A 72,089-nucleotide genomic window follows, 5' to 3' on the forward strand; every position below is an offset into this window, starting at 1 on the left:
ACCAATTCTTGTGTTCTTCTTACCTTCCCTAATTCCTATTATATTTTGTTCTTGACATCGTTTTTCACAACAAATTGGTGCGGTGAGCGTGGAGAAGATGCCTTCAACAAAGTATGAGATTGAAAAGTTCACCGGAGTGAATGATTTCGGTCTGTGGCGCTTGAAGATGAAAGCCCTACTGGTTCAACAGGGTTGTTTGGAAGCGTTGAAGGGAGTGGCGACTATGGACATTGGGTTAACGGAAAGAGAGAAGACATTGCCAATTTGTAAGTTTTTCCACTGTATGCAGTTGATAAAGCTGCATGAAGAAAGCTAGTTTGTTCCCTTGACGTTGTAGAGTTAGGTCCAAGGTGGAGATTTGTGAGATAGTGGATCGAACTCTAGTATGGTCGAATGGTAGCTTCTTGGTTCGGCATAATTAAGCATGAAGTCGAAGGTTGTTCACATGCTTGTGTCGAAGATGCTAGGGTTGTTAGCATGTTAAATTAGGTTTTAGTGTTTAAACTCTAATTTGTTAAGTTAGCTTGTTTATTAAGTTGGCTTGTGTAATGAGCCTTGTGGAAAAAGCCCATTAGTTAGTATGTTAGGTTTTATTATAAATAGCATACTAGTCTTTCATCATTGCTAAGCTGCAAATCCTAATTTAGGGTGAGAGAGGTTATTTGTTATTCTTGTAAACTTGTAATCTTGTTTTAAGAGAAAGTAAAAGAATAGCAGTTATAACCAATTCTTGTGTTCTTCTTACCTTCCCTAATTCCTATTATATTTTGTTCTTGACATCGTTTTTCACAACAAGACAAAATTAAAGCAAGATTTGGATATCAGAAGAAAGTCTTGTTACCCTCATTAGTGGATCAGTGGAACAAGTTAAGGTTCCAAGATTATAAAACTGTCATTGCGTATAATTCTGCTATGCACCAAATTATATCACAGCTAGAATATTTTGGCAAAATTATAACTGAAAAAGAAAAGTTAGAAAAAACTTTTTCGACTTTCCATGCATCTTAGGTATTATTGCAACAACAATATAGAATGAGGGAATACACTGAGTATTCTGATTTAGTTGCAGCCCTTCTAGTGGCAGAACAAAATAACGAGCTCTTAATAAAAAACCACCAGGCACGACCCACAGGAACAATGCCATATCCTGAAACTAATGCCACGACCTTTAAATGTGGGAGCGGTGGATTTAATCGCCTTAAGAGACGTGGTGGTCATGTTCGTTTTGATGGTAATAATGGTCATGCTCATTTTGATAGTCACAATCAAGGAGGATATCATGGTCGAAACCTTTTCCACGGTCGAAATCATTTTTGTGGTAGAGGATGTGGACGAGGTCATGTGAATAGTTATAGATCCCCCAGATATGACCAAAATAATTGGAATTGCAAAGGAAAGGGTAAGTATATCCAAGAAGGTCCTTCAAGGAATTATGAGGATATATGTTACAGATGCGGAAAGAAAGACCATTGGTCTAAGGTGTGTAGAACACCAGAACATTTGTGCAAAAGACAAATGGCATATGTTGAAGAAAAGGGAAAAGAAGTGAATTTTAATGAAATGGAACCCAGGAATGATAATACCTATTTTGAAACTGCTGACTTTGGTGGAGATGAAACAGATTAAGTAACTTTTTAAAATATGTATTTGAATAATGTTTGGTGTGCTTGTTTATATATTTGAAATATGTATCTACTTAACAATTTGTATGTTGTTAAGGTGTATCTTAAGTTTGTATGAAATAATAATGTTAAATATGTTGTTAATTTACTATATTTAATCTTATTTTTATTTTTAAGAAGGTTAGACATGGAACATGTCAAAGACATTTGCATTCTGGACAGTGGAACTACACACACAATCCTCAAAAGTAAGAAATATTTTACTGAAATAAATCTCACTAAAGGTATAATAAATACAATCTCAGGTCCTGGAGATTTAATTGAAGGAACAGGTAATGCTATGTTCGTATTACCAAATGGGACAAAATTTGTCATTAATAATGCTTTATACTCTCAAAAGTCAAAGAGAAATTTGTTGTGTTTTAATGACATATATCGTCAAGGATATGATACTGAAACTGCAACTGAAGGTAATATGAAATACATTAATATTACTTCTAATGTTTCAAAAAAGAAGAAAATTTTAGAAAAATTACCAAAATTGCCTTCTGGATTACATTACATATATACATGAAATTGAATGCAATTTAGTAGTAAAAGAAGATCCCAAAATTGTGATTTTATGGCATGACCATTTAGGTCACCCTGGTTCAACAATGATGTGTAAAATAGTTGAAAGTACACATGGTCATCCATTGAAAAGTTTAAAACTTACACAAGATGATAGACCGTGTGAAGCTTGCTCTCTTGGCAAACTAATAACAAAGCATTCACCGGGCAAGATTCAGACAGAATCAACTGCATTTCTTGAAAGAATTCAAGGAGACATACGCGGACCTATCCATCCACCGTCAGGACCATTCAGGTATTTTATGGTATTAATTGATGCATCTAGTAGATGGTCATATGTATGCTTACTGTCAAGTCGTGATATGGCATTTGCAAAATTTCTTGCACAAATAATTAAACTTAGAGCTCAATTTCCTGATTAGACTTGACAATGCTGGTGAATTTACATCTGAATCATTAAATAATTATTGCATGTCAATTGGTATTACTGTTGAACATCATGTTCCTCATGTACATACCCAAAATGGTTTAGCTGAGTCATTAATCAAACGTCTTCAATATATTGCTAGACCATTAATAATGAGAACTAAACTACCAGTTACTGTTTGGGGTCATGCAATTTTACATGCTGCAGCACTTATCCGTCTAAGGCCAAGGGTTGATCATAAACATACCCCTTATCAACTTGCAATTAGTAAGGAACCAAATATTTCTCATTTAAAGATATTTGGCTGTGCAGTATATGTCCTAATATCTCCATCACAAAGAACAAAGATGGGACCTCAAAGAAGGTTAGGTATATATGTGGGGTATGAATCACCATCTATTATTAGATATCTTGAACCTTTAACAGGTCATGTTTTTCAGGCAAGATTTGCTGATTGTCATTTTGACGAATCAATATTTCCAACTTTAGGGGGAGAGGATAACAAACTAGAAAATGACATAATATGGTATGTACCTCATTTATTACATTTGGACTCACACAATAGATCATGGGAAGAAAATGTAAAGAAAATAGTCCACTTACAAGATTTAGCAAATTAATTGCCAGATTCATTTATTGATTTAAAAAGAGTAACAAAGTCACATGTACTAGCTATAAATGTTTCTGCTAGAATTGAGGTTTCAAATCAAAATAATGTAGCAAGTACATCTAAGGCACACTTGAAACGTGGTCGGCCTATGGGATCCAAAGACAAAAATCCCCGAAAAAGAAAGGGAATAGAAAAGGTGAATTTGATTGAAAGTGATCTTGAAAAGACACTAGATAATGATAAATTCATAATTGAAAAGCATGCTCTCGAAGAAGCACAAGATGATGAAAATGTGATCATTGATAATGAAACTAAAAATAAGAATGATCTTGAGCTTTCAATTAATTATGATGATACAGGAATTTTGTGGAACCGAAAAGGTATGGATATAGATGAAGTATTTTCATTCTCCGTTGCATGTGAAATTATAAATGGAAATGATGATCCAGAGCCAAGAAGTATGAGTGAGTGTCAAAATAGACATGACTGGAAAAATTGGAAGGATGCAATAGATACTGAGTTAAATTCTCTTAAAAATCGAAAAAGTATTTGGCCCTATTATGGCTATACCAAAAGATGTGAAATCGGTCGAGTATAAATGGGTTTTTGTAAGAAAACGAAATGAGAAAAATGAGATTGTCAAATACAAAGCTCGTCTCATTGCACAAGGTTTTTACCAACTACCGGGAATTGATTATGAGGTAACATATTCTCCTGTTATGGATGCTATTACTTTTTGTTATTTAATTGGTTTATCTGTATTTAAAATCTTGATATGTATCTTATGGATGTTGTTACTGCTTATTTATATGGATCACTTGATACTGATATATACATGAAAATCCCAGAAGGATTTAAAATGCCTGAGACATCAAAACCTAGAGAAATGTATGCAATTAAGTTGCAGAGGTCATTGTATGGGTTAAAACAATCAGGGCGCATGTGGTACAATAGACTAAGTGAATATTTACTTAAAGAAGGTTATGAGAATAATCCTATTTGTCCTTGTGTTTTTATAAGAAAAACAATATCCGGATTTGTAATAAATGTTGTTTATGTTGATGATTTAAATATCATTGGGACTAATAAAGAAATTAGAGAAGCGAGAAATTATTTAAAAAAAGAATTTTAAATGAAAGATCTGGGAAAAACTAGATTCTGCCTTGGTTTACAGATTGAGTATACTAAAAATGGCATATTGGTACATCAATCAAATTATACAGAAAGGGTATTAAAAAGGTTCAATATGGACAAGGCAAATCCTTTGAGTAGTCCAATGATGGGTAGAACACTTAATATTGAAAAAGATCCCTTTAGGCCTTAGAAAAGTAATGAAGAAGATCTTGGCTCAGAAGTGTCATACCTTAATGCAATTGGAGCACTCATGTACCTTGCTAACTATACAAGACCCGATATAGCTTTTGCAGTGAATTTACTAGCAAGACTCAGTTCATGCCCTACAAAAAGACATTGGAAAGGAATAAAACATATATTTCAATATCTTCGAGGTACATCTGATCTTGGTTTATTTTATTCTAACAATACAAAACCAGTTTTGCTTGGTTATGCAGATGCAGGATATTTGTCAGATCCACATAATGCTAAATCACAAACTGGATATATATTAACATATGGTAACATTGCAATATCATGGAGATCGCAAAAGCAAACACTTGTAGCAACTTCTTCAAATCATGCAGAAGTAATTGCCCTTCATGAAGCAAGCAAATAGTGTAGATGATTACGATCGGTAACTCGACATATCCAGGGAGTGTCTGGTTTACCAATTGATAATAATCCAACAATTTTGTATGAAGACAATGCGGCATGTGTTACCCAGATGAAAGAAGGTTACATAAAAAGTGACAGAACCAAGCATATCCCTCCGAAGTTTTTCTCATTCACACAAGAACTTGAAAGAAACAAAGAGGTTGATATTCAGTATATTCATTCAAGTGATAACGTGGCAAATCTCTTTGCAAAGGCACTTCCTACATCAATTTTCAAGAAACATGTACAAAATATCGGAATGCGTCACCTTCGAGATCTTTAAAGAAAAGCTATATGTGTTCTGTTGAGGTGGAGCATAATGTTGTACTCTTTTTCCCTTATTAAGGTTTTTATCCCAATGAGTTTTTCCTAATAAGCTTTTTAACAAGGCAATTTATGTTTCCATAGGATTCATCTCAACAAGACTTCAACGGAGCACTGCGACAAATATTTCAAAAAGGGGGAGTGCTATAATAATAAGTAATTATTATTACTACTATTTTGAAATACTAATGAATAGTGTATACACAATTTTTCAAACCTTTAACAGTAACATGTATAGTAGTAGCCAATATCATAACACTATATATATCACTCCGTGGTATATGAAATGTAAGAACATCAATCATTTCTAAGAAAAACAATATACTATCAGTCTCTTCTATCTCTCTGTATTCAGTATTCTTAACAAATAAAACCAATATAAAACTTATTTTAAATAAGACTTTATATGACCTGCTGGAAAGAAGTAAGTCAAACATTTTATATTTTCATCAATTTGACTCGCATTTTTTATTTTAAATATCGAGGACCAAGCAGGCATTTTGATTTCATTTTACAAAAAAATGTATGTTATAAGAATATATAGCTAAAAGTCAAAAATTCATGCAAAACCAATTTTATAAGGACTACAACATGACATTTTTTTATAGAAACTAAAAGTCAAAACTTGAGATATTTATAGGGATCAAAAACATATTTAACCCAAGATTTTAAATGGAAAATATAGGTTTATACCATAAACTAAAAAAAGGACACCATAAAAGAAGTTATTTCAAATATATATATATATATATATATATATATATATATATATATATATATATATATATAATTAAAATAGAAAACCTTTGAAACTCTATTTCTAAAATAACATAACTTCAGATGTCGGGAATTTGGGCTTATAGCATCAACGAAGAAAGCTACAAAAAAATTGGAAAAGATTTGAAACTCAGTTTATCAAATAACATAAATTCATATTCCAAAAATCAGTTTCATACTCTTTGTTGCTACTCAAATGTATATAACAACCAAAAATCATGAATAACACTAACATACACCAACATCAAAAACATTAACAACAACAACATAAAAGGAAATGAACTATGAAAACTTAGATGAAGAATCAAAGTAAGTTAAAAAAAAGAAGCAGAAGAAGATGATGATGATGATGATGATGATGATGATGGCAAAATGGAAGCACACGATGAAGAAAACCACATACAACAATAAAAAAATTGAAAAATAAACAGGAAAAGTATGGTAGCTTTTGCTCTACTGATATCCTAAATTTTGTTAGATATACACTCAATATGGTTGATACTTATATTAGATGGTTTGAATTGTTTACAGAGGTAACCAAAGTGACTTTACGATTTCCTCTGTGCAAGAATGCATGGATTTCACGTTGGAAAATGGAAAGGGAGAAAATGAATCATTTACCTTGACAAAAGCGTGTAAATTGTCCTTCCAATGTATAATTAAAATTAAAATTTAATTGTGTTACACATAATATTAATTAGACAACAACTAATAATGATTATGCTATATTAGCCCATGAAAAAATCTTTCTAATTAGATTTCAAAAGAGGTATGGAAGGAAGTTTGATATGTATCAAACTTCTATTTATTATAGTAGATTTATATTATAGATCTTTGTCATTCAATTTGACATATTCTCACCAATATTTGGAAGGAGCATTACTATTGCGAGATTGCTCAATATAATTTTTTAAAATATTATGAAAATTTAAAAATGTTGCTTCGTCACGTCTGAAGTTATCTTCTGAATGTATCATAACATTTTTTGCAACAAATTTCGCAATTTTGATAATATTTAACATTTCTTTAATATATACTTGCAATATATTTTGCAAGTACTTGTACCAGAAGTTCAAAATAGAACAAGTGCGTCTGAAAGGTAACTTCCGAACATTAGAATTTCCTGCATATTTTACTCTAGAATTTCCTACAATAATGCACATAAATATTTTAAGATTTATAATTTCATATGGACACACATGCAGTTTTTCCACTGGTAATATTATAGTCATTTTTGAGTGGAATTACATGAGCTACATGGGACGGGTGCATTTGGAAGTTATCTTTTGGATAAGGGTATTTTCAGACATTAATAGGGTTTGAGAGAATTATATAGTTATAATCTTATCTCAATCATGCATTCCATGCAATATTTATGTGAAATTTCTCAAAAAGCTTTTAAGAAGATAAATTATTAAATATTAAATGCTGATGTCATTTGAAAACATTGGAAAACTTTTCTTAGGTAAGGAGCCAGTCCTTTTTCTTAACTCTTTGGATAAGCTCTATCAAGGCGTCCTCCCAGGTGTGAGAGCTTATCCAATTAATATTCTTGGTTTTGCATATCACCATGCTCTTCGATGTAGAAGAAAGCTTGAGGACATTTTCTCGATGGAGTTAAATAAGAGAAAATTAAAAAATGGAAATAAGGTAGATGCACTTGATTTGATGGATGGGTTAATGCAAATTGAAGACGATGAAGGTAACAAATTGAGTGACAAAGAAGTTGTAGACAACATTGTTTCTTTTGTATTAGGTGGATATATCTCTATTTCTCTTGTGTCCATGTGGGCTATTTACTTTCTTGCCAAGCATCCAAATGTGCTAAAATTGCTATGGGATAGTTTTTTTTATATAAAAGACTTGTTAATTTTTATGCATGCTTAGTTTAAATTAAGATGAATCTCTTAATTTTTTGTCACTATATTTATTAATTTTTTTTTTTGCTTTTGTTTGCAATTGTAGGAAAAAATATGGCTTTCACAAAGGAAAATTAAGGAGATTTTATTACAGCTAAAGATTTTTCAAATTTAAAATATACAAACAAGGTTTTTCACTAGTTATGCAAATATATATTTATATAGTTAAAAATATTTGTTAATGGTTTTATCTATTAATTAATAATTATATACAGAAAATGTTGTAAATTAAGTTGATTATAAAGGTATGAGGTTGTAGACTAGTTCTTGTGAAAGTTATTTATCTCTTTGTATTTTATTGTCACTTGTCCAAAACGTATACATTACACTATTTTTTAATGTAAAATAATATTTTTACTTGAACAAAATTTCTCATTGGAAGAGTTAAATGAATAAAATTACTACAGTCCTTTGATTACTATTATAAATAAATTTGATTTTTTTTAATATTTGATAATTATATTATCTAGTTCATATATCAATATATTAATTGTCAAATGTACCAAAAATATAAATTTGTTTTATTAGTGACTAGAGGTTGTACGAATTAATGTCTAGTTTTAAATATAAAATTATAGTTTATGTGCTCTCAAATAATTGTCACATTTGTGAAAAAAAATATTATTCATTTTTTATTTTTAAAGTAGTATTGATTGGTTTCTTTTTTATTGTATAATAATCTAATTAAACTTACCATTAATATTTATTGATACAAAACATAATTTTTATTTTGTAGGTTATCAGATACCAAAGAGATGGAAAGTAATTTCGATGCTTTGTTATATTCACACAGATCCAGAGAATTTTAGGGATCCCATGTATTTCAACCCTGGTGGATGGAATATACATTTGCTGACTATTTTTTAATTTTGGTTTTTCATATTAGTTAATTTTTTTATTGATTAATTTATATTCTAATTATCAATTTTATTTATAAATTATTAGGAGTTGGCAAAACCTGGAACATATCAAGTTTTTTTGTGCTGGACAAAGACTATGCCCTGGAAACATGCTAGCAAGAATTCAACTAGCACTTCTGCTTCATCATTTATCCATTGGATACAAGTAATGTTTCATCATAGTGTTTGATATATAATATGTTTTTCTTTTAAAGTTTTATATCAAGGTAAAATAAATTAGATGTCACCTTATATTTTAATTATTTAATGATATCTTTTACATATTGAATGCAGGTGGGAGCTCATTAATCATAATGCAAATATAATGTATCTTTCAAATCCTGCTCCTATTGATAGGGTCGAAGTCAAACTCATCCAATTGTGAAGAAAAATTATGGAAAAATCATGTAAAGTTGTAGATAAAGAAATGAGTTTTGAGCAAAATACAGATTTCAAAATGATCACAAGACAAGATGCTTCTTTATGAATTCCATTACTTTCAAAAGATTTCGATTAGTCATGATTATAGTATATGGACAAATTACATTCAATATTCTCTAGCTTATTATTAGCTTATGCAAACAAGTGCAAAATGAGAAATATTTTACCATTTAATACAATAAAAAGTGATCATGGTAGTAAATTTAAAAATAAATCTTTTAAAATTTTTTGTGAAGAAAATGAAATATCTCATATTGTTTCTCATCTAAAAGTTCTACAACAAAATTAAGTAGTAGAAAGTAAAATCAAGTTTCTTTAAGATATAACAAGAATCATGATATATGAGAGAAATATTGAAAAACACTTTTGGATTGAAGAAGAAGCAGTAAACACTACATGTAACATTGAAAATAGAACCAATATAAGACTTATTTTAAATAAGACTTTATATGACCTGTTGGAAAGAAGAAAGTCAAACACTTTATATTTACATCAATTTGATTGCACATTTTTTTATTTTAAATATCGAGGATCACATAGGCAGTTTTGATTCCAATGTATAAAAAAGTGTATGTTATAAGAATATATAGCTAAAAGTCAAAACTTCATGCAAAACCAATTTTATAAGGACTAAAACATGACTTTTTTATAGGGACTAAAAGTCAAAACTTGAGATATTTATAGGGACGTCCAAAAACATATTTAACCCAAAATTTTAAATGGAAAATATGGTTTTATACCATAAACTAAAAAAGGACGCCATAAAAGAAGTTATTTCAAAAATATATATGTTATAGTTAAAGTTGAAAACATTTGAAACTCGGTTTCCAAAATAACATAACTTCAGATGTCGGGAATATCAGTTTATAGCATCAAAGAAGAAAGCTACAATAAAATTGGAAAAGATTTGAAACTCAATTTATCCAATAACATAAATTCATATTCGGGAAATCAGTTTAATACTTTTCTGTTGTTACTCAGATGTAAATAACAACCGAAAATCATGAATAACACTAACATACACCAACACCAAAAATTACAACAACAACAAGAGAAAAGGAAATGAACCATGAAAACTTAGATGAAGAATCAAAGTAAGTTAAAATAACGAAGCAGAAGAAGATGATGATGGCAAAATGGAAGCAGACGATGAAGAAAACCACATACAACAATATAAAATTGAAAAATAAACAAGAAAAGTATGGTAGCTTTTGCTCTACTGATATCCTGAATTTTGTTGTTGGATATACACTCAATATGGTTGATACTTATATTAGATGGTTTGAATTGTTTGCATTAGTAACCAAAGTGACTTTACGATTTTCTCTGTGCAAGAATGCATGCATTTCACGTTGGAAAATGGAAAGCGAGCAAATGAATCATTTACCTTGACAAAAGCGTGTAAATTGGCCTTCCAATGCATAATTAAAATTAAAATTTAATTGTGTTACACATAATATTAATTAGACAACAACTAATATTGATTAAACTTGCGAGTCTTGATTGATCATTTTATTTTAGATGAAGTTCTGTCGAGTCTTGATTGATTTTAGTAATCACTTGACTTTTGTACTTGCTAAATGTACAATACATGACAACTCCTGGTAATTAAGGGTTGTAAGAGGCTTTTAGGGTTGGTTATGAAATTTAGAGCTAGCTCATGCTGAGGGGTAAGAAGCTATATATTGTAGCATTCAACATGTATGAAATAGTTATGTATGTCATGTAATGGTTTACTCTTCATACATTAGATACATACACTAGTAGTCTATAAATAGGTTATGCTCTCTCACTTTGTAAGAGAGGTGGTTGGTGATTCACTTGTAAACAAATAACGTTGTTTGTGAAAGTGACTGAAAATTATCTTTTAACCATGTTTGTTATCTCTTCTCTCTCCTCTCTTATTGAATCCAAAGGTTTATTAATTTCTCAAGAAACTCTCTCGTTCTTGCAATATTGCTTTATTCTTGGAACTCATTTCTCAACAAACTGGTGCAGTGAGTGTGGATCAATATGCCTTCAACAAAGTATGAGATTGAGAAATTCACATGATAAAATGATTTCGGATTATGGCGCTTGAAGATGCGTGCCTTTCTTATTCAACAAAGTCTACTAGAAGCGTTGAAGGGATTTGAAAACATGGATGTTGCCCTAACAGAGAGGGAGAAGACGATGATGATTAAGAAAGCCCACAATATCATCATACTGAGCCTTGGTAATAAAGTTCTCAGGCAAGTCTCGAAAGAGAAAATCGTAGCAGCTGTTTGGATCAAACTTGAAGGTTTGTACATGACAAAGTCTTTGGTAAATCGCCTCTATGTGAAATACGCTTTGTATTAATTCAAGATTAGTGAAGACAAAGTCTTGACTGAGCAGTTGGATATTAATAAAATTATTCTTGATCTGGAAAACATTGATGTTAAAATCAACAATGAAGATCAAGCATTGTTGTTGGTGTGTGCTTTACCAAGATTTCATTCGCATTTCAAAGAAACTCTCATGTATGGAAGAGAGTCCCCGACCTTTGAGTAAGTTCAACCGGACTTGTATTCTAAAGACTTGAATGAGAGGAAGGAGCAGAAGTTATCTTTAGTTGGAGAAGGCTTGTCAATAAAGGAAAAATTCTCAAAGAATGATGGAAAGTTTGAGAAGAAGAAGGTAAAGTTCGAAAAAGTCTTATGGTGGGTGATGCTTATTAAGTTTTACCACTAGAAGAAGGAAGGTCATACAAGAAAGGTTCTTCCTAATAGGCCAAGGAGTTATGGTGATAGCAATGATAATGGCAATGCAACCATTGTTCAAGATGATTATGAGTCATCTGATGTCCTGGTGGTTTTGAGCAGAAACTCTAGCAAGGAGTGAATTATGGATTCAGGTTGCACTTGGCACAAGACTACAAACAAATATGTGTTTGAAGAATTATGTGATCAAGAAGGTGGATCAATACTGTTAGGAAACAATAAAGTCTGCAGGATTACAGGGATTGGATCTGTGAGGTACAAGCTCCATGATGAAACCATAAGGTTGCTGACAGGTGAAGGGGTCGAATTTGAAAAGAAAGGATATAATTTTCAAAAGAGAGCTTGGTATCTTGAGAATCATGAAGGGGTTGAAGGAAGTCTTGAGAGGCATCAAGAAACAAGGCTTCTATTCCCTTGAAGTTGAAGCCAAAAGTGGCTCCGCTGATATTGCATCATTGAAGCACCTGAAAAAGACTCAGTTATGGCACATGAGACTTGGACATGTCAGTGAAAAAGACCTAGTCAGATTAAGCAAGCAAAATCAATTAGGTGTTGATAAGCTCGAAAAGCTGGAGTTTTGTGAACCGTGTGTATTTGGTAAAGCATACAGAGTGATGTTCAACAAAGACCAACAAAGAACAAATGGATCTCTTGATTGTATCCATGATGATCTTTGGGAACCTGCAAGAAACCCATCACACTCAGGTGCAGGGTATTTTCTATCCATAGTTGATGATTACTCAAGAAAGCTTTAGATATCAACTATCTAACAATTAATAGAACATGCATTCAAACTATCAATGATACCTTTCACTTTAATTTTTTTTCACTTGTAAAAGGTTAAAATAGTAAAAACCTAATCTCCTAGTTAATTCACCTTACTTCAACTTTCACTTTTTCATCCACTTCTCACTCTTTCACTCACCATCTCATTCTTCTTTCTCTTTTCATTTATTATTTTATTTTTTTCTACCTAATTATTTTAAATATATTAAAATATTTAATTATAGTATATGATCATCATATTAAATATTTATTGGTGTATAAAAGTATACAATGTTGACATTTAATTTTATTTTTATGATAAATTTAATTAATTTTATTTATTTATTTATTATTAAAAATATTAATTAAAATATTTTTAAATTTTAATAAAATTAAAAATTTATTTTATAAAATTGGATAATACTTAATAGCCATACACACAATTAACTTTCCATCTAATAGATCACTGTTAAAAAAATATCTATTCTATTTTAATTAAAAAAATTCATTATTTAAGATATAAAATTCTTATTTTAAATGTCAAAATTTCCCTTTTTTTCACATATCACTATCAACAAAATACTTATTTTATTTTAATTAACAATTATCTTTATTTGAGACACAAAATTCTTATTTTAAAATGTCAAGTTTTGTTCTTTTTCTTACGGGTCATTATCAGCAAAATATATATGTATTTTAATTAATAATTATCTTTATTTGAGGCACAAAATTCTTATTTACATATGTCAATATTTCTCTTTTTCTCACAAGGCACTATAAACAAAATACTTATTTTATTTTAATTAACAATTGTCTTTATTTGAGACATAAAATTCTTATTTTTAAATGTCAAATTTTCTCTTTTTCTGACAGGCCATTATCTGTATAATACCTATTTTATTATAATTAACAATTACATTTGTTTTAGACACAAATTTCTTATTTTCAAATGTCAAATTTTTTTTTTCCCTTTCTCCATTTCACGTGCTTTTTTTTCTTCTTGTATGATTATTTTACACAATTGAGTTTATATTATTGTAAACTCGGTTTTTTTTGGCGAACTGACTCCTTGCTCTTTTTTGTCTTTGATATTATTTTTTTTTTATTTTTTGCAAGAGTCGCCACCGACTTTTATTTTGTCCAATATTTAGGAAAGGCATAAAAGACCAGAAAAAAGACCTTTTGACAGATTTTGGGTTCGGGGGGTTGGTTATACAAAGGGAAGGTTTTAAGCACCCTTTGTATCCATGGTTATCCATGGGCTCTTAATTGCTTAGCTCACTTTTTAAATGTTTTATTGATTTGAAAATAGAAGAAGTTAAGATGACGGAAACATAAACAATGCGTCCAAATGGACAAAGAAAAAATAGCGGAAGCATAAATAATATGTCCAAATGGACAAAGAGAAAATAGCGGAAACATAAATAATATGTCCAAATGGACAAAGAGAAAATAGCGGAAACATAAATAATATGTCCAAATGGACAAAGAGAAATAGCGGAAACATAAATAATATGTCCAAGTGGACAAAGAAAAATAGCGGAAACATAAATAATATGTCCAAGTGGACAAAGAAAAATAGCAGAAATATAAATAATACGTCCAAATGGACAAAGAAAAAATAGCAGAAATATAAATAATATGTCCAAATGGACAAAGAAAAAATAGCAGAAATATAAATAATATGTCCAAATGGACAAAGACAAAAATAACAAAAATATAAATAATATGTCCAAGTGGACAAAGAAAAAATAACAGAAATATAAATAATATGTCCAAATGGACAAAGAAAAAATAACAGAAATATAAATAATATGTCCAAATGGACAAAGAAAAAATAACAGAAACATAAATAATATGTCCAAATGGACAAAGAAAAAATAACAGAAATATAAATAATATGTCCAAGTGGACAAAGAAAAAATAACAGAAACATAAATAATATGTCCAAATGGACAAAGAAAAAATAACAGAAATATAAATAATAAATAATAAAATAAAGCATAAAGCAAGAAATATAAAGAACAATATAATAAAATGCGGAAATTAAAGTTAATTGTTAGTATGTTAGCACGTGAATCATCTTGAAACTAGTTAAGTATATTCACGATGTTAGTGAAGATCGATGGTGAGTGAATGATGATCTCGGATTTAAAGTTAATGAAAATTTATCAGAAGCTTGATAGAATCATAGCGACTACACGATAAATTTCCAAAAGTCTTAAATCAACTGCATACAATCTCTGCCATATTTGATCTTTTATTCTGATTCGGGACAAAGGAAAAAGATAAGAAATAATATCACATAATATACAAAAATAAATATAAAACAAATTAAACTTAACTCATTCTTTTTGTGATTTTTTTGGAATTGATTTTAAGTTAATTAACAAGCTAATTAAACAAATAATTATACAAATAATTAAACTTAACAAGAAAAATAAATCTAGTTATGTATAAAATTAGTATATGATATATAAACCTAATTTAACAAAATAAAATATTTTTTTTCGAATTTTTTGATAGGTTAGAAATAATTAAAAAAAGCAAATATATACATAATTACTAATTAATTAAGCAAAATAAATTAACTATGAATAAAAATAAAATATTTTTATGTCAAATATTAGATTATAAAAATATAAACCTAAATCTAAAAGGAAAATATTTTTGAAGTTTTTTGATTGGTTGAAAATAATTAAAAAGCAATATTTACATAATTACTAATTAATTAAGCAAAATAAATTAATTATGAAAAGAAATAAAATATTTTTATGTTAAAAATTAAATAAACATTTTATCAACTTAAAACTAAAATTAAAACATTTTTTTTTTGAGAAATTGAAAATATGCATAAATATGGAGTTTTTAATTCATGAACTCCTAACACTACTACATATTAAAAATTACATTGTACTTACTCTATGATGTCCCAAGAGTGGAATAGAGTGATTGAAATTGATTGAAAGTGGCTATTTGAATGAGCCTTTATTTTTACAAGTTTCTTGAAACTTTTGGAAAATATAAAACTTATGCTATGGCTTTGGTGTTTGTTGTTGTGCTCTCCTCTTGTTCCTCCCCTTTTTTTTTTCTTCTTGAATGAAGAAAATGAAGTTCTATTTATAGGCAAATGATTTGATATGGAAGCCTTGCAAGTTGGAATTGTCATGATTAATTTTGTGGAAAAAGAATGGAATATTCTTTCAATGAGTGCATTTCTTTAACCATGGTTAAAACACTCAAGTGTTATTCTCTTCAATCTTGCAATAATATCTTTAAGCATCTTGAATTGGTCTTGATTGGCAACCATAAGCATCTTTGATAATATCTTTGAATTATCTCACTTTAATTAATCTTTAAATGAATAAAATTTAATTAAAATGAAATAAAAGTGTCATGAATCATGGATAGGTCGTGGATGCCTTTTAGACATATGGGAATCAAGATTGAATCACAAAAGAATTGGCCTTTTTGAAAAAGAATCAAGTTTTGGTCATTACTTGTTTTATGCATTTTCCCAAAAAAGGTCAACTTCATCAAGGCATATCTCCCTCAAGTTTGATCCTATGAAAGTGTTCTTTTACTTTTTGGAAAGCCCAAGATGTCCTCTACAAGCCACTTTGGAAGCGTTTTTGCATTTGGAGAAGTTATCTTGATGATAGGGGCTTTGACAAAAAACTGCTTTTTGTTGACTTTGAAAATGACCTGTAATGTTTTGGCTTATATCTCTTAGGCGGACGCATTTCTTGACCTTGGTCCCAACATCAAAGTTGTAGAGAATTGAATTTCCTTGAAAATGAGCTTTGGTTGGAATTTTTCTGATAAATTATGAGAGAGTTATGGTCGGTCAAAGTTCAGTTGACTTTTAGGTAAAAAACTCTAATTTTGAAACTTGGAGTTTTGTCGATTTCTGAACTTTTCTTAATGAATTATGATCAACCATTGATCACATGATGAATCTTTTGACAAAATATGCATGTTGACAAAAAATTGCATTTTTGACTGTCTGTTGACTTTTTGGTCAAACTGGTCGTCTGTTGACTGTTTGAGCTGTTGACTGTGCGTCCGAGCAAATCGAAGTTTGAAAATTTGTCTGGTGGTACTTTGAGACATATGTAGATCCATGAAATCCATTTGAGGTCTCAAAAACTTGTTCTCCTGAAAAAAACAAAAACCCTAGTTAGGGACTGTTTGTGTAGGAGACAGTTAGGCGTACCTGATTTTTATGCAGTGTTGAGTCTCTGTTGATCACGTGATTATCAGGAGACTTCTAGAACAAAAATCTTGAAATTTTGAAATGCAAAAGATTGATTTGAATGATAGTGCAAACACGGAGAATTTTGCTGTCAGCGGGTTTGACTGTTAACTGGTTGTCCGGGCATTAACGTAACAGTTAAAGTGAAAATTCAACAGTTAAAGTTAATTTTTTCTTTTTGTTTTTTTGTTGTGTTAATGGTGAAAATTTTATTTACCTGAGCTGTTAGAAAAACACAAACATAATAAATAAATAAAATATACTGTACGCGAACGAAATTACCGATAATAACCTTGAAAAAATATTTAATACACAGAAAAATAAATATTTAACACACATAATATTATCTTGATAATTAAACTACCGTACGACAGATAGTACAACATTTAATACTAACAGTACAAATATTACATAATATAATGAACAGTACGACAAATAAAATAAACGGTACATTATTTGAAAGCGAAAGATACGACAAACTTTAAAAATGGCGATTAAAAACCCATGCTATGAACAACAGAAAATAGATGATCGGAAGTGTAACCATCGCAGGTCCGCATTTTTCAGGACTATGCAGACAGAAGAAGGACATGATCACCGTAAAAATAGTGATGACTATAAGAAAAAGTGTATCCATCCACTTTGCCATTTTTGCCGGGGAAGAAGAGAAAATAATTATGAGATAGAAGTTTGAGAAATTTGGGAGATGAGTGAAATTTGATGTGAGAATTTATGGAAAAAATGAGGAGTATTTATAGAGTGAAAAGAGAGAGATAGAGACGTTGGGAATGAAGTGTTACCGTTTTGAATAGTAGTAGAATTTGAAAAAAAGTATGGTAGGTTTTTGAAAAGAAAAGGGGTATAGAATAAAACTAGAATTTGATTTGAAAGAAAGAGATTTGAAAAGAAAGGAAGATATTTGAAAAGAAAGAAAGAGATTTTGAAAAAATAATATAGTATAAAAATAAAAATTAGTGGGAAATAAAACCAATAATAATTTAATTGTTTCCAGTACAATCTGAAACCCGGACTCCGCGCCTGCAAATTTTAATTCTGTACCAACTGCGTCAGCATTAATTATCTAAAAATAAATCTCAAATGAACAGTGTATGAAGTGATAAACAGTATTTGGCGTTTATGTAAGAATAAATTTAACAGCGAACCAAAATACTGTATAAAAAATTCTAAAAATTGAGTATTCATAAAATCAGGATATTTATGAAATAAAAATCCAAGATTGTATAAAACTCCAAATTTTTAGACAGAAGTTTGTTGACTTCTCTTTTTTTTTTTAAAAACGCAGGCAAATTTTGGGGTATAACAATAATGATCATAACACTTAGAAAATGATGGGATCTCAGAGGTCAAAAATTGGGGTGCAACAATTATCATTACTCATTTTATAATTAAAAAACTCATTTCAATTTTATATGTATATCTAAATAAAATTTATATTGTATTAATTAAATTTACTTGTGCGGACGAATGAGTATATTGCTAGTTCATTCAGAAAACTATGGATGAAACTTTTGGGAACTTCAAAAGTTGGAAAACTCAAGTGGAAACTCAGAATAAAAGGAAGGTCAAGAGGTTAAGGACATATAATGGCCTTGAGTTTTGCAATGACGTATTTAACTTTATTGTGCTATGTTTGAGATTGCACAGCACAAAACTACTGTAGATACACCCTAGCAAAATGGCTTGGTAGAAAGATTCAATTGAACTTTCTTGGAAAGGGTGAGGTGCATGTTTGCTAGTGTTGGGTTGAAAAGGTATTATGGGTTGTGGTTGTTGTAACAACAACCTACCTAATGAATAAAGGACCCTTAGCTGCCTTGGGAATGAAGACGCCTGAAGAAGTTTGGTCAGGTCATCCATTAAATCTCGACAAACTTAGAGTATTTGGTTGATCAAAGAAGCTATGTGGAGTCAAAATAAGAAGGAATGGCTGAAAGCCATGGATGATGAGATAAAATATCTTCATGATAACCACATCTAGAGGTTGATCAAAAAACTTACAGGGGCCAGGTTATTCATTTGTAAATGGATTTTCAAAGTAAAGGAAGGAATTGAAGGAGTTATTTCGAAAAGGTTCAAGGTGAGACCGGTTGCAAGGGGCTTCACTCAGAAGGAATGAGTTGACTTCGATGACGTATTCTCTACTATTGTGAAGCATAGATCCATTAGAATGCTTCTTGCAATGGTAGCTAGGTTCGACCTTGAATTGGAGCAGATGGATCTGAAACATTAGGTTTTGATGTGGACGGGTGCGTTTTGAGAAAGAACACGACCAAGACTTGAAGTCACTTTACCATAATCTCGTGTTTGTTCATTCGGACAATCTCAATTGAAGTCTACATTATTGTCTCATGATTGGAGATTTAGCATATTTTGGTGAATGTTTTCAAAAGTTGGTTGGCTTAAAACTTTGTCTACGACAGTTAAGCTACTTACAAGAAGATACGACCAAGTGTTGGATGTAATTTCGATGCTCAAGAAGATGTGAGATGTCCTAGTGAAACTTAAGGGAACTTTTTAGGTGAACAAGTTAATTTCGACGGGAAACTTGATGAGTTCGACTAAGATCTGGCGAATAGGTTGTTATACTGGCGAGGTTGTATTCACTAGGACTTAGAAAGTTTTTGAAGTGATTCGGACTTGGAGTTTGACAAAAATAAATTCCAAATAATGCTGATAACTGTATCTTAGCCTTATTTGTTCTTTGGAAAGACATCTGGAGACTTATGAAAGGCGAAGCGCATGCAGACGAGATCGTGTCATTCTCTGGAAGAGATCGTTCGTTACCGTTACTATCGAAGTAGTATAAATAGAGATCCTAGGAATTAGATTTCGTGTGTTCAATATTGTACCAAACTCAAAATCACTCAAATTATCTAAGTGTTATTGAGAAAAAAGTTTTCTGAGAACGTGTACGTATGAAACACCATCCTTTATTTCAAAGTCAATTTACTTCCATTAATGTTATTTTTCCTCCCTTTAATTCCAATCGAAGTTACTTTTTCCTGCATTTACTTTTCATACACTATCTTTGCATCATTTTAAATTTATCTTTAGTGTCGAAACACTTACCAATAAAGAAACCTAAAAGAAAAGCTATACACATATGTCCTAGAATCAATCTATTTGATCATGTAAGTAACCAAAGTATCAGTTTTGGAAGACTAGTAGTTGTTTACCGAAATCCAAGGTAAACTCCAAGTAATTACAATTCAAAATTGTCTGAATATCGAAGACACGTGGAAATCAACCATCAACCCGAAAACCACGTAGAAGGATACGTGTCGGACATGCAGATCATCAATATTAAAAAACAATTATGCTTTTACTAGTATATATAGATAATTCTTGTACAGGGATTAGGGGTTACAAATCACATACAAAACTCTTTGGACTCGTGACTCATTTTGGTCTCTTAAATTAAAATAGTATCATATTGGTCTCTTAACTCTTCAAAATATATTATGTTAACTTTTTTCATCTAATTTCTGACGAAAAAACTCAAAAATTAGCTGCTAAATTCGTAGATAGTTAGACAAAAAATGACTAACATCGTATGTTTTGAAGATCTAAAAAGACAAGTATGATACTTTTTAAATTAGATTAAAATGAATTTCAAAGCTAAAATATGATCGAGGAAAAAAAGTATAAAACATTTGTTTATCTAACTAAAAAAATCTTAAGACTTTGTTTTGATTGTTTTGATTTGTAGAATGCGATGGAATGAAGTGATACAATATAGAATGAAATAAAATTTTATCATCTGAATTAGTTGAAATCAGATGAAACAGTGCAAAATAGAATGATATCTATTTCATTTCATTGTATCATTTACCAACCATTTTCTAACGTTCGATTTAGTCAAATGAAAGAAACATTTTTGTTTTGTATTAAAATATCTAAACAATAAAATGAAACCTCTAACCTTAACCTATTCCGTTCCACCCTACTAGTTTTCAATCCGCAAGGTTTGTTTTAAAATATCAAAAGGCATCGTTGTATTATGTACTGAAAACATACAATAATGATATGTATTTGTTTCACTTATTTTTGTGTGACATGGCTTAAGGTTGGTTCAACGTTTGTTGGCTAGTAAACAGAAGTTGAAGGAATAAACCATGAAGAATCTTACCTACAAAGAAAGGAGTACTATTATAAATATAACCATCACACAAATATCTTAACTAGTGAAAAAAAGTTGAGAATAATGGATGCAATATATTTAGGGTTGTTTGGTGTAGTTATTGGGTTTGTGCTATGGTGGTGGAATGAATATTGGTATGTTATTTCTCTCAAATTCAAGTGCTTAAAATCTTCAACAAAGTTGCCACCAGGTCATATGGGTTTGCCTTTCATTGGAGAAATGATTACTTTTCTTTGGTACTTCAAAATTGTTCGACGTCCAGATGATTTCATTAATGCTAAAATACGCAAGTAAGTTTTCAATTGCAATGAATTACTAATTTAGTCCATCTAATCATAAATAATTGTCATATTTTTTATATGGAAAAACGTCTATAAAATTGTTTAGTATGCTAAAAATAAGAATCATTTCAAGATCACTTTATTGTTGTTAAAAATATGAGATTTGACTGAAATAATTAATCAATATCATTATTAATATAATAAATAAACATATATTGAAAAGTAAAAATTTTCCAAGTAGTTGTGAAGGTAAAATTTGTTAGAAAAATATGAAGTTGATTTAATTTTTTATTAAATTTTAAAACAGATTTTTTATTAAAATTTAGAAATTCAAAAAGAAAAATTAATTTTTTTATTAATGCAAAGATGTCGGTATCTATGTCCGCAACCGCTACTTCAACTATCATTATCACCTATTGATCATCATTTTGATCAAGTTAATCATCACTTTAACCACTACCAACCACCACAATAACTACTTCTAATCACTAACGTATTCACCTAAGAGGTGTTTGTTTCAAGGTTACAAAAATTATTCTTTAGAATAGTATATCTAGAATTGTTATTCCTTGGAATTTTATTCCAATTTATGTGTTTGGTAAGAATTTAGTTTACAAGGAATAATAATAAAATTTGTTAAATTTAAAACTATAAAAAAAATAAAAAAATAATAGTAAATGTGAGTGATAGTGGGAAGTTAGAGTAGGTTGAATTTATTCTCATGGGAATGTTATATTCCCACCCATTAAGTCTTGGAATAAGAATGGAAAAATCATGTGTAAATAAGAATCCTGGGAACAAAAGTTTTCTTGGAATAATTATTTAAAACTTGAATCAAACATGAGAATTTTGCATTCCATAGTCTTATTCCCAGGAATAATTCTTGTAACCTTGAAACAAACACACGCCTATAATCTTCAATCTAATCACCTTAGAAACCACCATTATGATCACTTTGTTCATTAGTCAATATCACTATGGGTAACACCGACCACCAATATGAACATCGTCGATCGTTACTACAATCATCTTTGATTACAGACATATGCTCATGTGCTTAAGAATAATAACAACCAAGGCCAAATAAGAGTAAGGACACTAGATCAAATCGCCAGCGGACAGGAACACTACCTTTTGCTCACTTAAAGGATAATTAGGAGTTGCTCAGGTTCAACAGAGCCTGTGTGGGAGTAGTGGAGAATCTATGCATAAACTATAATACTCAAGACATCTTCAACATGGAGGGTTACTTTGCGATCAAAGTGACACCATTGGGAGCAAATATATGCTTGCTTGAAGAAAGGGAGGAGGGATAACTCTCAGCGCTTACGGAAAGTGAAGGCGACTAGTTAAGGCAATGGTTTTAGGAGGTCGAAAAATGGAAGTATGTCCACAATTTTGGAAAAATCTAAAAACATGGTCTTTATGCAGAAAAATAATGGATGCGACAAGCAAAGAGCAGACAGGGCTTTCAATCCTTTAAGTTTGGTCCGATAAATAATGATTCATTAACATTGGTAGCCCGAAGTAAAAGGAGTCATGAATTCTCAGAACTTGGAAATGAATAGAGATCAAGATGTATTCCGACCATCCTACTTATCATCTCTCTGACCTCCAAAACATATGAGATAAAAAAGACCGTAATTCCATCATTATCTAATAAATCACATTCTTCAATGGATAAACTTTTTTTGGGGGGGGGGGGGGGGGGGGGGGTTTGCATTGTGTTAGGATTCAACTTCAGATACGGATGTGGTAGAAGAATGTTGAAGTATCATACAAAATTTAGGAAAAAGGCTTTAAAGTATAGAGTAAAAGGAATGGTAGAAGATAACATGCATATGGAGGAGATTAAATGCATGGAGGTTAGGGATCAAAAAGGAAGAAAATAGAGGGAAGAAAACAATAATGGTTCATCATGAATATCATGTCATACCACATTTGCAGGTGTGGAAATCCTATCAAAAAGAATGGATTTAAATGCTATTAAGAAGGAGAATGATATAAAATAGCAAAGTACTTTAGTTAATAGAGGAGAAATGTTAGAATTTAGGGAATTCATAGAAATCTTGGATCTAGTGGATGTTCCCTTATCTGGTAGCAAGTTTACATGGTTTAAGCTGGATGGAAGTGTTATGAGTCGATTGGATGAATTTCTTCTATCAGAGGGGTTGATTGAGAAATGGAAAATTGAATGTCAATGTGTAGGAATCAGGGGCTTAGCTGATAATTGTCGAATTTTGATTAGAGGTATGTTTCAAATTGGAGCCCAGAGTCTTTAATATTTGATACCACTATAGCTAGGTACTTTTAATAGTCCAAAAATATCCAAGTGAACTACAGTTAACCTCTTATTGACTCTCATAGGAAAACTAGAACTTAAAGTTAATCTAGTTTGCTTCCCTGCCAAGCATATAGTACATTAAATTCCATAGATATGCATCTTAGGAACTCATATCACAATTCCTTTGGAATTTAGTTGACTCGAGATTTTGTAGTTTAAGTGACCATACGTTTTATCACGTAACTCATCTTCTTATTCATGTGTTGTCATAGCAAAACAGTTTAAATGTGTTGTCTGAATACATGTCTTGAAAGTTATGTTTCTTGACAAACAATACTTAAGGGTCTCTCTCTTATTGGAGTTAAATAGCTTCTAACAATCATTATTGATGATTATTGAGTAGCCTTTTTCACCAATTGTCCCACACTCATTAGGATACATTGCATGTCAAAGACGAACAACACATTTCTGATTATTGTTGTTTTCTCGTATTTTCTTAGTATGACCACATGTCCCATGCCTTATGCTAATATGGATTTATTTTAAGCTTATTTTATACTAGTATCTTGCATCAAAATCATTAGTCACTGCTTTTTCCATTCATGTGATTGCTACAACCAATATCAAGATGCCAAATTTGAGAAATTGAGACCTCAATATCAATTTAATTCATTAGCATAAATGGATATGAGTTTATGCCAGAGTATTCTAAAGATATCTTGACTTCTTCTTAGCCAATATTGGAATTTTTCCTTTGTCTAGCGAATTTTCATCAACATAATGTGTCCGCTTCTCACAATTGTAACATTGCACCTACTTTTTATCAAAGTTATTTATCTTGCATTGGTTCTTGAAAAACCCTCATCCATTTTTGTTTGATCATTCAAGATTGTCTTCAACCTTTTTTTATTCCGTTGATTCGTGCCTTTGTTATTCTTCCATTTTTCTTGGTAGATTTATGTTTCTTGAATTTTGTCAAGAGTGCTTACTCATCTTGCCTCTCACTTTCCGTTTCTGCTACCTTCATTTCATGAGCTTCAGGTCTACTCTACAAGTCCTCAACCTTCATGTTATACAAATAATTTTTATCTTCTATGGTCACCACTATGTGATCAGTTGAAGGAGGCAAGGTTCTCAATATTTCTTTAATGATCTTCAATTATCTAAGAGATTCACCACACTACTTCATTTGGTGTATACGAGTTTTTAATCTTGAGATGTAATTGATGTGGTGTAAATCACAAGTATACGAATCACGTCAGAGTAATACAAAAGATTATCGTTCCCACAAAGACCAAATGTAAATCTATCGATTTCTATTGTTAAGGTGTTTATATAAGGCGAATCGAATCAATATTTGAGTGCATAAAAAGAAAGTAGGTATGAAGGTATGAAAATACAAGTAAGAGAAACAGGCTCGAATGTAATTCAAAACAGTCGGACAATACTCCTTTAGTCTCTAAATAGAATTACTTATGGGCAATATTTTCTACTCTTTGAAAAAGTATCAACTAAACGGGAACTTGTCGCTTTCGTGTACTAAAAACCAGACTTACTCTCTAATTAATGTCTTTCATTGTCACTTATAAAAGGTGCTTATCGCGTTAAAGTAGTAAGTCTAATTTTAAGAAATTGAATTATTGACTTAGTAGAAATTTGTTTTAACTTGAAATATTTAACTTAAAAGAGGTTCATGGCTTTCTCTCAGTGAACTGGATTTCAAACCCACAAACGCGTCCGAAAGTAATTTCAAAATCATTTTCTAAAAGTGTTAAAGATTCCTAAGTAACTAGCCAAAATTCTTTCCCTCTTTTTGAAAAGTCAAAAACTAACCAAGTTTAACTTTGAAGGTTGGCCAGTTTTCGATCTTATCCAAAAAAAATTAGTACAAAAAACTTATGTTAAAAGTTAAAACTGACCCTAAAGTATTTCTACAGGTACATTGTGTGGAGTATCATCGTGACGATGATCCTTACATTCTAACCTTTAAAAATTTAGCCAGACATGTAGACGGAAATAAGCATGTTAAAGTTTAACATATTAAATTAGCAATAAAAGCGATTAAGAAAATAAATTAAAACTTAGAACAAGACAGATAATAAGTAAAATGTAAAAATAAACTTAAATATAAAAACCTGCTCCGAACCAAGACTTGAGTCTTGTACAACTGAAAGTAAATTCGACTGGAATGAAAATGGCGGCCAGATTAAAAGTGCTCCAACCTAATCAACAACTAAATGTGCAACAATCCCTCAATGTGACGAATTGTTGCTTTTATAGATGGTAAGTATAGGCTTAGTGTTGTGAACTAAGTTGGATGAAGCAAATGAACACGAGCACTCGTATTTATAATTGAACCTCAAGGCAGGATTTTACATGAGTGTCCTCCAACTCCTTTTGGGCGGGATTGCATTTTGTGAAGATGGCAGCCGCCGAGGGGGGTCCGCGCCTGCCACCTTTGAAAAAAGGGAAGGTTGTGGGAACGTAGCAGTTGTGCCCCTGGTGAAGGAAGACACGTCATGGCGTCTCCTAAAGCGGCCGCCAAGTTGAACGCCATGAGTACAATTTCATTGAAAAACTCGATTTCTTGGCCTTTTAGCTTCGTTTGTTCAAGGAGAGGTCCAAATGATCATGGCACCTGAAAGTAAGATAAAAACAAGCATAACATAAGAAAATAATACTAAAAACTATAAGAAACATGTGCAATTCGAGTCAAATACATAATGTGTTTCATTGTTATCAGTAATCACCTATTTTCTCATCATTCTTCATTAGTAACATATCAAGTTGATTTATCAATGATTTCAACTTCACCTTTTGACTTTGACAACAAGACCATAGTATTATTCCAACTTGTCCCTTACGGCCTTGGAGCTAGTTTCACTAGATATCTTTTCAAAAAATTTTGAATCCACACATTGATGGATAAGGAATAATGCATTGTAGTATCTCTTCTTGTTTTCTTTGAAATTTTTCCTTTGTGTTTCTCTTGCATCTTCAAGAAATGCAAACTAGTTTCTACTATATCACACGCATCTTTTGCACCACTATGATTGAACTTACTTCCAATCACTTGAATCGCTAGAATCGTTTTTTATCTTGATACTAATTTTTTAGGGATAACTTGTTATGAGAGAGAAGATTGAGAAAAAAGAGAGAGTATTAAATGAAAAGATAGAGATTATATTCATGAGGGAAGAAGTGATTATTATTAATTCACATATATCTTTATATAGTTATAATAAGTTGTTACTTGCACACCAAGCAACAATTTACACAACAAACTTTAAAAAAATAGAGAGGTTTAAAGGTTTTTATGTCATAATTAGAATAGATATCCAAATTGATTATTGAAACTGTAAAATTCTTTAAATCATTACTCAGAATCCTTATCAAACATGCATCACTGACATTATCAATCTAGTGTCAAATTTATCCATAACGTTTCCAACATAATGTTATTATAGTTATAGAATTTCATATTGCTTATATTCATTATCATTGTGACACATGATTTTTGATAAATAATGAAACAGATATGGGGATGGAGCAGGCATGTTTAGAACACACCTATTCGGAGCACCATCCATCATAGTATATACTCCACCTATAAATAAGTTTGTGTTATTCTCAGAAGACAAGTTCAGACCAGAATGGCCCACTTTTGAACTTACGGGCCAAACTTCATTGTCGTCTGTCCAAGGAAAAGCTCATACACGCCTCCGCAATGTTGTTACGAATACTATTAATCGGCCTGAGGCCCTAAATAGTATCGCTGTTCTTGTTCAGCCTCACATACTCGCTGCTCTACGATCTTGGGCAAGAATGGGTAAAATCAAAGCAAAATTTGAAACCCAAAAGGTATTTATATCTTAACATTTAAATAAAATAAATGTCTTGAATTATATCAAATTACAGTAAAATATAATAAAATTAGTTGTATAATATTTTTCAACATATTTTAGTAGGACATACTTGTTATGTTTAGGTTTTCACCATGTAGGGGTGGCAAATGAGCATGTTCAATCTGATAAATACTTCCCTCTAAAAACACGAAGAAAAAATAGGGAGGGGAAAGGAAGACTTAATAGAGATTCTGAGTCTAAAACTTTGCCTCGCTCCGTAAAAAATAAGGGATAGGGAGGTGCGGGTCCTGCATCCCTAAAGCCTAAAAGTTGGAAGATTTATGTTAATGTCTGCACTAGCAAAAGCTAAAAAGTGCAAAGCTAAAACCTTGATCTGACCTACAAAAAAATGCGAGAAAAACAGACATACATGACTTGTCCGACCTATTTTGTCACCCCTAATACCATGTCATAAAACTATTAAAAAGTTCTTTTATTTGATGGCATATACGGTCATCATTAGATATTGATGTAAAATTATTTTCCGTGAATTTTTTATTTTCTTTTATAATCATGTGAAAATCTTCACTAAACACTAATTTGGGACTTTTAAGATAATAAAGTTAACCAATATTGAATATTAAGATGACATTTGATATCATTGGAAAATTATTCATGAGCAAGGAGCCAGGCCTTTTACAATATTCCTTGGATAAACTTTGTGAAGGCTTGCTTCAAGGAGTGAGAGCCTTTCCAATTAATATTCGGGGTTTTGCATACCACCATGCTCTTCATTGTAGAAGAAAGCTAGAGGACATTTTTTACATGGAATTAGATAAGAGAAAATTAATGAATGAAGATAAGGTGGAAACAATTGATCTAATGGATGGGTTTATGCAAATTGAAGATGATGATGGAAAATTGAGTGACAATGAAATTGTAGATAACATTATCTCTTTGGTGATTGGTGGATATGCCACTACTTCTCTTGTATCTATGTGGGCTATTTATCTTCTTGCAAAGTATCCAATTGTGCTCAAAAAGCTAAGGGTATAAACAAATTTGTGTCTTATAATCATAACTTTAAATTGTGGTTTTACAACAAGATCGTGATAATAACTGTTGTTTCAATTGTAGGAAGAGAATACAAATTATACAAAGGAGAGTCCTGGGGATTATATTACAGCTAAAGATGTTTCAAATTTAAAATATACAAATAAGGTCTTTCACTTGTTGTGTGTGTTTATGTGTGTGTGTGTGTGTGTGTGTTTATATATATATATATATATATATATATATATATATATATATATATATATATATATATATATATATATATATATATATATATATGAGGAGGGTTATATTTACTCCAAGAGTAAGTGTTGAACACTTACTCCAAATCATAACCATTGATTATCATTAATCCAACGACTTTAATTAAAGTTTTATATAGAAAAATATTTCCAAAAATAATTAGATTAATTGATCAATTAAAACCGTTAGATTAATGAAAATCAATGGTTAAGATTTGGAGTAAGTGTTCAACACTTACTCTTGGAGTAAATATAACTCTTATATATATACATATATATATATATATATATATATATATATATATATATATATATATATATATATATATATATATATATATATATATATATATATATATATATATACCTTAATTAATTATATTAACTGTATACATATATTAATAATTGTACACAGGTCGTTGAAGAAGTTATAAGAATGGCTAATGTTGCGAGTTTTGTTTTCAGAAAAGCTGTAAAGGAAGTTGATTATAAAGGTACGTGTTTTAAATTTATTAAAAAATTTACTATTCTACTTATCTCTTTTCTTTTCACCTATATATAAATTATTTATATATTAATTTAAGAAAGGAATATACTATGAAAAAAATCATAAAACACTCTATTGTAAACCATTTTCATATTTGTTGTCTTATAAAAGTTTCCAATAGTGATACATTTGCTTATTCATCATCAACTGATTCTTTAGAGCCATTTATTTTGTCAAGAACCCTGTTCTGGACCGGCCCAATCCAGTCAAATTGGGCCATTCCCGCCTTCGGCCCAATACGATTCAGGACCCGCGTGTTAGTTTCCATCCGACCAGACTGGGCAAACAGGCCAAGTGACCGACCACAAGGACCCCTCGTGCCTGGTAAACAAACAGTCCACGCGTCTCCTGAATATCCGCCCCAGAAGGAGGAGTCCAATTCGCTCGTTAAAACCTCCTATAAATAGCCCTCTACACACAGAGGGCAAGGTAATCTTTTTCTTACCACTAAACCCTATTACTTTGTTGTACCTTGTGGAATACATACTTACTTTGGCATCGGAGTGCCTTGCAGGTACAACCCCTTTTTTCCCATCTTCATCATCCCGAACTTCAAGCCTTCATTGTTGCTGGTCATCTGATCTGCTCGGTAAGATCAGTGGCGCCGTCTGTGGGAACTCTAGCTCCCCCGTTCCTCTTTCTTGCACCTTATTGATCCATTCTTGAATCTTGCAAGAACCCAGGAACAAAAGCTCTAACCAAAATCATTACTCATGGCCGGCAATAACGAAGATCCCTCGTCATTAGACGCTGCAATTCTCAAGAAAAACGACATCTCCATCGTTTCTCCATCTAGAAACACCATTCCTCGAGACGGTGTCACAGCATCCCCTTCCCCTAAAGATCTCCAAGATGATCAATCTCATCGCTTCGAAGATACAAGCGGGAAAGACAACCACGAAGAAAATCTGGGCAACCTTTTCCCCTCAAAAGGGCAGACTCCCTCGGACCAGAGACTAAACGCTGTTCTAGCTGCTCTTGCCCAGACCAACGCGCTCCTGCAACAGCAAAGTAGCCGAATCGGGGCCCTCGAACAGAAGCGTCGTTCAAGAACTTCCTCCGATCACAAAACCCGTACTCGACGCGAAGGGGTCACCAAGAAACGTCCACGGTCCCCTTCCCCCAAGAAGAATGGGGATCCATCTTCCAAGAAACGATCGAGCGATCAGCATTCCCGTCATCGCTCGCAGTCCCCCCGGCCAAGAAGGAGGTCTAGATCACCCCCGGGTAAACACGACGACAACCAGAGGCGACGCAGGCGCAGCCATAGTCGATCTTTTTCTCCCTCCGCCAGCGACGACGAGGAAGAGCGCCATGGTCCTCTATCCCAGGCAATTCTAGATGCTCCCCTACCAACTAGTCTCGAAAAACCCCCTCCGTTAGGGACATACGACGGGACCACAGATCCAGACGAGCACATCGAGAACATTGACGCCCTTCTTGACTACAGAGGAGTGCCCAGCGCCATTAAATGCCGCTTGTTCCCGACCACCCTATGAAAAAGAGCCATGACTTGGTATAAAATTTTGCCAGACGAATCCATCACATCATGGAGGGTGCTCGGAAAACTTTTTTCCAGACATTTCACGGCCTCCCGAAGACACCCAAAGTCAAAAGCCTCTTTGGAAGCCATTATCCAAGGAAAGTACCTTCAATTAATAATGGTCCAACTGAAGAAATAATATATGGTAATATAAGTGGAAATGATAATGAAGATTTAATTAGAGACTATGAAGATGAAGAACAATAACACCAATTAAGAAGGTCATCCAGGATACATAACATGCAAATAAAAATATCCTGCAACGGGATTTGTGTTACTCGTTGATGGGGGGAGAACCTGAGTCTTATGAAGAAGCTATGGTGGATAAACATAAAAGGGACTGGTTGAAGGTCATGCAAGAAGAAATGAAATCCTTGCATGAGAACTTGAATTATAAGTTGGTTTATTTACCAAAAGGTAAAAGAGAACTCAAAAATAAATGGGTGTACAAGTTAAAGACTGGGGAGAATAAGTAACAACCATATACGTGGCAAGATTAGTCGTGAAAGGATTCAATTAAAAGAAAGGCATTGACTTTGAAGAGATTTTTTCACCCGTGGTAAAGATGTCACTGATTCAGGTAGTGCTTGGTTCGACGTCAAGTTTAAATCAAGAAGTGGAACAACTATATGTGAAACCTGCATTTCTTCATGGATATTTAGAAGAAGATTTTATATGGAGCAGTTAGAAGAATTTGAAGACAAAGGAAAAGAAGACATAGTATGTCATTTGAAAAATAGTTTATATGGACTTAAAAAAGATCCACGTCAATGGTATAAGAAGTTAATTTATTCATGATTGATCATGAATACCAAAGTAATAATTATGATAATTATTTGTTTGTGAAGAGAATTGATGATGGTGAGTTCATCATACTACTCTTGTATGTTGCCAATATGTTGATTGTAGGACAAAATAGTGAGAAGATCGACAAGTTATATAATGAAATGAAGAAGTATTTTGCTATGAAATACTTAAGACAGTCAAAGCATATTCTAGGCATGTCCATCTATCGTGATCGGAAGGAACACAAGTTGTGGTTATAACAAGAAAAATATATCGAGAAGGTGTTGGAGCGATTTCACATGGAAAAGCCAAAGTCAGTTGCTACTCACTTTTGTCTTAGTTTAAAGTAGAGTCCTACAATTAAAATTGAAAAGTAGGAGATGAAGAATGTGTCATATGCCTCAGTTGTTGGAAGCTTAATGTATGCAATGATATGTACAAAAGCATATATAACACACATAGTTGGTGTTGTAAGCATATTCTTGGCCAATCTAGAAAATGAGTGCCAGAATGTTGTGAAGTGCGTCTTGCGATATCTTAGAGGAACTTCCAAAATGAGTTTGTGCTTTAGAAGTCAAAAACTTGAACGAATTGGCTACACAAACGCAGATATGGCGTGAGATGTTGATTATAGGAAACCAACTTATTGATTATTGATTACAATTTCTAGGGGAGTTGTATCATGACAGTCGAAACTACAAAAGTGAGTTTCTTTGTCTATCACATCACTACAACACGGAAGGACTTTAAAAGCGCTTTTTTTGGCCGTTAACAGTGCTTTAAAGCGCTGCCAAAGCCAGCGCTGGCGTAGGCTACGAAAGCGCTTCTAAAAGCGCTCTGGTAGACCCCCCTATGAGAGCGCTTTTTCTGGAAAAAGCGCTCTGGTAGCCCCCCCCCCTACTAGAGCGCTTTTCCAAAAGCGCTTTGGTAGGTTGCTTTTTTTTTATCTTTTTTTTTTTATCTTTGGTAGCGCTTTTTGTAACAAAGCGCTTTAGTAGGGGGACCTTTAAGAGCGCTTTTTAAAAGCGCTGTCGTTGCTAAATGAGATATTTTAAAGTGCAGCCTATAATTTCAGCCTCCCAGATCGACCTGTAATATTTTCGACCTGTAATATTTTCAACCTGTAATATTTTCGACCTGTAATATATTTTCAACCTGTAATACTTTCGACCAGTAATATATTTTCGACGATATATTTTCAACCATAGGTAGGACTATATATATACTAATATAACACCATTATAATATCCAAAATTATATATATACATCATTATGTCAATCAAACTAAATCTCTAACATCAACAATATTATACTTCAAATATTAATTGGCAACAATATGAACAAAGTTAGTAACCATATATTCTGGAGTACTATAATATTCTCTTCAAATCGACACAAATCCTACTACATGAATAGCTGATGAATATAAAATTGACACAATTCCTCTTTGATTTCTTCCAACTTAAGTTTCGGGTAAGAAGCAGCACGGAATTCGTCAAAGTACTACAGAATAAAAACATAATATGAATGATTTAGTTAAATGTAATAAATTATAAGAAGTTATCTAATTAAGTTATAAATTCATACCGTGATTGGAATCTCTAATTGATTCATTTGAAGGATTTCTTTCATAAACCTCAAAACAAAGTATCTGCAGTCTGAACTGTTCCGCTGTATCAGACACTACATAGAAAACAAATAAGAATTTATAGTTGTCTTGTTTTATCAAGTAGCATAAATATTATAAGCAAAATTGTGAAAAATAATGTACCTGCACTTTGATCCAAGTAATGTTGTTTGATTTAGTTCGGGATACCTGTGCGTCTCGTTGACTTCAGAACACTTGTATTGATCTAACAAAAATATAAAAGCATATATTTAGATCAATCTCACAAATAATTATATATATAAATATACAAGAATATTTAGAACGATCCCACTTACAAATCAATAATTTCCTTCATAGCCGGATAATTGCTCCACTCACCATCTACCGAATTCAGAAAATATACAACTTCTCTTATCGGGTTGATAGCAAGCAACAACCAGTGTGCTCTATAAATTAAAACAATAGGTTATATAAAAATTTTGCTAAGCAAAAGAAACAAAGATTAAATGAACCAAGAATGAGAAACTAACCCTACTGGTCGGGTATTATACGCCCAAAGAATCAGACTTTCTGTATTGCCGGATGACATGAATCTATCGACTAAGCGCTGTCTAACTGATTCCAGTTCCGAATCAAGTGTCATTCCGCTGCAATGGGCGGAAGACACGAAACGGAATCTGTTTGACAATGCAGTCCCGCGCAACACTCTGTCATGCAACAACCTTAAATAAAAACATTATAAACATATTAGTGGATGAGTGAAAAACATAATAAACATAATGTGTAAATAAATTTTTCGACTAATTAAATAATATATCGGAAGGGTGAATATTACCGGATGTACGAGTGCATATTAGCGACGCCTAGTTGTTCTTGTGTAAAAATCTCTTCCAAGTCATCTATTGCAATATGTGAAATGAATTCAACACCAAAGATACCTTCCTCCATATTGATTTGACGGAGAGCACCTTCCTTCAAATCGGACATATCAACAAGTGTTCCGAGCGTCGTCCGATATCGAGGAAAAAAAGCACCACCTATTTTTGCCGCTTGCTTCGGAGGACCCTTAGGCGGTACGCTACGAACCACCTGTGTCACTTGTTGTGACTCCCGAGCAGATGCCTAAAAATCAAATAACGATCGATAAAATATAAAATCATGGAGTTTTACATTCAAATTATATATTAACACCTTAAATGTACCTCTTTTAGTGATGCAACAGACTCCTCCTCCTGTAAAATCCCTTTGCCCTTAATTGCGGGTTTTGTAGGAGCAGTCTAAAATTAAAATGTAAAAAATAATTAACGTAACGGTGCAAAATTGACATTCGAAAACTAAATGATTCATAATAATTTTGAATATACCTCATCACCAATGATAATGAGCTCCGAGGGCCATGCAACAAATGACCCTATTGCATCTCGCAGCAATGTCGTCTCTGAGACCATGTCAGGTACCGGTAGCACCGCATCATGATCTAATACAACATCCACCGATACTTTCAGGTGTCCATCCGGGAGCGGTCTATGGTGAAGTAAATCTCCCACAGTATTGTGCACTTTTCCCTTGCCAACTAGGCGATAAGACGGTGACGATAAGTATAGTTGGCAAGAAGAAATGCCCTAAACCAATAGTAAATATAAAGTCATTATCGTTAATAAAATAGAACAATTTGTAAGGAAAAGAAATTTATAATTACCTCGGGAAGCTTTCTTTGACAGTTGAAACTAGCTTTATCACTAGTTTCTTTCACCGATGCAGTATTGCACTTTTCTCTCATATACATATCTTTATCTCTTTGCAATTCAGAGACTTGTGCTTGCAATTCCGCCAACTTTTGCAACACTTCTTCATTTGAAGGATTTCTTCTCCTAGGATGCTTGTAAAAAGAGGTTGGAGTCACACCATGACCCTTACCCCTCACCCGACCGGGATACTCAGGAGCATCTAGTGCTCTACTAAGTATGCTCCTATCATCCTGGTCCTCACCGGTGGACACCGATTGCGACAATGTCTCATGTAATTCATTTACATTTCAATAATTATTAGTGGAGATAAAAAATCATTTATATATTAAAAAAATTTGATTTAATTAAAGACACAGTATTATACTTACACATTCGGCATAAACTCTCTGAACATCGGGATCGACGGCTCGATTCTTGCCCACACGAGCTTCCTTCCACAACACATGTTCAGGAAGTGAAGTTTCCTCACTTTTAGACTCCTCTAACTATGCATTGACACAAATGATAAAATCCTCAAATAAAACACATTTAGACAATTAATTAAAATGCATTTCTATTTACTTACAAGTTTATCCTCTAAGCGTGCATATCCCATACGCCCTTTTTTGTATGGATACGCGGGTTTGGATGCTCTCGCACTATTCGTGGCACTCCTTTTCCGAAAATCTCCATCTCTTTGATTTACAAACTCAGCCCAATCTTTTTCATCAATGAAGATCTCATACTTTTTTGGCCGTCCCGGTGCCTCTTCAAGAAAGTTTCCATCTTTATCCTTAAGATAGGTGTTTGTCAAAAAAGCTTTCCACCCTCTATATCTTTTGCCGGCCAAACTAAGTATGTATCGTCTACGATCATCTGGTATCTCAAAAGTCCTCTGCAAAAAAACATACGCATAGTGTGTTAGTATAAGTAATTTAAACAATTTATCGTCAAGATAATAACAACAATTAACCATATATGATATATACCTGAAGCTCGTCCCAAATCGCTTTTTTTTTCGCATCCAACTCTTCGCTTTTCAGATTCCATTTAGCTATGGAGACCGGAATATGCATACGAACAAGTGTACCAATATAGCTTGTCAACTTTGCAGAATTTGGACCAATTGCTTGTTTATCAGAATTCCAATCCAAATGGTATACTAATCCTTGGTCTCTATGTCGAATGATTCCCTTCATAATGGTGATGCCTCGTGCAACTTCTTTTGCTTCAGGATCAGGTGGAGCATTTGTATCCGTGGCATCTCTTTCTTGAGCATCTCTTTCTTGTGAGTTTTCTTGTGAGTTTTCTTGTGAGTTTTCAGGTGGAGCATCTCTATCCGGAGCCATTGAACCTGTATCAAACAAACTAAAGCACATTAGTACACTATTAATAAGCTAACAATCTATACAAGTCAAATGGAAGTCAAACCATGCATGTACAAGTAAATCGGAAACGAAATCGGTACAAATCAAAATAAGCGTCAAAAAAGAAAGTTGTCGGAATTGAACGAAATTTACATGGCTATGGTAAAACGTCCCCACGGACTCAAAAATAAAGTCGGTTTTCCGAAATTCAGACCCTAAGCCCGACTTTTGATTACGGGCAGAAGCAAAACCGATAAAAAAGCAGTCCCGAAATGTAAAGATAAGTGCATGAGCAGCTCCGGAATAGTCAAAATAGTATAGTTACATGTAAAGAAGTCAACAAACGGATACATGGTTCAAAAGTTATGTACAAAACGAGAATATGCACCAAAATTGAATAAGTACTATACTATTGAATAAAACAATCGGTACAAATTGAATAAAGCAAATTTGTCGGAATATGTATACTATTACCTTTATCACTAACGTCTCTTTCTTTTCTTGGTAGGATTGTGTTCTACGCGTCTCTTAACAATGCGGACGGTTGGATTGATCCAAATACCCTCATTATGATCATTTCTAGTACACGATTCATTCTCATTTTGATCGTTTCTTGTACAAGATTCAATGCCAACACCAATATCACCTTGATCTTCAATGTTTTCATCAACTATTTTGTTAGATAAAAGCACTATAGACCATTTCGTACTTGTCGGATCATTGACATAGAACACTTGTTTAGCTTGAGAGGCTAGAATGAAAGGCTCATCTTTGTACCCTACCCTATTGAGATCCACTTGCAAAAATCCTGACTTATCCATTCGTATGCCACTATTATTTTCAACCCACTTGCAACCAAATACAGGAATCTGAAACTTCGCGTAATCAAACACCAAAATGCGCTCGATAACCCCAAAATATGACAAATTTGCAAATTTCGGATTTAAGTCATTCGCACTTGATATGTGCATTGCTTCAACTACCAAGGTAACACCACTATTTTGCATAGTACTTTTATCATCCTGTTCTTTGGTATAAAATGTGTATCCATTAATTGCGTATGCGCTATAAGAAAGCACAATTACACTTGGACCATAGGCTAAACATCTCAACCTTTCTGTTACTGAAGCAGGATCTGAACGATACTTTGAATAAATATGATCCCTAAACCATGGTATGAAACTTCGATTGTGCTCTCGTACTATCCAGTTCTCATTTCTATTTGGATTTAAATCTCGGAGAACAACCTTGTGCATTTCAACATACGGCTCAACCTCAATCTCATTGTGCAGAACATACAAGTGCGCTTGATCCCGTTCGACCATTGATACTGTCACAACTTTATTTCCAATTAGCCTTTTTCCTTCTTTTTTTTCGACAATATGAGATTTGGGGAGTCCAATTGATTGAACATTTGACAGATATTCAGTACAAAACTCAACCGCTTCTTCAACAACGTATCGTTCGGCAATACAACCCTCCGGTCGACTTCTGTTTTTCACGTACCCTTTTAATATTTTCATATAACGTTCAGCAGGGTACATCCATCTCATATAAGATGGTCCGCACAATTGTGTCTCTTTCACAAGATGAACGACTAGATGAACCATTATGTCAAAAAACGAGGGAGGAAAATACATTTCAAGATCACATAAAGTAACAACTATCTCTTTTTGCAATGTTGGTAAGATCGCGGGATCGACCACCTTACTGCAAATTGACCTGAAGAAGAAACACAGCTTAGTTATTGTGCTTCTTACTTTTTCTGGCAGAATAGAACGTATACCTATTGGTAAAAAGTGTTCCATTATAACATGGCAATCATGCGTCTTCAAACTCTTTAACTTGAGGTCTTTCATGGACACAAGTCTTCTAATATCTGAAGAGTAGCCTTCTGGAACTTTAACTTCACTGAGGAACTTACACAATGTTTTCTTCTCCTTTCTAGATAGAGTGTAAACAGCAGGTGGCAGATATGTTCGTCTTCCTTTCGTCACGGGTCCCAATTCAGTTCTCATTCCCATGTTTACCATGTCCTTCCTTATGTTGAGGCCATCCTTAGACTTTCCTTGTATATTGAGTAACGTACCTATGACGCTGTCAAATACATTTTTTTCAATATGCATAACATCCAGGAAATGTCTTACGTACAACGACTTCCAATATGGAAGTTCAAAAAAAATTGACTTCTTCTTCCACCCACCCTTGACAAGTGAATGTGCAAAAGGCTTGCCAAACTGAGTGCTCACATCTTTCACCTTTTCAAAAATTTGATCACCTGACAAAAAAGGCGGGGCTGTACCATGTTCGGCCTTTCCGTTGAATGCTTTTCTCCACCCACGGTAGTGATGATTAGAATTTAAGAATCTACGATGGCCGAGAAAGACATTCTTCTGACAAAGCTCCAATCGTGTCGTATCGGTTTCATCTTCACAAACGGGACACGCCTTTTGACCTTTATTGCTGTACCCGGATAGATTTCCGTATGCTGGAAAATCATTAATTGTTCCAAACAACATCGCCCTCAAGTTGAAACTTTCCTTCCTATACCCATCGTAAACCTCCACACCGTTCTCCCACAAAAACTTTAAATCTTCGATTAAGGGTGCCAAGTATACGTCTATGTCATTCCTTGGTTGTTTAGGCCCAGAAATTAGCATAGATAACATCATGTACTTACGCTTCATACATAGCCACGGAGGTAGGTTATAGATCATAAGAATCACAGGCCATGTGCTATGCGAGATACTTTGAATACCATGCGGGTTCATTCCATCAGTAGACAATGACAACCGAAGGTTTCTTGCTTCTTTTCCAAATTCAGGATAATCAGTATCAACTTTCATCCATTGTGGTGAGTCTTCCGGATGTCGCAACTTTCCATCAATAATTCTTTCATCTGCATGCCAAGTCAAGTGTCTTGAATCGGTCTCACTATGATACATGCATCTAAATCTCGGAATTATAGGAAAATACCATAAGACTTTAGCAGGAGACAACTTTTTCTTATATCGAGGGGCACCACATTTAGGACACTCATTCAACGCTGCATACTCGTTTCGAAACAAAACGCACTCGTTTGGACATGCATGTATCTTATCATAGCTCATGCCAATAGAGGACAACATCTTTTTGGCTTCATACGTTCGATTGGGAAGAACATTATCCTCTGGTAGCATATCTTTCATAAGGGCTAATAACTCTGTGAAACTTTTATCCGACCATCCATTGTCCGCCTTTAAGTTGTACAACTTTAACACCGCAGACAATCTTGTGAATTTTGAACAACCATCATACAACGGTTTCTCTGCATCGCTTACCAACCTCTCAAACATTTTGGGACAATCCGCAAGATCTTCTTCAAGCGCTTCTGCAATCTCTTCGACTCGATCGCAATCGTATGTGTCTGTGCAATCGTCGTTTGAAGCATACTTCCTATTACAACTCGACTCAGCATTCCCGTTACTTTTCTCACCATGCATTGTCCAACATGTATAACTTCTATCAATTCCAAACCGTAGTAAATGGGATGCCAACTTATTCCCGTCAAACTTACCCCCATAACAGCAACCCAAGCAAGGACACGACATTCGAAGCGGGTCTTTGGAGTGCGCAACCGCAAACTCAACGAATTCCCATACCCCTTTCTCGTACTCTTTCGACAATCGGTTTGAATTCATCCATGTCTTATCCATGTCTTAATTAAGCTAAACAAATGCTTCTTGGTTTCTCTATCAGGTACTAAGGAATTCTGTCAAGATAATAAATAGCTATCATCATAATAGAATACCTAATCAGAATACCTAATCAGAATACCTAATCAGAATACCCGATTTCTTAAAGAAGACATTACCTTGTTTCAAGGTAATATAAGTCCACAAACCAAAAAATTGGTTGAGAGACACTAAATTGATATTAAATAGAACCATAAACAATAAACTATAAGCAGAAAATAACAAACTATAAGCAAGAAGAAAGGGATAGTAACCTGAGTTAGACTTGATGTGGGAGATGGTAGGTTTGAATCGGCGTTGTACAAGTAGAAACCAGAGACTTCAAAGTAACTGTGAAATTAAACACACACACACACACGATGCAGTTAAATACAAATATCATAAAAGTGAAGGAAGTAATTGCATGTATCTAGTTACATATAAATAGACATTTATATAAATAATGCATATATGCTCCACTGTACCAAACAAAACTCATGTAACTAATGCATGCTAACATAAACTACAAGATATTTATGTAAGAGCATCAATACAAAAAGAATAAGTCACAAATCTATAACATTGACAACACTAGAAATTGTGTCAATGGAAAGCAATTAATTACCTGTATAGTAGAAAGCAACTTCTTGAATGAGATCAAACTTTCACTCTTCACAAGTAACCCCTATCTAGCAAAGATATTCCTAAAAAATATAAAATAAAAAACTTAATTGAAGAATATAAAAATTAGGTCATAATCCATAGCTTAAAAAAATCAGCATTGTATCATTATGTCAAATTCATTCAAATTCAAGTAAACTCACAAACTAACACAATTTTCAAACCAAAAATGAAACAAGATGCAAGAAGTCACATTGTACCATGAGAAATTGGGTTCAAAACAAGTTCTAAATCCCTAAACCAACATCCCGGACAGCCATGATATACGTATAAATTGGCTCTCAAAATTCACTTCAAACAAGTTCAAGATGAAAGAAAGTAAACTCAACCATAGCCAAAAGACTAAATTTATACCAACAATGAAAATGAGGCAATAAAATCCAAATAAGATATTTTATAAAAATGACAATCCTAATCAATTTAATAGCAGAAAAAACCCAAATGAAAGGCTTATTCTTACCATTATGGTCATGAAAACAAGCAAGCCTTATTCTTGTTGGATACAAATATAATGTTAAGTAGATAAAACAAAGTATTAATTCAGCTTTATAACTGTAAAATACTGCCACACAAATCAAGGAAATTTTTCTTCAATGTTGAATTTGGGTAAAAAATTATTTTCTACTTTCAAGAATCTTCAGGCTAGAAACAGCATGAATCCATATATAGCTAGCTACCTTACATTCTACAAAACCTTCAAGAATCACAGGCTAGATTCAACAGTGAGTATTCCAAGCACAACAATGCAAAAGATGGCTTATATCTATCAAAATAATAGAGAAATGTTTTTCACCATGTATATACAATGAACAATAACAGGATTAGAATCGGATGTTCTTGATTGTACAGTCACATTGTAGAGTAAAGCTTTGGATAAGTTAGAGTTAGCATCAACAAAACAGAACAAAAGAAAATATTCAATGAAAAACATTCTAAAGACAATACACTCTAAAGACATTTAATCAAACATGTAATATGCTTAGTTGAAACCCTTAAAACTAAACCCATAAATCATTCCCAATCTTAATATGAAAATATAAACTAATGGAAATATAAACTAAACTAAACTAACCGGCGGTGGAGAAAACGAGTGACGGAGGGACGCCGACGGAGGAGAGAACGACTGACGGAGGGACGCCGACGGTGGTGGCTGGCACCGATGGTGGTGGACGGAAGGGCGATGGAGGATGATACAGTGAGGGTTTTTCGGTTGCAGTGAACAGAAAACGAAAGAGAGAAAGTGAGAAACAGTAACCGGTGAGAAGCGTGTTTTTGTTTTTAACTTTTAGTAATAAAGGCTACTAAAGCGCTTCTGAAAAGCGCTCTCATAGCCTGGTCTATACCAGCGCTTTTGACTAAAAAGCGCTCTCATTAAACCCCCCTATAGCAGCGCTTTGAAAAGCGCTTTAATATACCCCCCTTACCAAAGCGCTTTTTAAAAGCGCTCTCATACCCCCCCTTACCAAAGCGCTTTTTAAAAGCGCTCTCATACACCCCCCCTACCAGAGCGCTTTTTAAAAGCGCTCTCATACCCCCCCCCCCTACCAGAGCGCTTTTTTTCATCATTTTCCCTTTGTTTATTAATTTTGTTTTTAGCGAACCCTACGAGAGCGCTTTTTGCTAAAAGCGCTTTAGTAGCTGCGCTGCTACAGCTTAATTTTGGCGTAGTGCATAGACGAAATTCAATGCAATAACATAATTTTGGAAGAAAAAATTATCGATTAAGCAGTTCTTGCATGAATTAGGGAAATAACAACAAAATTATGTTGTGCATTGTGATATTCAAAATGCAATCCACTTGAGCAAGAATGTGAGCTTTCACTCGAGGTCAAAGTATATGAATGTGAGATGTCACTTGATATGAGAAATATTGGATTACAAGCAATTACAACTTGAAAAAATTCATACTGATGATAATTGCTTAGATATGATGACCAAGATCTTTACTTGAGGATAAGTATCAGTTTTGCAGAAGTGTTGCTTTACTGATGGAGTCCTCCACCTAAATAAGAAGGGGAAGATTGATGGATTTCCTCTTTTAGAGAGGAAAGAAAAAGAAGCATATGCGTGAATAATAAATAATTTTTTTAGTAAATTGATAAAAAGAAAAAGACAAAATTCTCCTTGAGAGTGAAAGCATCTTGAGAGAGAAAAAAAAAAGAAGTTTAACCACTATTTACATGGGTGAGATTCTAATAATCATTTTTGTATTCACATTTATTTACGATATTATCCTTATTATTATTATTAGTTTACATTAAGAGTTTTAATTAGTATCTTTTTCAACCCAACTAATATTAGAATATATTTTTTCTAACATTACAACTAATATTTTTTATCTTGAAAACACAATTTCTTTTGTAGGTTATAAAATACCAAAAGGTTGGAAAGTAATTCTCTTCCTTCGCTATTTCCATACAAACCCAAAGAACTTCAAAGATCCCATGCATTTTGATCCTGATAGATGGAATGTATGTTTAGTGACTATTCTTCATTTGAGTTTCAATCTTTTTTATACTAGTTAATTTTTTTTCTTCTTTCTTTACATACAAATTCTTAGGAACCAGCCAAGCCTGGAACATACCAAGTTTTTGGTGCTGGACAAAGACTATGCCCTGGAAACATGCTTGCAAGACTTCAATTTGCACTTTTTCTTCATCATTTGTCCATAGGATACAAGTAATTTTTTTGATTTTTCACTTTCATAAATATGTAAAATTCTTTTACTTACAATCTAATGTTATTTTTGTATATGTGTAAATTTATGAAGGTGGGAGCTCATTAATCCAAACGCAGATATAATTTATCTTTCACATCCTGCTCCGGTTGACGGGGTCGAGGTCAACTTCGGAAAATTGTGAAGAAAAAAATACGAAGAATAAAAGTGTTGAACAAGAGTGTTGAACAAGAGATAGTTGAATTAGTGCCGTTGGTTATGGATAGTTTCTTAATTGTTTAATAAGTAGAATGTCGCGAGTTGAAACTTACGCTAATATAGTTTATGTCTAATATCTCTACACAACTATTAATTGAAAATTTAAGATTTAAGATGGTAAAAATTGAAAGTTAACAAGTATAAGAGAAATCTAAAAAGGAAAAGTAAATATTCTTTGAGAATATTATCTTTAATTCTTCATGCAATTATACAAAAGAAAGAACTTAAGTGACTTGCTAAAATCTCAATTGCCACATCTTAAAAGTAAAAGTCTATAACTCAATTACATATTTAGGCCAAAGGGGACACAATAACCTGATCAAGAACAGGACCACAAAGAGAACCAAAATCATCAATTCTAGTATGATAGAAAGAGCTATAGAATGTGAGTCTAGTCCTTGGTGCAACAGCTTTGAACTTGAAACTCACAGTTATGAATTTACCCTTCCCTTCAGATTTAAAAGGAACTTTAAAAGTGTCCTTTGCAGCAAATGCTTCAACCAGCATTGATCCGTGGCAGCCGTTTTTCGCGTCTCCGACCGAGAATGTGATCTTGTAGACTTTGTTGGTAACTGTTCTGATGATTTGTGCAATCGCGCTTTCTCGGCCGGCGACGAGCTCAACTGCGCCTAGTCCGAATGGGATGTTGAAGTGGTTTGCGTCGATGAATTTTACGGCTTTGAGTGACTCGACGATCCAACCGGGGAGCGGTGAGAAGAGATCCTGTTGTTGTGGTGGGAGGAGGACGCCGTTGGTTGAGTTGAAAATCGGGAATGGACCCTCCTCAAAGCTAGGATTTTTCACCAAATTAACTGCAATAAACCATAGATTATGCAATGATTAGATCACAAATAAGATATTGAAACATTAAACACCAAAAGAAATGGCAAGCAAAATCAGATAGATAATATTATGTAAAAAAAAAATTTGAAACTATGGTATCCGGCCTTGCGACCAGACTGACTAATCCAATGAGACCAATCTCACTGTCCACTAACAAAGGGCCTATTTAAAGTCAGCGCAAAGCTCTGCGTGGACTAATTCAACACAGGAATTGTTAACACTTAGCGGAATTCAAACCTAAGACTTTGAGAGGAGCACACTCTCAGGACGATATTATTACATATCTACTACGCTAGTCAGTGTCCAACACAACATCGCCACATAAGCTTACATTCAACGTGTCTCGTAAGCATGTCTGTGTCAGTAGTTTGTTTATAGGTAGGGATCTAATATCCTTCAACTCTATAGATGTAACTCAACATAAATGCAAATGCTAACAAACACTTCAAGAGCATTAAATACGGAATCAAAAATGGAAAGTATTTATCAAAAGTTCAACTTATTTGGTCAAAAAAGTACAAGTTATAAAGTGAGTTTGGTTAGTAGTTGCAAGCATTCATTACCTCTTGTTGGCATTGGAGGATAAAACTCTCTAATAGCAATAGCATCAAGAAGAGGACCACAAGCAGCATCTTCTTGAACACCAGGATTATGAAAAGTCACTTTAGCAACATTAGAAGTAGCCTTAAATCCCCAAGCAATAACATCGCCATTGAGACTATACAATGTTTGCAAAGGAACATCGCCGGTTTGTGGAGGCACAGAGATTCTCAAAACTTCGTCTTGTGCACAAGTCCTCGATGCACCAAGGATTAAAGCGTAGCGTTGACCGGGTCTGACCTTGATTGTTTGAGAAATTGAGGCTTCGTTTCCTAGTCTCACAGCATGTGTTCCATGAGTCACTGGGAAATACATTCCTCCTGGTTGTGGACCTCCGGATACATACTCAACCAAACCGTTGATTTCCCATTTCGGTAGCGAATATTTTCCTATGAGCTTTGTTTTTAACAGATCTTTAGGGTTTGGTTTCTCCTCGAAGTTTCCATTTTGAAGATAAACTGCAAAAGATCAAAAAATTTCACAAAAACAAACATTATATTCTATTCTAGTACTAGTACACTCTAAAGCAATAAAAGATCTTAAATAGGATCGATCAGCTTGTGAAAAATCATAACATTAGGACCGTTAGCACGGCGCGTAAGATCTTACTGAAGGTTAAAATGATAATTTCAATTTTCATATATATACTTATACAAACACAGAAAAACATAAAAATTATAATTTGGGCCCAAAAAAAAGGCCCAGCACGTTTTGATCTTACGATCCAGCACTTGATCTTGACTACACTGCTCTGAAGTGTCATTCAACGAGGCGAATATTTTGATCCTTAGATAATAATCTATATCATGTGAGAGTTATGTTGACAATATCACCATTGAAATTCATTGAATCTGCGTGTTCACTAAATTTTAATGGTGAAATTCTCAACACAACTCCGTCATGTCACATTGAAGAATGTTGCGGACTCAAATCCACATCACTACGTCAGATGTTCCTACACAACTACAAACTGATCTGACTTAATGGAACAAAATTGGAAAGACTTACACAGAATCCAAAACAGAAAATAACTATAAAAAACAGTATAATATTTGAAGTAGAAACAAATAAATTGCTATAAACTTAATAAAAAACCAGATCCAAGCACAGTAAAGTTCATAAAAAATTGACTACATTAAACACATCAAAGTAAAGTGAAAAAAACACTCAAAAATATTTAAAAAAAAAAAAAAAAACACATAAAAACCAAAATGTATGTAAAATATCACAGAGTAAAACTTATCCAATCCAAAATATGAAAATATGAAAACAAAGAAAATGTGAACAATATACCTTCTGGTATTCTAGGCTGAAGAGAAGCAAAAGCTGAAGCAACAAAGAGAAAAGCTAGACAAACTATAGAAAGAGGCACCGCCATTGGAGGTTTGAGCTAAGTGTGGAAGTTGAAGTGAAGTAGAAAGAGAGGTTGGGTTTGTTTTTATATTGGAGAGAGAGAAAAGAGTTTAGGAAATTATGATGGATAGCACTCACCAAAAATCACGTAGAAAAAAAGCACTTTTTTAATTGAAAATTGTAGAAAAAGCTATTTAGATGCACATGTGTTGTGTCTAAAGTTCAATGTTTTGGTGTATTTTTTTCAACCGGGGTTTTCTCCATAATTCATGCTGTGGGACTGAGAGCATCTCTTAATAAGTGTTGTAATTCTACTTTAGTAAGTAAAATTAGGTTTGATGTTTGATTTTTTTAAGAGAAAATTTAAGTGTGCCTAATGTTTTAAAAATTGGACTCGTGATCAAGATTTTAGATTTATGGGTGAATCACCAGGTCATTAATTAATTTGCATGACTTCAGATTAAAACGGATAATTCAGTTGAATAAATCGATTTCTATAGTAAAATTATATAATTATTAAATTGATTGAACCGGATGAGTCGATCTCTAAAATAAATTACAAGACCTAAAAAATTTTCAAATTTTCAAAAAATTATAATTTCACAAGTTAATTCTTTAAATCAAAATTCTAAACATAATCATCATACGCAATAAGATAGTAAAAATTAAAAATTCAAATAAATTTTGAATAGAATCTAATTAGAACATAAACTTAATAACAAAATAAGTGAAATTTCTAATAAATTTTATTCTAAAGATAGAAAGTTGTTTTAAATAAGTTTTGAACAAAGTCTACTTATATTTTAATAAAGTCTACTTATATTTTAATTTTATTTTATTAATAGCATGTTTGGATATGAATTTGGAGGAAATAGACGCGCGTTTGGATAAGACTCCACCGTGAAAACAAGAAGCGACAAATTGTTGCTTCTACACAATCGTGATAATTTGCCACGATTTTGTATAACTCAATGCCACCCCTGTAATACCCTGTATTAAATTAAATGCTCTAATGTTATTAACTGACACTGAGGTTTTATCAATTGGTACATTAGAGATACTTTTGGACATTAAGTTAGTAGTGTTAACTTAAAGATATTTTCTTATATCCTTTTCCTTCTATTTCTTGCTCATTCTTTTGAAACAACACAAGATTCTAGAGAGAAGGAGTAGAGAGAAGGAGGAGCAAGAAGAGAAAGAGGAAAGCTTGGATTTCGATCATTTCTCCGCCGATTCAACTCATCTTCGGCATCAGCAACTCGTAATCGAGGTGGGTTCTAGTTAGAAACTTATAGTTTGTTTATGGATGAGAATCTTAGTTTGGATTGGGGTTTTTAGGAAACCTAGGTTTTGGACCAAATTCTTCAATGTTCATGAATAAGTGCTTATAATCCATAAATATATCATCTATAAGTTGTTTCTATGCTTTAATATGATCTGGAACAGGTTAGGATGGTTTTAGATGGTTTTGAACCATGGATTTTGTGTGTGAAGCAGAGCTGAGAACTCAGTTCTCGCGCGCTTCGCGGCGCGAACGGGGCTGCGCGGCGCGAACTATGCAGGTTTTTAGGGGTTTTGTTTCTGCCTTCAGTACGCGGCGCATACAGGGGTTCGCGGCGCGAACATATTGGGAATCCTTGAGAGACTTGCCACTGCCAGAGGTTGGCGGCGCAAACATCAGTTAGCGGCGCGGACATTATTGAAGATTATGAGGGTTGGCTACTGCCAGAGGGTTCGCGGCGCGACCTAGCTGCTGCGCGGCGCGAACTGAACCTTTCTTAGCCAATTCTTTAGTTTAATGAGATAAACCGTTTAGACCATAACTTTTGAACTGTAACTCTGTTTTAATCGCCGTTCGAAGTGGTAGGAAGCTAGGAGTGTGTACTTTCTAGTAGTGTAGGTTTTGGGAAAAGGGGAGAATTATTTAATCGAGAGTCGGGTCATTTCTTGATTTCTTGGGTTGGTTTTCGTTCGGAACCATGAGAACGTTATGCTTTTGGTATGATGCTTGTGTACTCTATAATTGTTGGTTGAGTTCTATTGCAGGTGGATTGGTAAACCTTTGTTATATATATATATATATATATATATATATATATATATATATATATATATCAGAGAGGTTTGAATAATTTCATTGTATATGAATAACGGATAAGTGAGGAAAACCTAGGATGAGACATTATATGGAACATACGTGTTTGGAATCTTATGAGGAAAGGCTAACAGGCCTAGTGGTTTGCGGAAGCGATCACCATTGTTGATGTATTAATCGGAACCGTTGTATTTCTTTATTTCTTTATTTTTTCTTTGAATGCTAACAGGCATTCTTCGTGCAGAGAGGCACTGTGCAGAGAGGCACATAATCTTGGCAGGTTTGATTCCCGCTTTTGTGTACGAATGGAACCTACGGGTAGAGACTTGTGATGGTGTACGGGCCATGTGAAGTGACGATTCATGGGGAAAGGCTCATGAGTCCGAATCCATTTCGTATGTCAAGATTTTCCAAAGGATCCATGACTCGTGCCACCTCCTAGACGTAGAAGGGGACGGGAATATGGGGATGCCTTGGTATTGGTTTCCGATTAGTAATCTTGTGTTTGAGTTGTTGAACTCTAAGTATGATTCCATATAATGTTAGTGTGTGAACTCAAGGTCTAGTTTCTCTTATGACTTGAGACTTATAGGTTAGAACCTTGTAAAGCCGAGAGGATCCATAGGATAGGGAACTCACTGAGATATTTTATCTCACCCCATTATATATTGATTTCAGGTACTACAGGTTCCGCGAAGGGTAAGGAGAAAGCAGTTTGATTTCCTTATTCTTTATGCTTATTTTGGACATGGCGAAGCTTCCGTTGTGGATTTTCTTTTGTGATCATTGTTGATCTAGTTCTTAGTATTTTTGTTTTGAACATCTTGTATGTATTATGCCGTTGTTAGAACTTTGTATTTAGGGCATTAATATGTATAATGTGTTGACTAGGAACTTATAAGTATTTTCAGTACCAAATACTTGGATTCATGTATATGTATATGCTTTGATGTATGTATTTATATATGGGTGTTACAGTTGGTATCAGAGCAGGTCGTATCCTCGACCTAGCCATGAGATATTATAAGTGTTTCTTTCTGTCCAAGATGTGTTGTGTTCCCATGAGTTTTGTTGTGTTATGACTATGGTATTGAGCCTGATCAACTTAATCCCATTTTGATGACCTCCAGGAACATGGCGGACGGACGCAGGACTCGTGGTCGACCCCCCACACGACCTCCACAGGTGAATCCACCGGATGACGGTGCGAATGTTCCATGGCCCCAGTTCATGCAACAGATGCAACAGCAGCAGAATCAGTTCATGCTGCAGATGATGCAACAGATGAATGGCGGTCATAATGTTCCAGTGGTTGTGCCCGAAGCTGTAGGTGGGACTTATAGGGATTTTATTCGCATGAATCCTCCGGAATTTCATGGTGGATTAGATCCTATAAAGGCGCATGAGTGGGTGGCCAATGTAGAAGGAATCTTTGAGATCGTGCATCGTAGTGAAGAGAACAAGGTGGTGTTTGCTTCTCATTCGCTGAAAGGTCCAGCTATGAGGTGGTGGAAGGGTGCTTCTGCTTTGATGACTACTCAGGAGGTACCTAAGGAATGGGAAAATTTCAAGACCACTTTTATGGAGAAATACTTTCCTAGTTCACTGAGGACTAAGAAGGAGTTGGAGTTCCAACAGTTAAGGCAGGACAATATGTCAGTGGCTACTTATGCTGAGAAGTTTGAAATTTTGGCTGCTTACTCTAGGCAGGCCGCGTATGCTCCTGATGAGGGTTGGAAGGTGGACCAGTTTCTGTTTGGTTTAAGGGCTGATATCTCACATAGTGTGTCCCAGAGGGAGTTCACTACTTATACGGAGTTGTTGCGACAATGTTATATGGCTGAGACCAGTTTGAAGAAAGTTCAAGCTGAGGAAGATTTGAAGAAGAAGAATCAACATGAGAGGGGAAGGCCAAGCCAACAATTTCGACCTAGGCTACAAGCTTTCAAAGGGAAGCAAGTGCAAGGTTCTCGGTCTAGTGCACCTCCGGTGTGTCATAGTTGTGGTAAGAATCACCTTGGAAGGTGTACCTTTGAAGGGGTGAAATGTTTTCATTGTCATCAAGAAGGGCATATGGCTAGGAATTGTCCTCAGAATAGGAATCAAGTGCAAGGAAGGGGTACTGGTAGAGTTTATACCTTGGATGCTAAGAAGACCAAGAGTGATAACTCTTTGATTGCGGGTACGTGTTTCATTAATGGGCATTCTTGTTTTGTTCTATTTGATTGTGGAGCAACACACTCTTTTGTGTCATTGCAATGTATGAAGCGACTTGGGTTGCAAGCTACTCCTTTATTTCCTCCTATGGCGGTTACTACTGCTATGGATGAGATGGTAGAGACACCGTTGGTGTGTGAAAATTGTGTGTAATCTGTGGGTTGTAGGAATTTCCAGATTGATCTTGTTTGCTTACCACTTAAGAAGGTAGATGTTGTATTGGGAATGGATTGGCTTTCTGCTAATTCGGTGTTCATTGGGTGTGAAGAGAAGTTAATCATTATTCTATCTGAAGAAGCTACTCCGAAGGATGTGTTGACTACTATACTAGAAGGTACGGTAGGTATGATTAATTTCTTGTTTGAGAAAGAGAAGTCTGTTCTGTTGGTTCTCACTGAGGAGACGGGTGACAAGTTAGAGGTTTCGCAAATTGCTGTTGTTAGAGAATTTCCTGATGTTTTTCCCGAGGATGTCACTTCGCTTCCTCCTGAAAGGGAAGTGGAATTCTCTATTGACCTGATAACGGGAACGGCTCCTATATCCGTTTCTCCGTATCGGATGGCACCGCTTGAATTAAGAGAATTGAAGGGGCAATTGGAGGAATTGGTGGCTAAACATTTTGTGCGACCTAGTGTCTCACCGTGGGGAGCTCCAGTGTTGTTAGTAAAGAAGAAGGATGGTGGGATGAGACTATGTATTGATTACCGTCGGTTGAATAAGGCAACCATCAAGAACAAATACCCTTTGCCAAGGATAAACGACTTGTTAGATCAATTGAAAGGAGCCTGTGTGTTCTCGAAGATTGATTTGCGGTCAGGTTATCACCAAACCCGTGTGAAGAGCTCAGATGTGCCAAAGACTGCATTTAGAACCCGTTATGGTCATTATGAATTCTTGGTAATGCCTTTCGGTGTTACGAATGCTCCAGCTGTTTTCATGGATTATATGAATCGGATATTCCAGCCTTACTTAGATCAATTTGTGGTAGTCTTTATTGATGACATTCTTATTTATTCTCGTACTCCACAAGAGCACGAAGAACACCTGAGGATTGTTCTGTCGGTATTGCTAGAAAATCAATTGTTTGCTAAGTTAAGCAAGTGTGAGTTTTGGATGACGGAGGTAAGATTTCTTGGTCATGTCATATCTCAAGGAGGTGTGGCAGTGGACCCGTCAAAAATTGAAGCGGTAATCAATTGGGAGAGACCGAGCAATGTTTCATAAGTCCGAAGTTTCTTGGGCTTAGCCGGCTACTACAGAAGATTTATAAAAGGGTTTTCTCAATTGGCCTTACCAATGACTAGACTTACTCGGAAGAAGTGTCCTTATGATTGGGATTCGGGGTGTGAACAGAGTTTCATGGGCTTGAAGGAAAGATTAACGACTGCTCCTGTTTTAATCGTTCCTGATCCAAATAAGTCCTATGAAGTATTTTGCGATGCTTCCAAGAAAGGATTATGAGGAGTATTGATGCAGGATGGTCAGGTGGTAGCATACACATCTCGACAGTTAAAGGTTCACGAAGAGAATTATCCAACTCATGATTTAGAATTGGCTGCGGTTGTTTTTACCCTAAAGGTGTGGCGTCATTACTTGTATGGAGTTCATTTTGAAATGTTCAGTGACCACAAGAGTTTAAAGTACCTATTCGATCAGAAGGAGTTGAATATGCGTCAGAGGCGGTGGATGGAATACTTGAAGGATTATGATTTTGACTTGAAGTATCATCCAGGCAAGGCGAATAAAGTGGCGGATGCTTTGAGTCGGAAGGTGTTAAAGAGGGCCGAATTGATGATGTTAGAGTATGCACTATTGGAAAAATTTCGAGATCTAAACCTTCAATTTGTTTGGACCCAAAATGGAGTATTGATGGGGAACTTGAATGTTAATTCTATTTTGAGAAATGACGTTCAACAAGCACAAGTATCAGATGCTAAGTTACGAGAGGTGTTGGTTCAACCAGGGTTTACTCAATCTACGGATGGAGTGATTATGTTTAATCAGAGGATTTGTGTTCCGGACGATGCGTTATTGAAAAGAAGGATTTTGGATGAAGCTCACAAGGGTGCTTTCACTATACATCCGGGTTCTTCAAAAATGTATCAAGATTTGAAAAGAGATTATTGGTGGTCCGGAATGAAAAGAGATGTCGCGGTGTACGTATCGGAGTGTGCTGTATGACAACAAGTAAAGATTGAACATCAAAGGCCAGGTGGATTGTTACAACCACTAGAGATTCCAATATGGAAGTGGGATAGTATTTCAATGGATTTTGCGGTTAGTTTACCTCGTACTCAAGGTGGATATGATTCTATTTGGGTGATTGTAGATCGGTTGACGAAATCTGCACATTTCTTAGCCATGAAGACTACTTACAAGGCAAGTCATCTTGCACGGTTATTTGTCGCAGAAATTGTGAAGTTGCACGGTGTACCCTCTAGTATTGTGTCGGATAGAGATCCAAAGTTCACTTCGAGGTTTTGGAGAGCTTTTCAGCAGGCGATGGGATCTAAATTATGTTTGAGCACGTCGAACCACCCTCAAACGGATGGTCAAACGGAGCGAACGATACAAACCTTGGAAGATATGTTAAGAGCTTGTATGCTTGAAAGTAGAGGAAATTGGAAGGAGCTTTTACCATTGATTGAATTTGCATACAATAACAGTTATCACGCGAGTATCGGTATGGCACCTTATGAGGCATTGTATGGGAGAAAATGTAGAACACCGTTGTGTTGGTCAGAAGTTGGTGAGGATAGAATTTTGGGACCCGAAATTATTCAAGAGACCATGGACAAGAATAGAATGATTCGTGAGAAGGTTAAGCAAGCACAAGATCGTCAGAAGAGTTATGCGGATAACCGTAGGAGGACTTTGGAGTTTATGGAAGGTGACCATGTATTCTTGAAGGTTACTCCGAGGTTGAGGTTGAAAGGACCGTTTAAGTCGAGGAAATTAAGTCCGAGATACGTGGGACCGTATGAGATTTTAGAAAGGATTGGTGAAGTAGCTTACCGTTTAGCCTTACCGCCTTCTCTATCAGAAATGCATGATGTTTTTCACGTGTCTCAACTACGAAAGTTTATTCCCGATCCTCTTCAGCCGGTGTTACCAGATGCAATTGAGATAAAATCAGATTTGACTTTTGAACCCTTACCGAGCCGCATAGTGGGAAGAGAGACTAAAGTGTTGCGAAACAAGGAGATTCCTCTTGTTAAGGTTCAGTGGGATGCGACACATCCGGGTGATGCTACATGGGAACTTGAATCGGAAATGCGGGGTGCTTACCCTCACCTTTTCAGGTAATTCTTAAATTCGAGGACGAATTTCTATTTAAGGGGGGGAGGATGTAATACCCCGTATTAAATTAAATGCTCTAATGTAATTAACTGACACTGAGGTTTTATCAATTGGTACATTAGAGATACTTTTGGACATTAAGTTAGTAGTGTTAACTTTGTTAGAACAAGATTTGTTCTTATCAATTATCTTAGTTTTGATGATAACAATAATATGAATTTTGCTTAAGATAATATGGTACTCTAATCCAATGCAATTTCCCTTTCAGGAAATATATAAAGAGTACGCATAATTCAGCGCTCAGAAGATGTATCTCAAATGGTTCAGCATGCATCATCAGAACATGGTCTGGCAAGACATCAGAAGATGGTCGAAGCAGAATCAGAACATGGGTCTATGGAAGCATCAGAAGAACATGAGATCAGAAGCACTGAAGATCAGAAGATGGTATCACGCTCAGAAGCACTTCAAGGTCAGAAGATCAGAAGATGCTGTGCACCAAGCTGTTTGACTCTGATGATATTCAAACGTCGTATTCACAAACATCAGATCAGAAGGAAGTACACGTGGCAGACTACGCTGACTGACAAAAGGAACGTTAAAGCTACTAAAGGCTACGTCAGTAGACACAGCGTGAACAAGGCTCGAGGTAGTTGACAAAAGCGTATAACATTAAATGCAAAGCTGTACGGAACACGCAAAGCATTAAATGCATTCAACGGTCATCTTCTCAACGCCTATAAATATGAAGTTCTGATGAGAAGCAAGGTTAACGATTCTGCACCAAAACAACTCATATCAAACTTGCTGAAACGCTGTTCAAATCTAAACTCAGAATCTTCATCTTCATCAAAGCTCACTACATTGCTGTTGTAATATCTTAGTGAGATTAAGCTTAAATTGTAAGAGAAATATCACAGTTGTGATTATCGCTTTTTAGAAGCATTTGTAAACTCTTGAATTGATTACATTAAGTTGTAAGGAACTAGAGTGATCAGTTGATCAGTATACTCTAGGAAGTCTTAGCAGTTAGCTGAGCAGGAAGTCTTGGCAGTTGGCTGAGCAGGAAGTCTTGGCAGTTGGCTGAGCAGAAAGTCTTAGGAGTGAACTAAGCCTAGAGTGATCGTGTTGATCAGTAGACTCTAGAAAAGTCTTAGGAGTGAACTAAGCAGTTGTTCCTGGAGTGATCAGGTTGTGATCAGAAGACTCTGGAAGACTTAGTTGCGGCTAAGTGGAAAACCATTGTAATCCGTGCGATTAGTGGATTAAATCCTCAGTTGAGGTAAATCATCTCTGCGGGGGTGGACTGGAGTAGCTTCGTTAACAGCGAACCAGGATAAAAATAATTGTGCATTTTATTTTTATCGCTCAAGATTTTAAGTCACACTTATTCAATCCCCCCCTTTCTAAGTGTTTTTCTATCCTTCAATTGGCATCAGAGCGCCGGTTCTAAGGTGCAAGCACTTAACCGTGTTTAGAAAAGATTCAGGAAGAGAAAAACGCTTCATTTAAAAGATGGTTGATGAAAGTGAAAGGACTATACCTACACCTGCATCTACATCTGGCTCTGCTGAGCAATACAACGGTAACAATGGTTATACTAGACCGCCGGTATTTGATGGTGAAAACTTTGAATACTGGAAAGATAAACTGGAGAGTTACTTTCTGGGTCTAGATGGTGATCTATGGGATCTTCTGATGGATGGTTACAAACATCCAGTAAATGCCAGAGGCGTGAAGCTGTCAAGGCAAGAAATGAATGATGACCAAAAGAAGCTTTTCAGGAATCATCATAAATGTAGAACTGTTTTGCTGAATGCTATCTCTCATGCTGAGTATGAGAAGATATCTAACAGGGAAACGGCCTATGACATATATGAGTCCTTGAAAATGACTCATGAAGGAAATGCTCAAGTCAAGGAGACAAAAGCTCTTGCCTTAATCCAGAAGTATGAAGCCTTCAAGATGGAGGATGATGAAGACATTGAAAAGATGTTTTCGAGATTTCAAACTCTGACTGCTGGATTGAGAGTTCTTGACAAAGGATACACCAAGGCGGATCATGTAAAGAAGATCATCAGAAGCTTACCCAGAAGATGGGGTCCGATGGTGACTGCATTCAAGATTGCGAAGAATCTGAATGAAGTTTCTCTGGAAGAGCTTATCAGTGCCTTGAGAAGCCATGAGATTGAGCTGGACGCAAATGAGCCTCAAAAGAAAGGTAAGTCTATTGCATTAAAATCTAATATCAAGAAATGCACTAACGCTTTTCAGGCTAGAGAAGAAGATCCTGAAGAATCAGAATCTGAAGAAGAAGATGAACTGTCCATGATTTCCAGAAGGCTAAACCAACTCTGGAAGACCAAGCAAAGGAAGTTCAGAGGCTTCAGAAGTTCAAGGAAATTTGAACGTGGAGAATCTTCTGATGAAAGAAGATTTGACAAGAAGAAGGTCATGTGCTATGAATGCAATGAGCCTGGACACTACAAGAATGAATGTCCAAATCTTCAGAAGGAAAGTCCCAAGAAAAAGTTTCATAAGAAGAAAGGTCTTATGGCAACCTGGGATGAGTCAGAAGATGATTCAGAAGATGAGCAGGCCAACTGTGCGCTGATGGCGACAGAAGATGACGGATCAGAATCTACATCAGAATCAGATTCTGAAGAGGTATTTTCTGAACTTACTAGAGATGAGTTAGTTTCCGGTCTAACTGAACTTCTGGAACTCAAGTCTCAGATCAGTCTCAAATACAAAAAGCTGAAAAAGCAATTTGAATTTGAAACAAAGAAGCTTGAGTTGGAGAATTCTGAATTAAAAGAAAAACTTTTAAAACTATCCAATAATGTTGGATCTCCTTCTAATTCAGAAAAATCCACTCCTAGTCTGAACCATATTCTGAAAGAATATGATTTAAGTTTCAGAAAGTTCTTATCTAGAAGTATTGGCAGAAGTCAGCTAGCTTCTATGATATATGCTGTGTCTGGAAACAAAAGAGTTGGCATTGGTTATGAGGGTGAAACCCCATACAAACTTGAACCTGTTGATGAAATGAAAATTACATACAAGCCATTGTATGATCAGTTCAAGTATGGCCACTCACATGATATTAGGCACACCGCACATGCACAAAGTTTTCACATTACACACACTAAGAAGCATGTGACACAACCTAGGAAATATCATGAAACTCACATTAAGAATTATCATGCTGTTCCTCCTATTGCTTACAATGTTAAACCCAAGTTCAATCAGAACTTGAGAAAATCTAACAAGAAAGGACCCAAAAAGATGTGGGTACCTAAGGATAAGATTATTCCTATTGCAGATATCCTTGGCTGCAAGAAGGACAAAGCACAACATGTCATGGTACCTGGACTCTGGATGCTCGCGACACATGACAGGAAAAAGGTCTATGTTCCAAGACCTGGTGCTTAAGTCTGGAGGAGAAGTCAAGTTCGGAGGAGATCAGAAGGGCAAGATAATTGGCTCTGGAACTATAAAATCTGGTAACTCTCCTTCCATCTCTAATGTACTTCTTGTAGAAGGATTAACACATAACCTTTTATCTATCAGTCAATTAAGTGACAATGGTTATGATATAATCTTTAATCAAGAGTCTTGCAAGGCTGTAAATCAGAAGGATGGCTCAATCCTATTTACAGGCAAGAGGAAGAACAACATTTATAAGACAGATCTGCAAGATCTTATGAGTCAGAAGGTGACTTGTCTTATGTCTGTTTCTGAAGAGCAGTGGGTCTGGCACAGGAGGTTAGGTCATGCTAGTTTGAGAAAGATCTCTCAGATTAACAAACTGAATCTTGTCAGAGGACTCCCTAATCTGAAATTCCAATCAGATGCTCTTTGTGAAGCATGTCAGAAGGGCAAGTTCTCCAAACCTGCATTCAAGTCTAAGAATGTTGTTTCTACCTCAAGGCCATTAGAACTCTTGCACATTGATCTGTTTGGACCAGTCAAAACAGCATCTGTCAGAGGAAAGAAATATGGATTAGTCATCGTAGATGATTATAGCCGCTGGACATGGGTAAAATTCTTGAAACACAAGGATGAGTCTCATTCAGTGTTCTTTGATTTCTGCATTCAGATTCAATCTGAAAAAGAGTGTAAAATCATAAAGGTCAGAAGTGATCATGGTGGTGAATTTGAGAACAAATCCTTTGAAGAATTCTTCAAAGAAAATGGTATTGCCCATGATTTCTCTTGTCCTAGAACTCCACAGCAAAATGGGGTTGTAGAACGAAAGAATAGGACTCTTCAAGAAATGGCCAGAACCATGATCAATGAAACCAATATGGCTAAGCATTTCTGGGCAGAAGCAATAAACACTGCATGTTATATTCAGAATAGAATCTCTATCAGACCTATTCTAAACAAGACTCCCTATGAATTGTGGAAGAATAGAAAGCCCAACATTTCATATTTCCATCCTTTTGGATGTGTATGCTTTATTCTGAACACTAAAGATCATCTTGGTAAGTTTGATTCCAAAGCTCAAAAGTGTTTCCTTCTTGGATACTCTGAACGCTCAAAAGGCTACAGGGTATACAATACTGAAACATTGGTTGTAGAAGAATCAATCAATATCAGGTTTGATGATAAGCTTGGTTCTGAAAAACCAAAGCAAGTTGATAATTTTGCAGGTTGTGATATTGACATATCAGAAGTTGCTGAGCCAAGAAGCAACGCATCAGAAGCAGAGCTCCTCAGAAGCAAAGAATCTGAAGATCAAGTAACAGCTTCTCTGGAGGATCTAAGTATTTCTGAAGAACCATCTGTCAGAAGATCATCCAGACTCATCTCTGGTCATTCAGAAGATGTCATTCTTGGAAAGAAGGATGATCCAATCAGAACAAGAGCATTCCTTAGGAACAATGCAGACTGTCAATTAGGTCTTGTATCTTTGATCGAGCCAACTTCTGTTGATCATGCTCTAGAAGATCCAGACTGGATAATTGCTATGCAAGAAGAACTAAATCAGTTTACAAGGAATGATGTTTGGGATCTTGTTCCTAGACCAGATGGATTCAACATAATTGGTACAAAATGGGTCTTTAGAAACAAGCTTAGTGAGAAAGGTGAAGTGGTAAGGAACAAAGCCAGACTGGTGGCTCAGGGTTATAGTCAGCAAGAAGGGATTGACTACACAGAAACCTTTGCACCAGTGGCCAGGTTAGAGTCTATTCGTCTATTAATTTCTTTTGCCACTCAACATAACATCACTCTCTATCAGATGGATGTTAAGAGTGCCTTCTTAAATGGTTATATAGATGAAGAAGTTTATGTCCATCAACCTCCTGGTTTTGAAGACTCTATGTCTCCTAATCATGTTTTTAAACTTAAGAAATCATTGTATGGATTGAAACAGGCTCCCAGAGCTTGGTATGAACGCTTAAGTTCTTTCCTTCTAGATAATGGTTTCACTAGAGGAAAAGTGGACACTACTCTCTTTTGTAAAACCTTTGAAAAGGATATTTTAATTTGTCAAATATATGTAGATGATATTATTTTTGGAACATCTAATGCTACACTTGGAAAGGAGTTTGCTAAGTCTATGCAGGCTGAGTTTGAAATGAGCATGATGGGAGAACTCAAGTATTTCCTTGGAATACAAATAAATCAAACATCAGAAGGAACGTATGTTCACCAAACCAAGTATGTGAAGGAACTTCTGAAGAAGTTCAATCTTCTAGACTGCAAAGAAGCCAAAACTCCTATGCATCCAACATGCATCCTAGGTAAGGATGAGGTAAGTAAGAAGGTAGATCAGAAGCTATACAGAGGTATGATTGGATCTCTTCTATATCTGACTGCTTCTAGACCTGACATTTTGTTCAGTGTTTGTTTGTGTGCTAGATTCCAATCGGATCCTAGAGAATCTCATTTAACTGCTGTTAAGAGGATTCTAAGGTATCTGAAAGGTACTACTAATGTTGGTTTAGTTTACAGAAAATCTAAAGAATACAACTTAGTAGGATTCTGCGATGCTGATTATGCTGGAGACAGAATTGAAAGAAAAAGTACTTCAGGAAGTTGCCAATTTCTTGGAAGTCACTTAATCTCCTGGTACAGCAAGAAGCAAGCAACCATTGCTCTATCAACCACAGAAGCAGAATATGTCGCAGCTGCTGGTTGTAGTACACAGATGCTCTGGATGAAAAGCCAGTTAGAAGATTATCAGATATTTGAGAGTAACATTCCTATATTCTGTGATAATACTTCTGCTATATGTTTATCTAAGAATCCTATTCTTCATTCAAAAGCTAAGCATATTGAGATAAAACATCATTTCATAAGGGACTATGTTCAGAAGGGTGTTATTTCTTTAAACTTTGTTGATACAGACCATCAATGGGCTGATATCTTTACAAAACCCCTAGCTGAAGATAGGTTTAAGTTCATTCTGAAGAATATCAGTATGGATTTATGCCCAGAATGAGAAGATGAGAAGTTCTCATATATGAGTATCTTCTGAAATGAATGTGGAACATTTTTTTTAATCAGAAGTTCTGATTGAATTCTTTTAGAAATTATGATTCGGTTATTACTAACGTTTCATTGTCTAAGTTGATTCAGAACCTCTTGTAAAGCAAAACAGCTGTTACGCTTTATCTCGGGATGGTAAACCTGCCGTTACTATTCATGGATAAGCGCGCGTGCAGTTGAATGGACGCCGACCATAGGTAACTGTGCCAGTCACTTCACTTGTCTTTATTATCTCTCCTCACGTCACGTAACATTAAATGCTTTTCATCATTCGTTTCATTTTATTTTCCGTTAAATACTCTTCAAAATGGTTTTCGGTTCCCTATCTCTTTGTTTTCCTCTTAAATTTTTTTTTCTCTCTCTCTCTCTCTCGTTTTTCTTTTCTTCTCTCAAAACCTAGCATTCACCTCAAGCCTGTTGAAGCTCCATGACTCAAAGGCGACAGATCTCTGTGCATCTCGGGATGGCTCTTCTAATACCGCTCAAGTCAGATCCTTCTTTGATGTTGTTATCAACTTTCATCCAAAGACAGAAGACTTTCTTGAGTTGTGGGAAGATATACTCAACTTCTATGTTGAGTTTCTTGACCGATTTGTGTATTTTTTAATTTTTGTAGTCATTTCCTCTTTGGAAATTCTACTTTGTAGTTTTCTTTTCCTTGCTGCTTCTGCTTGTTTTGTATTTGCTAGGAATGTTTTTCATCTTGTTAAACATAGGAACCTTTTGTAATATCTTTTGATTATCAATGAAAAAGTTTCCTTGTGTTTTACATTCCAGTAAATGTTTTCTTTTGTCGTTTTTTACATCTAAATTTTTTTTAAATATTCTTTTTGATGTTATGACAAAAAGGGGGAGAAAGATAAATGATAAATGATTTGATTATATCTATCAGTTGCTGGGTAAAGGCTCCCACACATTCACTAACAAGAACTGCAAGTTCTATATGGTTTAAGTGTTTTGCAGGTACAAAGAAGTGAAGTGAATCTTCAAAGCAAACACTAGAAGCAAAACCATTGAAACTGAAGCAAGCTGAGTGCTGTCAAGCTTCAGAGATCAGAAGCAAGAAAGAAGAATGAATCAGAAGCACTGATAATAGAATTTGAATATCATTGTCTATCCTGTTCTGACAAAATTCTATTTGCCCTGATACACATAATGTTATGGCTCTGATACATTATTTGCTCTGATACATGTTTTTAGCCTAAAATGCTCTGATACATTTGGCTCTGATACATATCATGTATTTGAATATACATTTTATGTTCTAACTCGTTCATGCTGACTTTTGTCGTTTAGTTTTTGTTCTGTAACATTTCAGGATGTAGAGATGCTCAAATGATGCTCTGGTACATTCAACAATGTTCTGATACAAATCTAGCATGAAGTGATGTTGGTAGACATTCAAAGTTCTGAAGCTATCCGAGGGAAGCAGAAATCAGAAGATGTGAATGTTCTAAAAGATCCAGAAATTCAAGTTCTGAAGCTGTCCTGAATGGAAGCAGAAATCAGAAGCTGTGAATGTTCTGAAGATCAAAGAAATTCAAGTTCTGAAGCTGTCCTGAATGGAAGCAGAAGTCAGAAGCTGTGAATGTTCTAAAGATCAAAGAAATTCAAGTTCTGAAGCTGTCCAATGGAAGCAGAAGTCAGAAGCTATGGATTCTCTGAAGGCAGAAGCTCATATGATCGTCTCTACCGAAATAATCAGGGAAGTCTTTTATTAAAGTTCTTCGAGTATTTATTTCAGGGGGAGATTATTTATCTCAGGGGGAGATTGTTAATCTCAGGGGGAGACATATTCATATGCTTATGCTATAGCTGTGTAATTTGTCTTTTGCCGTCTACTCTTTCTGATCGCAAATTCATATCATTTATATATGTTTTTGTCATCATCAAAAAGGGGGAGATTGTTAGAACAAGATTTGTTCTTATCAATTATCTTAGTTTTGATGATAACAATAATATGAATTTTGCTTAAGATAATATGGTACTCTAATCCAATGCAATTTCCCTTTCAGGAAATATATAAAGAGTACGCATAATTCAGCGCTCAGAAGATGTATCTCAAATGGTTCAGCATGCAACATCAGAACATGGTCTGGCAAGACATCAGAAGATGGTCGAAGCAGAATCAGAACATGGGTCTATGGAAGCATCAGAAGAACATGAGATCAGAAGCACTGAAGATCAGAAGATGGTATCACGCTCAGAAGCACTTCAAGGTCAGAAGATCAGAAGATGCTGTGCACCAAGCTGTTTGACTCTGATGATATTCAAACGTCGTATTCACAAACATCAGATCAGAAGGAAGTACACGTGGCAGACTACGCTGACTGACAAAAGGAACGTTAAAGCTACTAAAGGCTACGTCAGTAGACACAGCGTGAACAAGGCTCGAGGTAGTTGACAAAAGCGTATAACATTAAATGCAAAGCTGTACGGAACACGCAAAGCATTAAATGCATTCAACGGTCATCTTCTCAACGCCTATAAATATGAAGTTCTGATGAGAAGCAAGGTTAACGATTCTGCACCAAAACAACTCATATCAAACTTGCTGAAACGCTGTTCAAATCTAAACTCAGAATCTTCATCTTCATCAAAGCTCACTACATTGCTGTTGTAATATCTTAGTGAGATTAAGCTTAAATTGTAAGAGAAATATCACAGTTGTGATTATCGCTTTTTAGAAGCATTTGTAAACTCTTGAATTGATTACATTAAGTTGTAAGGAACTAGAGTGATCAGTTGATCAGTATACTCTAGGAAGTCTTAGCAGTTAGCTGAGCAGGAAGTCTTGGCAGTTGGCTGAGCAGGAAGTCTTGGCAGTTGGCTGAGCAGAAAGTCTTAGGAGTGAACTAAGCCTAGAGTGATCGTGTTGATCAGTAGACTCTAGAAAAGTCTTAGGAGTGAACTAAGCAGTTGTTCCTGGAGTGATCAGGTTGTGATCAGAAGACTCTGGAAGACTTAGTTGCGGCTAAGTGGAAAACCATTGTAATCCGTGCGATTAGTGGATTAAATCCTCAGTTGAGGTAAATCATCTCTGCGGGGGTGGACTGGAGTAGCTTCGTTAACAGCGAACCAGGATAAAAATAATTGTGCATTTTATTTTTATCGCTCAAGATTTTAAGTCACACTTATTCAATCCCCCCCTTTCTAAGTGTTTTTCTATCCTTCAAACTTAAAGATATTTTCTTATATCCTTTTCCTTCTATTTCTTGCCCATTCTTTTGAAACAACACAAGATTCTAGAGAGAAGGAGTAGAGAGAAGGAGGAGCAAGAAGAGAAAGAGGAAAGCTTGGATTTCGATCATTTCTCCGCCGATTCAACTCATCTTCGGCATCAGCGACTCGTAATCGAGGTGGGTTCTAGTTAGAAACTTATAGTTTGTTTATGGATGAGAATCTTAGTTTGGATTGGGGTTTTTATGGAAACCTAGGTTTTGGACCAAATTCTTCAATGTTCATGAATAAGTGCTTATAATCCATAAATATATCATCTATAGGTTGTTTCTATGCTTTAATATGATCTGGAACAGGTTAGGATGGTTTTAGATGGTTTTGAACCATGGATTTTGTGTGTGAAGCAGAGCTGAGAACTCAGTTCTCGCGCGCTTCGCGGCGCGAACTATGCAGGTTTTTAGGGGTTTTGTTTCTGCCTTCGGTATGCGGCGCGTACAGGGGTTCGCGGCGCGAACATATTGGTAATCCTTGAGAGACTTGCCACTGCCAGAGGTTGGCGGCGCAAACATCAATTAGCGGCGCGAACATTGTTGAAGATTATGAGGGTTGGCTACTGCCAGAGGGTTCGCGGCGCGACCTAGCTGCTGCGCGGCGCGAACTGAACCTTTCTTAGCCAATTCTTTAGTTTAATGAGATAAACCGTTTAGACCATAACTTTTGAACTGTAACTCTGTTTTAATCGCCGTTCGAAGTGGTAGGAAGCTAGGAGTGTGTACTTTCTAGTAGTGTAGGTTTTGGGAAAAGGGGAGAATTATTTAATCGAGAGTCGGGTCATTTCTTGATTTCTTGGGTTGGTTTTCGTTCGGAACCATGAGAACGTTATGCTTTTGGTATGATGCTTGTGTACTCTATAATTGTTGGTTGAGTTCTATTGCAGGTGGATTGGTAAACCTTTGTTATATATATATATATATATATATATATATATATATATATATATATATATATATATATATATATATCAGAGAGGTTTGAATAATTTCATTGTATATGAATAACGGATAAGTGAGGAAAACCTAGGATGAGACATTATATGGAACATACGTGTTTGGAATCTTATGAGGAAAGGCTAACAGGCCTAGTGGTTTGCGGAAGCGATCACCATTGTTGATGTATTAATCGGAACCGTTGTATTTCTTTATTTCTTTATTTTTTCTTTGAATGCTAACAGGCATTCTTCGTGCAGAGAGGCACTGTGCAGAGAGGCACATAATCTTGGCAGGTTTGATTCCCGCTTTTGTGTACGAATGGAACCTACGGGTAGAGACTTGTGATGGTGTACGGGCCATGTGAAGTGACGATTCATGGGGAAAGGCTCATGAGTCCGAATCCATTTCGTATGTCAAGATTTTCCAAAGGATCCATGACTCGTGCCACCTCCTAGACGTAGAAGGGGACGGGAATATGGGGATGCCTTGGTATTGGTTTCCGATTTGTAATCTTGTGTTTGAGTTGTTGAACTCTAAGTATGATTCCATATAATGTTAGTGTGTGAACTCAAGGTCTAGTTCCTCTTATGACTTGAGACTTATAGGTTAGAACCTTGTAAAGCCGAGAGGATCCATAGGATAGGGAACTCACTGAGATATTTTATCTCACCCCATTATATATTGATTTCAGGTACTACAGGTTCCGCGAAGGGTAAGGAGAAAGCAGTTTGATTTCCTTATTCTTTATGCTTATTTTGGACATGGCGAAGCTTCCGTTGTGGATTTTCTTTTGTGATCATTGTTGATCTAGTTCTTAGTATTTTTGTTTTGAACATCTTGTATGTATTATGCCGTTGTTAGAACTTTGTATTTAGTGCATTAATATGTATAATGTGTTGACTAGGAACTTATAAGTATTTTCAGTACCAAATATTTGGATTCATGTATATGTATATGCTTTGATGTATGTATTTATATATGGGTGTTACAACCCCAAACATGCTATAAAAAAATTATCAAAACAGTGTCGTTTTGTCGAAAGAAAAAAATCAAGCATTTAAACTGACGGTTTTCTAAAAACACTAAAAGCAAATATTTTAGTGTTTTGACTGATTATGATCATTTCAAATTGGTTCGATAGCTTATTGAATCCAACAATTTGACCAGGTCGATAACCTCTCTCATTCTCGATTCAATCAATTCGATCAATCAATTTAATTCGATTTTTAAAACATTGCACGTTAGATTTTAAGGATTCGAAACGTATTGGATACTCTTTGTATTAAAGAAAGTTTATGTAAGTTAAATTATTGGAATTCATTTAAATATTTATTGGAATTTCATTGATTTATGAGACACAATGTTGTTATATATTAGTTTTTTTAATTTTCTCTAAAAAAAAAATCCACACTGCTAAAAAATCAAATGTGCCATAGATAAATAGTATCAAAATATGTTCATTATCATAAATTTTCTCATGACCATTTTACTTAAAATGGTTTTGAGGATTATTTATTCCACATAAAAATCTTGTATTCTTATAATATCAAACTTTATGTTGATATACCAAATACTTTTATAAAAAAGGACATTCGGCAAGAAAACATATTATACATTAGAAGTAACGGTATCTTGATAGTAAATTCAAAGGAAAATATTTCTAGTCTTTTTATATAAAATCCTTTTTAATAATTAGCAATGTATTTAATAATATATAATAGAGTTAAATACGTTTTTAGTCCCTATTAATATGCGACTCTGCATTTTTAGTCCTTATAAAGTTTTCATTCAATAAATGGTCTATATAAAATTATTATGCACAAAGTTTTAGTCTCTACTGTCAAACCAATGTGTATTTTAGAATGATTATTTTGCAGACATGTTCATAATATTTGAAAAAGTTCCTGGAAAAAAAAAAAGAAACTCAAAATTTAATTTCTAAGTTGAGATTTTCATTACTTTTATCATTATTTTTTGAAATTTGAAAAATTCATATTTAATTTTTTGGTTTAAAAAATTCTAAAACTTGGTAAATAAATATTTTACAGTATTCTAAACATATATAAAAAAAATTATTCAAAAATTTAAAAATTAAAGCATAATTAAATAGTTTTTAAAATTTTAGAAAATAGCAGGGACTGAAATTGCATGCATAAAAATTTTAGAATGACCATTCATTAAAGAAAAATTTTATAGGGACTAAAAATGCAGGGTCACATATTTATAGGGACTAAAAACGTATTTAACCCTATATAATATATACAAAACATTTCTTTTAATTTAATTTTAAATATTATTCTTTACGTTTTACAAATTTAGCTTGTTCCACTAGATCAATCAAACAAATTAAAATTTAGTAAAAAGAAAAGAAAACATATTGATATTTAAAATCACTCTTTAACTTGTCACTACCAACTCAACCAAACACAGTAATATTTCATAATGTGTGTGTTTCACACCAACTCTTGTTTGTTTATTGTTTTAATAATGTCGGTGGTTTTATTTTTTAATCTTGTATTGGTTGCAGTTTTCAGACGCAAGTCAAGGTGATGGATCTCTCATGTTCTACAACTCAATTTAACGTGTTGAAATTATATTAATGTTTGGTACGTGTATATGCAATCTGGACAGCAGCATTTATCTAATCGAGCAATTTTAATGTGTAGAAGAGCTTTTTTTCTATTTGCATCATAAATGTGATGTATTTCTTAAGAAGGACCTCTAATATTGCTTTAATTTGTTTTTCTTTTGTGATATGATTACCAATGACAAGAAGTGAGTTCTCAATAGCTTTACGTTTTATAAATATTACGCTTGAATGAGATGGTAAGAGATCTCTTCCATTTTATTTAAAAAATTTGGGTTTCATCTTGGTCATGGACATGCAACCTTGTTAAATTCTTTTAAGGAATCCGATTTGAGGGATTAGTCTACGCAATTGGCGTGTAGAGATATCTCATTTCTACCCAAAACAAATTCATTCTATTTGTTTTCACTTTTTATGTTAATAAATGTATAAATTGTTTTTTTTTTTAAAACTCTTGTGCAAAAGTATGTTAAATTATACTATAAAATTTATTGATACATCTTCAAAAATCAACTAATCATTGTCAATATAAATCAACTAATTATTTTCAACGTGCCAACCAATATTATTATATTAATGTGTTTTATTTTTGTAGATTTACTATGTTTATATGCTCTTTGTTCAATAATTTTGTATAGTGATAATTGATTGAAATCATTTATGTGAAAAAAATAACAATCAAACAATTTATGCGTGTTTGAGGTTATAGTTATACGGCATATCCACTCAACCACAATGCATTTTTGGTAACATGGTGCTTGATATATTTATAAATATTAAATTTTATAGGAAAAATTCTTTATTATATCTATTTTTTAAAATATCATCAAAAGTTTTGGGTGGCCATGGCCACCCCCTGTCCTAAGGAAGATCCACCCCTGGCTTGCATGAAAAAAAAATCAAGGAGGACGATATATTTCTTTTAAACTTGAAAATTCATTAAAAAAGAAAATAAAAAACAAAGAAAGAAGGGGGGACTAAAACCAAAACCCCTCAAAAAGACATCTATCTTAGCTTTGGAAATCCAAGTTAGGTGCTCAATAAATTCTCGCAAGCTTCTCTAACTACATGGTTGTACCAAGTATCATGCATATTATTTAAACATAAACTAGCAAGAATATCAGCACAAGTGTTACCTTCCCGATAAATAAGAGTTATCATAAGACCAAAGTTCCTCAAATTGTGCAGGCAGTACAACCAACAACTTTTGATAGACCGGGGGACAAGGTTCCTCAAATTACTTCTCCAATGAAAAAGGAAAAGGAGCCTACTTGGTCACCATTTGTATTTCTGGACATCGCACCACAAGCACAAAGAGAGGGAGTTCCCTTAGCCACACCATATGTATTTCCGTTGATCCAACTAATAAAAGGATGGCTCCAAAGAACATAAATGTTTCTTTTTATCTTTGGATGAATGATGCTTATAATGAGGTTCTTGAGGATAGTGAAGTCAATTACGTTAGTTGCACCTTTTATATTAGCATTATTACCCTCCAATCTCAACAAGCTAGCAATGTTACTAATGCACATTTTCTAATTAAAAGCAATAGTATCAAATCTAGCTTTGTTTCTTGCAAACCAAATTTCAGCAAAAACAAATTGGATTTCAGCCATAATCACTACTTTGCAATGTGGAAACCATCCTCTATCAATTACTTTCCAACAATTAGCAATGTTAGAAATAGCAAGATGAATACTGAAGCTCCTAGAGATCCAGTTCCAAATTTTGGAGGCAAAACTACAATTGAAAAAGAGACGAGGTATGGTTTCTTCATGAGTGTGCTAATTTTCATCAGTTGGGATGACATCGTGTAAAATTCTCCAAAGGATGAGAGCTTTTGAAGGTGGTATACAGTTGCGTCATGTTAAATTAGTCCAAACATATTAACAAAGGTTGGCCTTGAACGATCCGCCATAAAGAGAATGACGAAGTTGAAAAATAAGTCTAGAATTACCAGGAACAGTAAAACCTGGAGACTGATCTATATAAACTTCTTCCTCCAATTCTCTGTATAAAAAAACTTTTTTAATGGCCAATGATGAATGACAACCATTGCAAGAAAGAGGAAAACTGAACTGATATTGGCCACTGGAGAAAAAATGTCACCATAATTAAGACCAAATATCTGTGTGTATTCTTTGGCTACCAAACAGGCTTTGAAACAATCGATCTGACCAACTGGCCCAATTTTAACTGGATAAACTCATCGACATCCCAATGTTGTTTTGTTTGGATGTAAAGTAACAATGTCCACCATAGCACTACCGCCACCATTGCCACTGATTTCGACGGCTTTTCGGCTCATCTCCTTCACAAATAGAACCATCTGCTTTGATTCGGTCCGTCCCCAAAGACCACAGTCAACCACCGTCTCACGTGCACTGCCAAAGCTCCTGCGTGTGGTCCTCATGATCCCTACCGCGCATGACAACACTTATGGCCTTTGATCCAGCCGCCTTTTTCATTGCTTTGTTCGATTTTCTACTCTAATATTATATTTAAATAAGAGAGTACGAGACATTTAAATAAAATTGTGTGTTTAAATAGCCCTACGGAAATTATATTATATAAAGTAATTTACAACTTATTGAATTAATTATATAAAAAATATACTTAGGATATATTCTATAAAATATTATATATATTCAGATAATGTCATTTGATTCTTAACCTAACTAATTCTTACAAATAAATATAAGCTTAATTATTTTTCTCATCAATTAAGAGTGAAGTATTTGGATTTAATCATTTTTATAATTGTTTGTATTTTTACAATCGCTTAAAAAGATTATGTGTTAATAATATCAATCCAAAAGCCATATCATTTACTATACGTTTTCTAAAACCACATTTTTCTATTTAAAAGTGTGAAATCTACTCATCTTTTGCCTTTAGGTCATTGAAAATTTATTGAATAACAATATAACCTAGAGGTAGGAATGTGAGCTTAAGTTTTTTTTCTTCTTCATGGAGTAGGCAAAAATCAACATTTCACGTGTCATATGATTTAGATAAGGGTGACAAGACAGGTCGTAGTCATAAGAGCTCACTAGCGCACTTATAAAAAATGGCGAGTTGAATAAAAATTTTGGATCTCTCTGTCCGTCGTAGTCCGTTCCGCACAGCTGCCGAATTAATTCGCAGGCCATGGCCCGTGCATGATTTTATTTTGGAGTTAACAATTGTATCAAATTAGTGCGTTATTTCATGTGTAGTCAAAAATGAAATAAATTATGTGTATATTTATAGTTTAAAAAATGTATTATTTAAAACAATTCTTTTTACTGCATAGTGTTTTTATTTGTATGATTTCGATTGTCATGTTTTTTTAGGAAACAATTTTGTAATATATGACGTTCTGTTTTGCTCTTGTTTATCGAAACAGTAGTGTTATGGTAATAATAAACTTATTCTAATGACGTAACATAGGTTTGTATTCTGAAGCAGAATTTAATTTGCAAGCATGCATGTTAATTTTATTATTATTTTTATTATTAAAATTGCTACTTCCCGGTGTATTCATCACTTTAATTCATTCCATTTTTTTTATAAACACAATAAAATTAGGAATATTTGAATTTGAAAATTCCATTGATATTGATAAGTATGAAGCAAAATTTGAGATCATATCAACCATTGAGTCATTCCATTTTAATCTTCTATTTACTTTAATTTTAGTAATTTTATTCTATGTATTTTTGTTTTTGCAAAGACAAAAATAAATAGATTTTGTAAAATTTAATTAATAAAAAAGTAAATTAGATATAAAATAGTTTATATTTATATACATTTAAGTTAAAAACAAATTTTAATATGATAATACATTCAAATTTAAATGCTATATAGTTTAGCTTTAAGTTAAAATTAATTCTTTAAAAAAAATCAACTTTATTTAGGTTAAAATTAGTAATTCTTTAAAAAAGTCAATTTTATTTAAGTGCAATCTTAGAATCAATTTTGTCCAAGTTAAACATTGAAACAAACATAAACATGTGTTATTTGGATGCCTTAATGATTCATTATAATTCTTTTTGGTTTATTATAAGAAAATGTTGCCGTGTAATGAATTAGGTATTCTAGCTAACAGCATTCACTGTGTTGGTGATGCTAAATTTATGTTTGTTTGTTTGGTCTAGCCAGTTAATTGGAGCCAGAACAATTTGAAGATAATTTATTTTTGAATTATAGGTACATAGAAGTGGGTAGAGTTGAGGAGTAGTTTGGGAGAAGAGACAATAGCACGTGCTAATGGGCCTACAAAATCAGGTGCTAGTATCCTATAAGATCTTTTTAGAGGACAAAAACACCTTTTATCTTACCTTTTTAAGAAAACAGGAAAAATATATCCATGGGAAAATTTTCCATGTTCTTTTTTCCCACTCAAATTAGTAACGTTATCTTTTTAAAATTGTCTGTTGTTGAAGTAGTACTAGTAATACTTAGTTTTACAGTTTTCAATGTTATATATTTTAAGAATGGGTCATGCTAACGAGTGCCCCAGGGGC

General features: G+C 34.2%; 5 protein-coding genes and 1 long non-coding RNA gene across 6 annotated transcripts; 4 read left to right on the forward strand and 2 right to left on the reverse strand.

Moving 5' to 3' along the window:
• The first annotated feature begins 1,032 nt into the window (after window positions 1-1,032).
• LOC131636222 (uncharacterized) lies at window positions 1,033-1,626 on the forward strand. Its single transcript, XM_058906863.1, has one exon. It carries the CDS (start codon window positions 1,033-1,035, stop codon window positions 1,624-1,626), a length of 594 nt encoding a protein of 197 aa, XP_058762846.1.
• A 5,905-nt stretch (window positions 1,627-7,531) lies between these two features.
• Window positions 7,532-9,303, forward strand: LOC131636223 (ent-kaurenoic acid oxidase 1-like). Its single transcript, XM_058906864.1, has 4 exons — window positions 7,532-7,943; window positions 8,756-8,837; window positions 8,965-9,084; window positions 9,213-9,303. Exons 1-4 carry the CDS (start codon window positions 7,532-7,534, stop codon window positions 9,301-9,303), a joined length of 705 nt encoding a protein of 234 aa, XP_058762847.1.
• A 3,156-nt stretch (window positions 9,304-12,459) lies between these two features.
• LOC131636224 (uncharacterized mitochondrial protein AtMg00300-like) lies at window positions 12,460-12,855 on the forward strand. The gene has a single exon (XM_058906865.1). It carries the CDS (start codon window positions 12,460-12,462, stop codon window positions 12,853-12,855), a length of 396 nt encoding a protein of 131 aa, XP_058762848.1.
• Window positions 12,856-21,345: 8,490 nt separating this feature from the next.
• On the forward strand, window positions 21,346-43,842 carry LOC131636226 (ent-kaurenoic acid oxidase 2-like). Its single transcript, XM_058906866.1, has 8 exons — window positions 21,346-21,572; window positions 27,384-27,708; window positions 28,338-28,742; window positions 28,830-28,886; window positions 29,424-29,502; window positions 43,346-43,452; window positions 43,542-43,660; window positions 43,752-43,842. Exons 1-8 carry the CDS (start codon window positions 21,346-21,348, stop codon window positions 43,840-43,842), a joined length of 1,410 nt encoding a protein of 469 aa, XP_058762849.1.
• LOC131636231 (uncharacterized) lies at window positions 33,183-33,532 on the reverse strand. The gene is made up of 2 exons (XR_009293985.1): window positions 33,472-33,532; window positions 33,183-33,387 (listed from the first exon to the last, which is right to left on the reverse strand). It is a non-coding gene; the product is annotated as an uncharacterized LOC131636231 (long non-coding RNA).
• A 280-nt stretch (window positions 43,843-44,122) lies between the features above and the next one.
• LOC131636233 (protein DUF642 L-GALACTONO-1,4-LACTONE-RESPONSIVE GENE 2-like) lies at window positions 44,123-46,819 on the reverse strand. The gene is made up of 3 exons (XM_058906870.1): window positions 46,653-46,819; window positions 45,323-45,817; window positions 44,123-44,728 (listed from the first exon to the last, which is right to left on the reverse strand). Exons 1-3 carry the CDS (start codon window positions 46,735-46,737, stop codon window positions 44,208-44,210), a joined length of 1,101 nt encoding a protein of 366 aa, XP_058762853.1. The 5' UTR covers window positions 46,738-46,819; the 3' UTR covers window positions 44,123-44,207.
• Between the last annotated feature and the right edge of the window lie 25,270 nt (window positions 46,820-72,089).

The sequence above is a fragment of the Vicia villosa genome, unplaced genomic scaffold (assembly GCF_029867415.1).
Source record: "Vicia villosa cultivar HV-30 ecotype Madison, WI unplaced genomic scaffold, Vvil1.0 ctg.001670F_1_1, whole genome shotgun sequence".
NCBI classification, from domain to species: Eukaryota; Viridiplantae; Streptophyta; class Magnoliopsida; order Fabales; family Fabaceae; genus Vicia; species Vicia villosa.

What these genes read in the sequence shown, in the direction of transcription:
- LOC131636226 (XM_058906866.1), top strand. Translation starts at nt 21,346, where the DNA reads ATGGATGCAATATATTTAGGGTTGTTTGGTGTAGTTATTGGGTTTGTG. An exon ending in ATTAATGCTAAAATACGCAA is followed by an intron (nt 21,573 to 27,383) that starts GTAAGTTTTCAA and finishes ATAATGAAACAG; the next exon opens with ATATGGGGATGGAGCAGGCA. An exon ending in AAAGGAAGTTGATTATAAAG is followed by an intron (nt 29,503 to 43,345) that starts GTACGTGTTTTA and finishes TTTCTTTTGTAG; the next exon opens with GTTATAAAATACCAAAAGGT.
- LOC131636222 (XM_058906863.1), top strand. Translation starts at nt 1,033, where the DNA reads ATGAGGGAATACACTGAGTATTCTGATTTAGTTGCAGCCCTTCTAGTG.
- LOC131636224 (XM_058906865.1), top strand. Translation starts at nt 12,460, where the DNA reads ATGAAGGGGTTGAAGGAAGTCTTGAGAGGCATCAAGAAACAAGGCTTC.
- LOC131636233 (XM_058906870.1), bottom strand. Translation starts at nt 46,737, where the DNA reads ATGGCGGTGCCTCTTTCTATAGTTTGTCTAGCTTTTCTCTTTGTTGCT. An exon ending in TCAGCCTAGAATACCAGAAG is followed by an intron (nt 45,818 to 46,652) that starts GTATATTGTTCA and finishes GATCTTTTGCAG; the next exon opens with TTTATCTTCAAAATGGAAAC. An exon ending in TCCTCCAATGCCAACAAGAG is followed by an intron (nt 44,729 to 45,322) that starts GTAATGAATGCT and finishes GGTTTATTGCAG; the next exon opens with TTAATTTGGTGAAAAATCCT.
- LOC131636223 (XM_058906864.1), top strand. Translation starts at nt 7,532, where the DNA reads ATGTCATTTGAAAACATTGGAAAACTTTTCTTAGGTAAGGAGCCAGTC. An exon ending in GAGAATTTTAGGGATCCCAT is followed by an intron (nt 8,838 to 8,964) that starts GTATTTCAACCC and finishes ATAAATTATTAG; the next exon opens with GAGTTGGCAAAACCTGGAAC. An exon ending in CATTTATCCATTGGATACAA is followed by an intron (nt 9,085 to 9,212) that starts GTAATGTTTCAT and finishes TATTGAATGCAG; the next exon opens with GTGGGAGCTCATTAATCATA.